At 38.0% G+C, this 72,089-nt stretch overlaps 2 protein-coding genes across 2 annotated transcripts in view; both read right to left on the reverse strand.

Annotated features, from left to right (window-relative positions):
• Positions 1 to 10,949: 10,949 nt before the first annotated feature.
• On the reverse strand, positions 10,950 to 45,945 carry Adam7 (ADAM metallopeptidase domain 7). The gene is made up of 23 exons (XM_027390033.1): positions 45,894 to 45,945; positions 44,475 to 44,578; positions 40,587 to 40,663; positions 39,248 to 39,326; positions 37,927 to 38,003; positions 36,747 to 36,936; positions 34,830 to 34,883; positions 33,663 to 33,734; positions 32,002 to 32,171; positions 29,168 to 29,252; positions 27,134 to 27,264; positions 24,633 to 24,807; positions 23,132 to 23,221; positions 21,780 to 21,975; positions 21,285 to 21,387; positions 20,206 to 20,392; positions 18,335 to 18,415; positions 17,638 to 17,716; positions 17,068 to 17,173; positions 16,652 to 16,751; positions 13,586 to 13,648; positions 11,949 to 12,005; positions 10,950 to 10,994 (listed from the first exon to the last, which is right to left on the reverse strand). Exons 1-23 carry the CDS (start codon positions 45,943 to 45,945, stop codon positions 10,950 to 10,952), a joined length of 2,373 nt encoding a protein of 790 aa, XP_027245834.1.
• A 22,495-nt stretch (positions 45,946 to 68,440) lies between these two features.
• Adamdec1 (ADAM like decysin 1) overlaps positions 68,441 to 72,089 on the reverse strand; it is a 16,661-nt gene continuing 13,012 nt past the window's right edge. The window contains exons 12-14 of the mRNA XM_035453109.1: positions 71,784 to 71,914; positions 70,375 to 70,549; positions 68,441 to 68,530 (exon numbers count right to left, since the gene is read on the reverse strand). Of these exons, the coding sequence (XP_035309000.1) occupies positions 68,441 to 68,530; positions 70,375 to 70,549; positions 71,784 to 71,914 (396 nt within the window). The remainder of the gene's footprint in view (positions 68,531 to 70,374; positions 70,550 to 71,783; positions 71,915 to 72,089) is intronic.

The raw sequence follows: 72,089 nt of genomic DNA on the forward strand, positions 1-72,089 counted from the left end.
GTCAGGTGCCTTCATCTGTGAGCCTCCTTTCCAGTAAACCAGGTGTGTTGGGAATCCCATCAGCTTTCTGTATAGAAGAGAGGTGGTCAGTGAGGCTACAACACATTTGACGTTCCTGCCTTGGCATCAAATGGGCATCAAGTGGGGTGAGTAGGTGAAGCCATGTTGTAAAAGCTCATCCGCTGCACTTCTGTTTGTGGTTCTCAGACAGCATCTTCTCAGAGTGGTCAAATGTCACTTATTTTTCTAACTTAGAAAGCATAATACTTATTTTAAGTTGCAAAGAAGAGTTCAACTAAATTACTAGAAACTTATAAACTGAAAATCTAAAACATCTTTTAAAATGACATTTGCTTATTTGTGTTGGGGGTGGGGGTGGAAGTCAGTGGACTACTCACAAGAGTCTAGTCTCTTCTTCCACCATGAGGGTCCTGGGGAGTCAGGCTTGGTGGCAAATACCTTTATTCCCTGAACCATCTCACCATTCCAAGATGGAACTTAGATAGTCTTCATGTTCTGTTTATGTTTCTCTTCCTTGTTGGAAGCAGTATGAAACAGTCATGGGAATCTTCCTATTTAGATTCAAGCACAGGAGAAACAGATCTCTCTGCAATCCTAGGCCTATGTCAGGGCAGCATCGCCTGTGCCACTTGCTTTTCTCTTTCCCATGTACACCTTTATTCCCAAGTTGGCAAGGGTGCTTTGAAGTCAAGGGTGGACTTGAACATTTTCTCTGTTTCCCTTCCCAGGCCAAGCAGAACTCAGACATCATCAAGGTGAACTTCTGTCATTTCCAGCCACACTTTGGTGACCCACTGGAAGTAGTGAAATATCATTAGCTTGATATATGGAAAAAATAGAAACAGTACTCCACATGATGGCACATGCCCGTAATTCTAGTACTTGAGAGGCTGAGACGTGAGGACAGTGAGTTAGAGGTCAGCTTGGATTACAATGTGGGAACTGGTCTCAAAATAAAACAAGTCTCTCTCTCTGTCTCCCTTATACATTCTCTTTCTCCCCTCCACACACACACACACACACACACACACACACACACACACACACACACACACACACACACACACACACACACACACACCACACACACACACACACACACACACACACACACACACACACACCACCACCACCACCACCACCACCACCACTACCACCACCACCAAAATTTTCATTACTTCTATTTCTAATAGCTTGCCAAATGCAGCTGCTTTAAGGAATAATTTTATACCTCTCGTAATTGATGATAAATAGTAACACATATAGCATATGTGTCCTTGAGAAGTTAGATTATGAATAAAGAAAGATTTTAAGTAAATGGAGTGTTAGCTGTCATTAACTTGGAATGCTTCCTAGTTTTCATTTTAACATAATCATTTTAAAACAAGAGAGAGTCTGACACATGACCTTATCCTTGGAATCCACTAAAAATATTAAGATACCAGTGAATAAAGCAAAACTGCACAGTCATTATCTAATTACTATGATGTAGTCTAAGATACAATCCTAAGAACTGTGTCTTATTAAAAGAGTAAATCACTTTAGAGAATCTTGGGTTATTGTGGAAGCCATGGCTCTAGCAGTCTTTTGTTAGCTGATAAATGTCCCCTGATAGATTGAAGTTCTCTTAGACCCATCTTCTAAAGCTGGATGAACTTACACATGCAAATAAATACACATGGAAAATCCACACAAACAAGTAGGCTTGGTGGATGTTGGCTCTCATCTTTGGAACTACTCATGACTGCTTCCTAGTAATTCCATCCCCTTTAATCAAATAGTATCAAATGGCCCAGCTGCCCATTTCTGACTGATTTCAGCTTTTGGGTCCTGATGTTCCACACATCACAGTTTTAAGTCCTCATGTTGCATTAGCTTTTCTCATTCAGCCCCTGCTTTGTTTTAGTCACAATTTTAGGTGGGCCTCTGGCACCACACAGTGTTGATAAGTTGGAGGGTCTGCAGTGACATCAAGGACACAGCCACTCAACCTGCTCTCCTGAATTCTCCACTAAGGAAAGCCAACTTTAAATATAGAAGAACGGTTTTTAATGAGGGACAGAAATATTTCCTCTTGGTGTCTCAATCAGAAAATAAAGACAGCAAGGTTATATCAAATAGGCCATTACTCATTTGTGTGAATGAGGACTGTGATTAATTTTCTTAAATAACTTACTGGGTCTCATTACTTAAAAATCCTTCAAAATTTTTTATACAAATTATACATAATTTAAAATATCAAGTAACAGTAAAGCATTTCTAACAAAGCACAGGGACCTCTGCCCTATATGTTCCTACTCTTGGTTCCCTTTTGTTATATGATGCACATTCAAAACTTTGAAGATTTTTCTTTTCATTTTCAGCTAAACCCATATTCCTAAACAAGTTGCCAATGCTTCCACATCTACTCCACGTATTTTTAAAAATTATTTATTAACTCGGAGCTATGAAAAATATTCTCCCTTTCACATCCTTGTACCACCCTCTTTCCAAAACTGCATAGCACAACTGGAAAGTTGACGGCAAAGATTATCAATAAAGAAAAAAGTAAGTAGAAAAAACTGCTGCAAACACATACACAATACAATAAAAACATGAGCAACATACAAAAATTTATTTTCATTTCTGTAGATGTACATGTGTCTGTGTGTATGTGTGCAGGTACCCACAGAGGCCAGACAAGGGCATCAGATCCCCTGAAGCTGGTGTTATTGGAAGTTGTTATGTGGGTGCTGGGAACTCAACTTGGGTCCTTTGCAATAGCAGCAAGTGCTCTTAATTGCTGAGCCATCTCTCCAGCTCCATGAGCAATATTTAAAAGTATATATATATATATATATATATATATATATATATATATATATATTTCATGTCTATAAACAAGCTCTAAAGAAAATCTGATCAAAACCAACTCAAAATGACTAAAATGTTGCAAATTTGCAGGCTGATGTTTATAAACAGATATTATAGCAATATAAGATAGATTGAAGTATTTACATAGAGACATGGAAGAGTTAAATGCAATTCAGGGTTTGCACTAGACCAGTGGCTCCCGACAAGGAGACAAGGAAGACTTTGTTGGATAGAATTAGATGAGAGTGTCATTGCCTTTTAAAATAAAATGTCCTTGTCCCTTCAGTGACCTTTATGGGGCTCAGAATAAGAGTTATAGTGGGACTTAATGGAAGAGAGAAACTGTGTGGCTCAGGGATAGTTCTGGAACATCATTGTTAATCAGCTCTGTCCTGGAAGTTCTTTGGAGATGAGCAGAAAACGCGCAGTGTCTGAGAAGTCAGGGGAGCTAGACCCTGTTTCCAAGATTCTGAATATTTAGTTATTTTCTACTTATTTAACCTCATCATTCTTCATTTTCATGGCTTATCAAAGCAACACATTTCATTTATATCTAAATCAATATTAATACATCTACTCTATGTTCCTGGAATGACATTTTGGGTAGTCAGCTATTAACATAGCATCTGTGTAAGGCTGAATATATATATATGTATATATATATTATATATAATATATATATTTACATATATATGTAAAATAAATGTATATATGTATGATATACATTTATTTTTAACAAATATACATTTGTATATATACTAAATTTTGCTTATATTTTTAATTATGTTTATCTGTGTGTCTGAGAGAGTGGAGAGGGGAGAGGGGATTGTCCATATGAGTGCAGTACCCAAGGAGGCCAGAGCAGAGGAGGGCATCAGAATCCCTGGGCCTGGAGGCCCAGCTTCCTGCTGCTATCTGGAGCAGAGAGCCCTCTGTCAGATAAGTAGAAGCTATTTACTGCTGGTCTCTCTCCAAACTCTTGAGTTGATAATTTAAAGCGATATTTTTACATGTAATTTTGCCAATGTATATTTATTATCAATTATCATACTAGTTCACTGTAATTATGTAAAGGTTTGTTTTAAATACCTCAAACTTAATCTGCATATCACCTCTGGTCCCACTTGCTTTGTCATTCAATATTTCCTTTCTCAATGAAGTGACTTGGGAAGCCACAGGGAGGCCTATCAGGAGTCTAGAAAGTCAGATGACCTTCTCACTCTCCCTGCACACCTCTCCACCCTCTTCTCTCCATTTCTGCCATTTTTGTCTCTGTGAAGCTTGTACCTTTTTACTACAGCAGACATTCCCCTAAAAAGTTGTCCTCCTCTCCTAAAATATAAATTAAACCATGTTTTCATTTAAGTCATTTAATAATCCCATTGTCTGTAAGACAACAACAGCAAGAAATATCCTACAAAAGCTACCTTCAGTCTGTCTCCGTACCCACTCTCCTATATGCAGAGCTTCATACTTCAGCACATTTTCACGTCCTTAGAGTAAAAATACAACAGGAACACAAGTGCAAACACACAAGTTTACAACAAGTGTAGGCTGAAAGGCATGAACTATTATAAATGGACACTAACTGCAGATAATCCATTTCATCAGCTATTTTAACTACTTTTAATCTCGTATTTCCTTCAGAAGTCTAAAGTCACTCTGGGACTATGTCTCTCTTTTCATTTGGTTGTTTTAGAAGAGAACCAACTGTGGCTATCGTGGTAAAGAAATGGCAATTTTGGCTATTGAGATGCAGAAGGTGGCACCATGTGATTTTACCACATTGCCATTTTTCTGCTTAGCCCAAGGGTTCTCCCACATAGTGTGTTAGTGTTCCAGTTAGGTGGCTTCTGGAAAAGAGTTTTCCTGTCACTGTCTGGTTTAGGTTTGGTGTTAGTGGTAGCATTAAGGTTAGGGTTAAGGGAAAGAATAAGGTTAGGGTTAGTTTTAGGGTTAGGATTGAGGTTAGGTTATTTCCAGAACTTGTGAGTATCTCCTTCATAATGAACACTAGAGACAGTTCAGAAGATTGAATTAATCTCCAGTAACTTCTTCTGTTGAACCTGAAATTCTGCTGTTTCTTTCTGCTAAGGTGTCTGTGAGAGCTGATAAGTTTGGTGGATGGAAAGTGGGATTGAGAATGACATATATCAATCTCACTTGCACAAGTCTGTATTTGGTTGTGTGTGTGTGTGAGTGCACACTGTGTGTTTTTACCTCATCAAAATTGTATTTCAGCATCATAGGACTGATGCAAACCATGCTTCCTAAGGTCAAACCTCTTAGTTTGGGAAGCCAATTGCACTACTGATCAGGAATCTCTCAGCATACCATTTAATTTGTTTTATGCCAATTTTCTTAAGCTGTCAATTGAAAATAATGGTTAATTCATAAAGTTGTTTCATGTTACACAAAATAATTCAGATGAAAGTGTTTAGAGTAATTTTCTACTCATAACATGTGCTCAGTAAATGTGTCTGTTCTCAAGGCAATTATCTGATATCCTTCAATAAGCAGCCCTGGCTTCTCAATTCACTTGTGTACCATTATATAATACAGTTCTTCCACACTTTCTCCTTAGCTAGCATCCCTGTGCTCCCCTTCTATACCTTTTGTCCCTGAAGACCCCTGAAGCCTTAAAGTTATCTCTGTCTTCTTATCAATCAATATCCATTACACACAGCTCGGGATTACAGATGTCCTGTTGAAAGACATTAATGGAGACTGCCAACCACAGCACAGCCATTTCCTTACAGAGAGGCACTTGAGTCTTCTGAAAGCCTGACCTTCAGTTAGGGAATGATCAGAAAGCTTCAAATAAGCTCAAGAATCCGATCAATAATTCTCACTCTTTGGCTGTGATTAGCAGAGGGACATCAGTTGTCACCAATAGTTTACCACAAAATCAGATACATCAGCCAAGTGTCCAGCCTTTCCTCACATTGACCATTCATTGTATACCCTTGGGATGAGGGTCGAAGGACTTTTCTGGTTTTCATGGCAGCCGAAGGATGTGCTAACTTGCTGACCTTAATTAAAATAAACCAGCGGACAGTACATAGTAAAAGCAAATAAACAAAGTTCATTTCCCTTTAGCCTTTGGAAGTCTGGGATATTGGAGTCTGCTGTGTTAGTGTCAAAAACTTCAGAGCTGAAAGTAAACCCACTTGCTTTTCTGGTTGGCAATATGCCATCCATTTCTCCGTTTGTTTGATTTAAGTGTATGTCTTCCCTTTGGCCCATTATCTTGGCAGAGAAGGAAATGAGAGCGGGAAAATTTCACACTGATTTCCATTTCTGAGCATTGAGAGTGAAGTTAGCAAATTTCTTAGTAAGTTTATTTCAAGTCATCGCTTTGAAAGTCTGGGGATGTCTGGATGGACACATTCACATGAAATTTCTCTAGCTATGTCGCCACCTTGTGTTTCTTCTGTGAACTTCATTGCGGGAAACAGTTTTCTCTATGGGAGCTAAGAAAGTAGCTCTCCAATTTCAGCACATCTAAAGTGAGTTTTGAATCCTGTAGCCACTGCCAGTATAGATGAGAAAATGGTAGAGAATTCTGTAACAACAGGTATATTTAATACGTGTTTGTAATCCTGGTGGGGGCCACAAATATGAGTCATCAAGACTATATTCATAGATCATTTATAGAGTTCATTTTGTAGCACCATAGCTTCATTCCTGACAAAACTGACATAAAAATATACTTAATATTCCATCAGGCTTAAAACCCTCCTATTTAGACAAAAAGGGAAAATGTAACGGCATCTTGCTTTGCCAGTGAAGTTTCCGTAGTGGCCACACCTATGGTGTGGCTTCAGGTATCCAGACATGACCCCTTATAAGGAAAAGTAGGGGCTGGCTCACTCTCTTGGATTGTGGTGAGAGCATCAAAAGGGCAGAGACTGCATTTTCTGGAGCAGGAAGACCATGGTGGTTATTTACTATTATTTGAGTAAGTGCTTCCCTAATAAATACCCATTTCTCTCATTTAAATCCCACCTTCACCTTGGCCCCACAGCCTTTGGAAAATATCGAAGATGCAGATTCTGCCTCACGTGTCAGAGTGTTTGAAAGGTGACACCACAAACCCCTCTGTGGCCACATGGCCCTCAGTGTGCAGTCACTGGTGTGTCGGATTGTGTTTCGACCGCTATAATTCATCCCGATTTCCTACAAGTTGCCCATGTCTGTGTTGTTTAGAGGTCAGTGGCTTATGCATTAGTTTTGCCTAACCTAGGAACCAATGATCTGTATGTAGGCTGCATAGCATGGTCACTGTTCAGCTGGTTTTCAGTCCTGATACTCTATGTTCAGGCTCTGATTTCAGACCCCACACTGAGGGGTATATGGATGGATTATAGAAGCTCAGAGCTCCTCTCCATCCAGTGATCTCAGACTGGTCCACTCCCAGCCTCAACTGCAACCTATGAGCTAAGTTTCATGAAAGTGCATCTCTGTTCTGTTTTTCTGCTACAGGCTTTGACACTTCTGCTTGTAAAGACATTGCTTTTCTCCTTCAACCCACTGAAGGCCAATTAAAGATTGTAGGACTAGAGATGAAACTTGGCAGTAGAATTTGTACTTTCCATGCGCCAAGACCTGAGATGGATGCCCATCCCAGAGGAAAAACAGCAATGAACACAGAGATAAAATTAGCTGAAAGATACTGGGATATTACAAGAGGCCACACTCATGATAGAACTGGAAGCTTCAGCTTCCTCTACTTTCTAATAAACACACCTCTTCTAAGGACACATGGGATATGATTCATCAGAAGATTAGCTTGGATGAGCTTGGAGAACTATAGGTAAAATCTAAAGAGATTTGCCTGCAAGAAGGCTCCAAGGTTATCAGAAGAAAGCATAATCAGGCTAGAACTCTGGAGAGAAGAGTAGGGAAATTATGAGGCTGGAGCTTGAAGAAAGGCCAGATATAGTTAATTAGAGAAAGAAGAAACTTGGGGAATAAATAACCAGAAGTTAGTAGTCAATTCAATGCGGAGACCAAAGCAGACAAAGAAACAATGGTGCTAAACTTTTTAGAAGAGATGTTGGATAGACACCAAAGAAAAATTCAAGAAGGTGATCATTTTATAAGGGATTTAGATGATGCCAAAATGTGTGTACTCTTCTCCAACACATGACATGTTCAGGAGAATCTGAAAGTGTGGCTTCCCCTTAATTTTGCATGCTAAGTTATTATCTGCTGTGGTGGGACTGAGAAAAACAGGCTCGGCCTCTCCTGAGTTACTGCTCTATGAAATACCAGCTAGGGCTGTGTCCAGTTTGAGTGACTCCATTTTATAAATCTGCAGGCTTTACCAGTGCTATCCCATTTTGAGTGTAAGAAAGACTGAGTCTACATTCTGCTTACAGATGTAATGACCAGGCACACCAGCGCATCAGGAGGCACAGACTGGTCATTTGTTCCAAGCATTAAGGACACCTGAAAATGTATGAAATATTATGATGAACATTGGATCATGCACCGATCAGTTGCACCCTCCTCCTTATCTCAAGGTGTAAAAGGAGCACCCCAAGACCAAAGCAGGAAAGGCAAGCTGACTGGTCACCCAGTCACTTGTCATCAGCCTCATTCAGAAAAAGTGAGACAGAAAAGGACTCATGCATCAGTCCCCAGCTTGAGTTCAGCTACTTCTGCCCATGACATTATGATCCACTTTAAGCTGACCCTGTGGCCTTCTTTCAGTACCTGCATTTGACATCTGACCCGAACAGCTCTGTACCAGTGCTTGGCTAAGACTTCTCATCTGTCCTCTACGTACTGTTCCTGTACACCTGCATCATCATCATCATCATCATCATCATCATCCTCTTCCTCCTCCTCCTCCTCTCTCTCTCACTCTGTTAGGACAGCACCTCTCTTCTCTGCAGCCTCATTATCCCTATTCTTAGTCATTCTGTAAAATGCATAGCAGTGCATTATTGTGCATGATCTACAAGGTAATATTAGCAATTAAGGTAGAATGAGAGAACCTGTGACTGCCAATGGGCAGGCCAGCTATCAAGCAAAATCATAGCCAATGAATCTAAATAGCAATTGAATTTGCTGTTATTCGACGCATTCTGACATTGTAGAAAGATACAAATAGGTTTATACTTTTCACACAGCACACTCAGAGCAAGGCTTCTCACTGGATAAAGGAGTTTCTCTTTTATTCCTCATGGATTTATGTATATTAGCGTCTTCAGGTATAAAAACATTACCTGGTTACTATTTTTTCTTATCATGCAGAGACTGACCTTATAGGTTTTAGTCATGAACTCTACCACTGAGCTATGTTAGCAGCTCACAATTTTTTCAAGGAAAATCTCCCTATGTATCTGAGACTGCTTTGAGCTCATTACACAGCCTAGGCTGGCTTCAAACTTTGTAATTCCTTGCCTCTTTCTCCCAGGTACTGGAATCTCCTCTTTCTCAACCCCTTCCTCCTCTTTCTCCTCCTTCCCTGCCTCCTCCTGTCTTTCTCCTCCCCCTCCATTTCCTCTTCCTCCTTTTCTCCCTCCCTTCCTCTCTCCCTGACCTGACCTATAATCTCCCTCCTTTGGCTCCGGCACCCCATAAGCTACGTCTCCATCCCAATATTCTTTCTTAAAGCAGCAGCATTTATTAAATCCTTTGGTGAGATGTTCTGGAAAGCTGATGTGTGTGATGTGCTGAGTCACCAGGATTCTCAGCGGCTCCTACAGGAGAATAAACTGCAACAGCACAGCAACAGAAATGTCACCAAGGACAGCACACCCTGTTCTTCTCTAGCTTTTATTTCATTGAATCACAAAACTTTCATTTAGCATTTGAGATCTTTATTTCAGAATAGGGGGAAATAGCAATAGCTTCAGTAGGCTTAACAGTTTCCCACAAGAAAACAGAGACTGCGCGCGTGCACGTTCGTGCGTGAGAGAGAGAGAGAGAGAGAGAGAGAGAGAGAGAGAGAGAGAGAGAGAGAGAGAGAGAGAGAGAAGAGTGGTCCCACCCAAAGACATCTGTATAAGGAAACACCCCACACAAGGCAACAAACCCATGGGCCTGCAGAGATCTGCAGGACAGAAACTAAACACTAAGCACTCATGAGTGCATCCTGAGGCTTCAGAGACCCTAGCATGCATGTGTGGAGGTGTTGTGAACTTTTTAAGATCCCTGATATCTACAGGGCTTCTTATAGAACCATAGAAAGGCAGACCTAGAAATACAGAGCTTGTAGGAGCCCGTGCACCTCAGTTGTAGTTGGTGTGCTTTCTGACTCTTCTTTAGTCAATGAGGCCATTCTTTCTGTTCCCTCCACTTTTAGTCAACTAGTATAACTCACTACCCTGCACTTACCTCCCTGGCACTTATATAGGAGACAATTTCATTTAAACCAGATATCAATGACATAGCTTGAAAAAATCAAAATAGGCCCCCTTTTTATTTGTTTTGATCTTTCTGGCCTTTTTTTGTTTTTGTTTTGTGTATAGTTCTGGGGGTTGAATCCAGGGTGTCTCCCACTCTGCTGTACCACTGAGCTCATTCCTAATGTACCTAGTCCATTTTAAAATTTAAACTTTTGTTAGAGTTCTCATTAAGTATCCCAGTCTTGACTTGGTCTCTTTTTGCAGTCCACATGGACTCTGAACCTGACATCATCCTGCCTCAGCCTCCAGGGATCACAGAACTGTCCTGGACTACCACACCTGGCCTGAAAGTAACTGCTGTTATGACCTTCACAAACTAACTATTCCATCACTTGTTTGTTTCTTATACACAAGGCTCTAAATGATCAGTGTCCAAGTTTTAATTCTTATAAAGCCAAGGAGAGCAATATTGTGTAGGAAACTACTAGAGCAGAGAAACTTCCTATTTGGACATTCAATTAAAACCCACTGGAAAAATACACAAATTTTCTGGAGCTTACAATTTGTGCTATAGGCTGTGGGTTCTATGGCTAAACATTAACAGAAAGAAACTGTTTCTCTTGAGCATTTTCTATCCAGATAAAGAATATTTGGAAAAACAGCCAAAATCTGTTTAGCAGACATCAAGGCTGGGGAGAGCTGCATGGAGAATCTTCATCCCAGTCTTGCACAGCCGTTTTGGATATCCAGTTTCAAGTTCTAAACAGAAGCAGATGGTTAACAATGAGTTGTTTTCTACAAAATCTGTAAACATGTATTTCAGTCCTTCTTTCATATCTGCAAATTAGAATGAGATTCTATTTTACTAATTTAAAATTATTTACTTTTGTGTGTGAGAGACAGAGAAAGAGGGGTGGGGAGCTCCAGTGTGTGTATACCACAGTACAGCTGTGCAGGGGAGAGGACAGCTTTAGGGAGTTGGCTCTCTCCCTCCACTATGGGTTCCTGAGATGGAACTTAGGTATCTGGGTTTTCACAGCAAGCACCTCTCCTGCTAAGTCTTCTCACTGATCTATTGTTCTGTTTTTATCCACACCCCTTAGATGGTAGTCATGGTTACTTATGCTCTAAAATGAATGGGCCAATCACAACAGAAAGATGGTGAAAGAGAAAAGGCAGAAGTTCAGAAATATAGGCAAGAAATAGTTGTTCTGTTTCTTAGACATTTTTTAAAGAATTGTTTCCAAAATAGACATAGTCATTCAAAGGAGACAGTGCCCTTCACCCACTGTAACTGCTTGGCTTGGTAAGAAAAATCTTTAGTAATGGAAGAATTTAGTAAGCAGTGTTCCCTTGCCATGGTAACCAGCCCACCATGCCCTATAAAGTATATCAAGGAATCCCAATTTGTGGGGATGGCCAATAAAATCTGAGAGAAAGCTCTTATTTTGTTATTTCTAGAAAATATTGTGCATCCAACACTTAAATTTTAGCTTGTTCCTTCCACTAAGCTTAAATGTCTTAGTGTAAATATACATTGTAGCGTACTATATAGAAATTTCTGTGTGTCTGTGTACACATGATTTCAACCATCCTGTCATCTGGTAAGAGCAGAGTATGTCTCTAGTCAGTGAATGGCTAGGTAAGGGACACTGAAGAATGCCAACATTTGAAAATTTAAATAGGGATGTACTCCCTGTCCCAGGTACCTACCACATTATCACTTTGCTTGGGATCTGCAATTCCTCTTGAGTCCTTGCTGATAGATTTCTATAACACACAATGTATACTTTATCAGGAACTGAACCCGCTATTGTGAACAGGATACACATACACATGCATGCACATGAGCACACACACGGCAGACTGCTTCTTGCTCCATGGGGGTGGGGACCATCTAAGGCAGTTCAAGAATAATTAATGGAAGGGAAGGCTAAGGAATTTCTGCTTAGGGGAAGGTCTCATGAGAAGCCACGCAGTTCTACCGAAGTGTGTGAATCTCCAAGAATATGTTATATAAGGGAATTTTCAAGCACATCTACTGAAACCCACTAGAACCATCTTTGATATGGACCACACAGCTTCTGCAGTTGGAAATTTGCGTGCACAGCTTTTTAGGCACAATACCAGATCTTTTTTGTGATGCCAAAGAGCCCCAGGCAGAAGTACCCTGATGATGGCCTCTTGGTCATCCACTTAGGGAGAACGACTGCTTTTAAACTGCAGATCTGAGAATCTTGATGTACATACATCTCCAAATGTGAAGTACCTTCCTGATAGACTTTGAAGATGCACAAGGATCTGGGCCATTAGTAGAGAATCTGCAATAATTCTTTGTTTTTGCCATCCTGGTTAACTGAGAGTCCAGAGCCCTGGAGCTAATCAAGTCCTCAGTAAATTTCACATCATTGTGTTTCTACCCCTCAAAACTGGGCCAGGATTGGGGTGATGAGTAAGACATTCATTTAAAAACAGTGTAAATAGCAAAAACAAACACAACAATTATAGTGATTAATACCAGCTAGACAATTTTTGAACACGCACCGAAGGACTCCAAACCCTACTAGGGAGGGTTCTCAGACATCCATTATAATGTTGCAATATTCAAAACAAGAAAGTGGAACCAGCCTATGTGTCTGTCAACAGATAAATGAGGCAACAGAAACATAGTCATATACACAATGGAATTGTATACAGTCATAGAGAAAAATAAAATCATGAAATTGGCAGGAAGGCAGATGGATCTGGAAATTACTTCAGTAAGTGAATTAACGCAGACTCAGAAGCACAGATATATCTCATGTGTTTCTCCTATAAGGACTATGGCTTTAACTTGGCATTTGGGGGTGGCTATAGATCACAAAATAGAAAGAGTGCTTGAGACGGGAAAAGTGGGTTTTAAGGAGAGAGGTGGGAGGAGACAGTAGTAGAATACATATGACCCAAAGTAGAAAGATGACCACTGGGGGTGGTGAAGGGGTACAAGATTGGGCAATGAGGGTGAGAAGCAGAACAAAGGATGTCTTAAAAGGCCATACTGAAACCCATAGCCATGTATTCTAACTATCAGAAAAGTTTTCTCAATCACACTTAACCAACAAGTATTTATGACCAATTATGAACATTTTAAACCAAGTGTGTCCTCAGGAGTGCAGAATCTTTTAGTTCTCTTCTGCTTAGCACCACCAGGATAAGCACATGTTCATACTAGAGTGAGTTAGTCATATTTCAACCCAATTTCTGGGTGATGTTACCGGATCTTCTCAAGAAACTAATAGTAGTTAAGTGACAATAAAACAATAAATGGGATGTATGCAAATGGACACAAACAACCTATGGAAGGGACATACCAGTGTGATGTAGTGAGGACTTGAAAAGCTGGATGGAAGGCTTTCCAGGGTCTCTGCTGTACTCTGTTGATGAAAAGATATTATTATCCTGCAATTAGTACTCAAGAAAGGACCACACTTTCCAAGATCACAGGATGTATTTCCTGGGACATAGATCCAGGAAATGTACAAATAAAAAAAGATGTAGAAACAGTAATCTCCCTTAGATTTCTGGCTTACAAGTGAGCATATATACCATCTGTTCTATAACGAACACCCATGAGAGAAGATGGAATCTTCTCAGTATTCTGTAGCCTGAGTAGCATGAGGTGGGTCTGCTGGTCTCCAAATCTCAAAATTTCTGTTCGCAATCTGAAAGGCCACAGCTACTTACATTGTTATGAACCCAGATGCTCTTTGGTTGCTCCCAAACTGCCTGTGAATATACAGATGTACTCAACTGAGGTGCCCCTATTTAAATTACCTTCTGTTAACTCCCCAGGAGACAGTGAAACAACTAGAAGGCATGGCCCAGCAGAAGCAAAAACGTGGAAGGCACTCCCTTCCAAAGAGAAAAAGCCAGGCATCATTCATTACACACACACACACACACACACACACACACACACACACACACACACACACACACAGATTGAGAGAGAGAGAGAGAGAGAGAGAGAGAGAGAGAGAGAGAGAGAGAGAGAGACTAAAGACATCTTCTCCAGACCACAATTTTGATGAGGATCAGCCTTCCATGGAGGGTTTAATATGGTATAAAAACCATTATTAAAACTGTTATTATTCACATAATTCTATGATAAATAATGTAAAATCGTAAGTAAGGGATTTAAGAGCTCACAGCTTCCTGTAAAGTCCATAAAACTCCTTCATAGTGCATGCATCATCAGTGTTAAGCTGAATCATTCTGGTTCTCAGCAAATTTCTCTTCTTAGAATATTCTACTTAACCAAAAATGACAAAAAGTCATTAAGGATCTTGTAATATTGTTTTGTTTTGTTATTGAGACAGGATCTCTTATAGCTGAAACTGGCCTTGAAGTCTAGATTCTCCTGCTTCCATCTCTCAAGTGATGAGATCACAGGCACATACAACTGTACCAAACTTAAACTTGCAGCCTTGACAAGTACTACAATTATGTCCCAGCTCCACTTAAATCCTGGACTGGCTTCTCTGACAATTGCCCCACCCTCACCCTGAGGATTAGAGAACTTCAATTTGACTGTTAGCTCATGAAATGCACGTAATTTACACACATTAAGGAAACTGTAATTAAAAGAGCAACTGCAAAGCATGTAAGACATAGTAGATAATTAACATATAGTAAGTGCTAAATATACACCAGACACTTAACAAAGTATATAGACTTTTTCAGTTAAACCTGGGGTAACTACATAAGATTGATACCAAGCATCATATATTGTCGTGCCAGAAAATTATTCATGTACATTTAGAAAATTATCATACACTATTCTCTGTGCATAAAACAGACAATTAAGATTTGTATTTAACCATATCAGCATTAACAATGACATAGTGAAAGGCACAAATTGATAAAGATATTAAACTATTTTATAGAAGAAGAAAGATGAATTATTGATGCCTAAATATTCCAGTGGAAATCAGAAGTATTTTTTTGTTTTGTTTTTGTTTTTGTTTTTCCCAGTGGCCTGTTAGCATCATGAGAGTGGGGAACAGATATTCTGTAAATATTAGACAAAACCCAGAATTTTTGGAAGCAAAACATCTGGACAAATATATAGAACTGTACCATCAGACTTACACCAAAACCCTCAAAGTTCTAAATTTTAAAATACTGGCATCATAAACTGAAGCAGTTGTTGCTCTTTCAGAGGGCCTAGGTTTGGTTCTAGTACCCACATGGTCCCCCGCAACTGTATGTAACTCCAGTTTCAGGGATTCCAGTGCCTTCTTCTGGCCTATGTGGCACCAGCCACATATGGTGTATATACAAACCTGCAGGCAAAATACACTCACAAAATTAAAAAAAAAAACTCTTTAAAATGATTTATCATTCTATTTTTATTGGCACTGTATCTAGTAACAGTTGACTGATAACAAAAAATATCTCTCCATTCTTTCCTTAAGACTTGGGTCCTAATGGGAATTTTATCATTTTGGGGGGCAATCTTATTAAGAATGGCATCAGTTACTTGTATTAAAACACAGAATGCCTGGCAAGATGTAATAGCAGAACATGGCTATAATTCTAGCACTCAGGAGGCTGCAGAAGGACAGCCTTGAATTTGAGCCTAGCCTGGGCTGTTTTTCATTTAATATGGGAGTTCCTTAGAGCTTAATGCTAAAGTTCCAATTGAGAATTTTTATAGTTCCTTTCTGTTTTTTATTTCTAATATAATATTATTTTGAGAACATAATTTATATATGATTTAAACTCCCATGGATTTAATACAATTTGTTTTATATACTAGAATATAACTTAAATTTGTAATTTTTTCCATTAGTTCATGAGGTAATATTTTATTTAGTAAGTACTTTCTGCTTTGGAATAATCTTGGTTATTGTAAATGCCCCATTCTGCCTTCCTCACCGCCCCCCACTTACCTATACAGTGAAAGCTTCACTTGTATAGATCGCCTCATTAAATGGCTTCTAAGCATCTCCCACTTCACTTAGCTTAGGGTGAATTCCGCATTGAAAACTTACTTGCCAGAGAGGCAGGGCCAGTGAGATAGCTCAGTTTGCAAATGTGCTTAGGCTTACACAAGCCAAAAGACTCAAGTTCAACCCCCCAAACCTACCTAAAGCTGGAAGGAAAGAACTGGCTCCATGAAGTTGTCTTCTGATCTCTCTCTACACAGACAGGCAAGCAGACAGACAGGCGGAAGGCAGGCAGGCAGACACACACACACACACACACACACACACACACACACACACGCACACACACACTTATAGCGGACAGGCAGACACAACACCATACACAAATATATATAGATTAATAATAATAAATAGAATACCTCAATAATAAAAATTCATGACCATAATGCAACAGCTCATTAACTGTCACAAGTGAAAATATCTCACATGTAGGGGATGGATATCTGTCAGGATTGGTTCACTCCTTGTATGGTGCTCATCAGGGAAGTATGCTTTATTCTCCACTCCATGCATTTCTCTAGGAGAGCTGCAAAGAGGGAAAAAGGAACATTGACACCCGCTCTTGGAATAGACAAGTGATTATAGTTAAACCACATATGATGTTTTTATGTGATGTGTAGCTTGTACCGGTGATAATTTCATTGCAATAGCTCAGAGGTAAAGAGGTTTGAGGACCACAGGATAAACATTTGGATATGAACAAGCATGTAAAAATTTGATTGGGTATTCTTATCTGTTCTTTAGGACTAGACTCAGACCACCCCACAATGATAAGTTCTGAGGCCACAAAATTAATGTATATTTAGTGATGGCCTCCTGTGACACAGAATACGCAGACATACTTTTGAACTTGCTTCATCTTGATGCATTTCTGGTAACGAACTAATAATAAGACGAGTCCAACACCAATAATGACCATGATAAGCACAATGGCCATGACAGAGACACCTACAACACAAAAACAAACAAACAGAATTTCAGCTGCACTTCAACTTTGGGAAAGTAGAATTTATAAACTCATTTCTTCCCCAAAGGATTTTAACTCCTGCCCTCCAACATGACACAAATTACAATCTCTATTAACAATTAACAATTAACAATTAACAATTAACAATCCACTCCAAGATTCCAGGATGCTTAAGGAAAGCCATAGTCATCAAGAAAACTTTGGTTAGTTATTAACCAACTATGGATAAGGCCCCATTGTGTTCAGAAGTCACAACTGACAGTTGACTAGAAGATGCATCAATTCTAAAATGTAAATGTAGTAAATAAAGGTTGGCTCTCCATACATAGAAAATAGTAAGATAAGACCATAAAAACCTGTGTAGAAACACAATAAATACATGACAGAGGAGACAAAGCTTTCTTGGTGGTAGACTTTGAACATGTGTGAGAATCGCATTCCTTACTGGTAAGGTTTAAAGCTTCTCCCCAGTCAGTTATTATTGACTCATCCTCACACTGGCATTCATGTCCTTGGTCATCCATCTGGAAGAACAGTCAATCATGCATTGTATCGTTATTGAGTGACTGAGAAAAGCTATGCTATGCAGCTCATTTATGTTAATGTTAGTTTTACATCAGTCCCACACATCCATATATGCATTCCTATAGATATTTAATACTTGAAAGAGTATCTGATATGTATCTTAATACATTTTAAGTGATAATTTGGATTAGGGATGATGATGTTCCACCCAGATATAAACCAATAGCATTGATCAGTGTTGAACTAAAAACAAATTTAGAATTTGTATATTTTTACAAAACCTTTAGGCTCATGTTGATACTGGTGGAATTTAAGTGACCTCAAGAAAAATTTAAATTTAAATTTCATATTAAGTTTATATGTATATACAAAATAGATTTCTAAATTATATATATATATATATAATAAATTATTTGCCTGTAACATTGGCAGTGTCTATGTTTAATAATATCTGAGGTGGCCCTTTGCACTGATTTTATTGATAATATATAAAATGTAAATACAATATATAGCTCTTTAAAAGAATAGGTATACTTCCACACGGGCTCAAGAACGAAGACTAAGTTAAGAAAAAAAAGGTTGGTGATAAAGTACTTTAAGAGGCAATGAAATCTTACATCATTTTCATTACACTGGGAGGAGCAGCTGGTTGAATTGTAGGCCTTTTCCATTTGTACACATTCACCATTGCTACAAACCTAGAAAGGAAGTAACCAACTGGCATGAGTTAGAGTGACACAACTTACAAGATGTGCGATTTTACAAAGTGACAAATGAAATTATACATTCCTTCCTATGTGTCTTTCTTTTAAAGTCCCAAATCTGATTTATTAGACATCAGAAAAATATTAACAGTTTTAGACTGTGCATGAAAGTTGTTTCTCTGTGGAATCTTTCTTCCTTCTTATGTGTCTTAATCGCATGATTGAGGCAGCACTAGGGCAGATTACTTTCACATCTGTGACACCCATGTCAATCTCCCTGCAAGGGATCACAAGCTCAACTAAAGTACAAAACTGAGAAAATATCTTGCTTTGGTTTTGCCATCTTTGGGTGTTTAGTCAAAGATAAACACAAAAACAGATTTGCAATTCTCCTGTACCAATAGCTTCTCTCTGTGTCTCTGTCTCTGTCTCTGTCTCTGTCTCTCTCCATCTGATCTCCTTTCCTGTTCATTTATTCTCCAATCTTCCACCATTCCTTTCTCCCTCCTCTTCTCATTTTTTTTCTGTTAGTACTGTACTCTAAACAAGCAGATAGTAACCAAGGAGCCCTGTGTTGTGTTTATATAGGAATTTCTTTCTAAAAAAGTCTTTTCTGTACTCTGATGTTTTTTGAAGAATTATTCATACTAATGAAGATAGTAACTCAACCTAAGTACCCTCCAATAAATGGATGGGCAAAAAAGTGTGCCAAAAATATAATGGAGTATAACTTAGCTGCAAAATAGATAAAAGGAAGCATTTGTGTCATCTTGGATAAGTGTGGGAGTCAGATAATGTAGACACAAGTTGGAGATTCTCAAGAAAATGTGAAAGCTAAAAATTTTGAACTTAAGGAAGCAGACAGCTGTGGCTTCCAGAGGCTTGTGGGGTGGTCAGGAGAAGGAAAAGGGCAACTCCAGTTATTATATTTGTTATTATATTTAAATTTTCAATTGACCAGGAAGAATGATTTCTAGTGGTCCATATAGCAGAATGCTTGTAATTAATAATAACCTACTGTATATTTTAACATAGTTAGAAGAGAGGATTTTGGATGTTCCCAACATAAAGAAATGGTCAGTTATTAAAGTGGTGTCTATCCTAATTACTCAGATGTGGTTACTACTCATTGTACATATGTAATGAAAGATTATACTTATACTGTACCCAACAAATATGCATAATAATTAACTATGGGTCATAATAATTGCTAAAATCCAGAATATAGAGTAAAAAGCCTTTCTTGTTTTCTCTCTGTTAAAAAAAATGTGTAGCAAGTCAAGCTGAAATCTGAGTGGCCACAATACTCTGTGGGTAGCCATCTCTCTTCCTTTAGATCAAGTATGCACTTGTTTCCACACCACCAGGAAAGCATTTCAGTGGCCATGTTCTGCATATGACATTCTCAAGTGTGCTGGTCTATAGGCCATGGGAATGCAGCCTAATTACCAAAAACATAGTCATTAGTCAGTAAATATGGCTGAATGAATAAAATAAATGAAGAGGGATTGCTGACATCAGTAACATTAATTGGAATAGAATTCATGTATGATTTCATTAAATTCCCATTTTAAGAAACCAATTAAGCATATTTATAACAATTAAATATAATTTAGTATAAGTACAATCAAGCAGGAATACTATTACCATATTATCCTTACCCTCTCCCTCAATAATTTACAAGAAAAGTGGCTCTCTCCCCCTTTTTTCCTGTCTCCCATATAGTAGTCTGTCTGGAGCCAATCCCAGAAACCCATGATGTTTGTGAGCAACTGTCCTCTTACCATTCCCTCTCCACATTTTGTTCCAGAAGTAACCAGGCCAATGTCTCTAGAATTGTGGTATAAAACCGTGGTTTTGCATTTGATGGTCACATTCTGTTTGGGATTCTTAAGGTTATATGTCTTATCCTCTCCAAGGAGAGTTGAACGCTGCCCTCCAGTACAGAATATCTTCCCACATTTGAGATCACTGAAGGAAAAGCAGAATGTTCTCATACTTAGGATCAGTAACCATAGCAAAGGGTCATAGATGAGACAATCAGCCCTGCTGCTTTTGTCTAAACCCCATTTGTAAACAGATTCCAGCGCCGTGGAAGGCTGAGAGGAGCTCTCCCACATTACAGCCCCAACTCTAAGAACGGACGTGAATTGATAAAGTGTGCCAAATAATTGTGGAAAGATTCTCACTTCTCAAAACTCAATATTCATTAAAGCTCATGAAGAGTATCTATTAGTGAGCTGGATTAGCATGACTTTACCTAAGGAACACTAAGAACCATTCTTCCACTATTGATATTGACTATTTCTAGCAATCCTGGGGGCCACTACTCTTGCCACTGTTCAGAGGGGCAGTCACTGAAAGTAAGTAATTGAGAGTGGAGTGAAGGACACTCTGTTTTCACATGCTGTGTATGGAAAGGAAGGTGAGCTTGACTGGAGAATTTTGTGATTGTCTCTGATAGTTTAACTCCTATTGTGTCACACATGAAAGGCCATGCAGAACAGCAGCTTACAGACCTGGAAGGGATCTTAACTCATGCAGAGCAGCCTCACTTCTGACTGCTTTCTTTCAATCTTTCATTATCCCCCCTTTAAAACATATTTTCCACTCCCATTTTTGCCCTTGTTTGATAACATTCTTTTCCTCCCCTTCTTTCCACCCATCTCACCCTTCTTTGTTCTTTTTATTCCAAGACCCCGGCTAATAAACACGCAGAGCAAATTCAACCAACGAAGCTGGGGTCTGTGTTCTCCACTCTCCTGCTGATTCTCAGCACAGTCAGATCAAAAGCTATCAGAACAGAGGCCTTTATGAGTTCTCAATATACTTTCCTAGTGACCTATTTCCATTGGGCACTTACATCTCTTCACAGGGAGCAAATGTGTTTCCCTTTTTTTTGCAGTATCCAAATCTGTTTCCTTTTTTATTCATCTTGTAGCAAAGACTGTGACTCTCCTGTGCACCTAGGGTTCAGAATTACATGATAAAAAACATGAATACTGAGAAACATAAAGCACTTCATTTCCTAATACAGTTAAGCTTGCCGAATCATATCACAGAATGGTGCAGTAAAAAGGGGACAATAAGTCATTGAGAAAGTCTATTGAGTCAGGAAAGGTTTTTAAGTAGGAATAGAGGTATGTAAGAGGAACAGATGCATACTAGCTTTTAAATAGAGCTAATCAATTACATGGGAAGAAAAATCAGCAACAGAGGTTACAGTCAAAGTGATGCTAGATGAGACCTTGAAAGTGTATCAAAATTATGTTATCTTCAATTATGTCCCAAATTCTTAGACAGTAACAGAAATATTGATTGTTGTCTTCACCATACACCCGATGCGAAGGTCTCTCACCATTACTGAACAACTCTGAACACTGATCATCCAGAATGGGACACTGCCCCATAAAACAGTAGCCTTTCCCATTCTTGCAAGGAAACCCGTTGGTCTGGAACTGGTCCTTAGGACACTCAGGGGAGTGGCCAGTACACACTTCAGGAAAATCACATTCATTTTTTGCTAGTCTGCATATGGCCCCTTCTTTCTTAATCTGTTGAAGAGAAGCAGATATTGGAATCTTTGATGTGTGAGTTGGTGAAATTGAGTGTATAGGCAGAAATTTGACATAATTTGTCTGTGAGAGGCAGGCTCACAACTTTCTTCTTTTCAATGCTAAAGATTATTAGCATTTCTAGATACTATGGCTTTTATGTGACTAAGAATGGGAAGAGGGTGAGGTATTTTTAAAAGCTTTATTTATTTTATGTGTGTGATTGTTTTTCCTTCATGCATTCATATCTGGTGCCCACAGAGGCCAGAAGAGAGCACCAGTTCCCTGGAGCTGAAGTTAATCTGCTGTGTGAGTGCTGGGAATCTAACCTGGGTTCTCTGCAAGAGCATCAGGTGCTTTTAACTTCTGAGGCCATTCTCCAATCCAAGATTGTGGGTTTGAAATTTGGTGTTATAAAATCCTTAGGTGGAGTTGACATGGACAAAAGTTGTAAAATGGGCAGATGTTTTCATTTATCTTATATTTTCTTTATTCCTTGCTCTGATATAGCACTCCAATGAATCACTGCCCATCTACTACATTACACAGAATCTCTGTCATCAACAGATAAAGATCTCACCATATAGACTGTAACAATATCCTGCCTTTCATTGTTCAGGGGAGCGCACAAAGGTATTCTCTTAAATGTGTGGGGTTCCTAGGAAGAGTTTAAGATACATAAAATGATTCTTTCATTTGTGAGTTTGCAATTCACTGGAGTCAAATAAGTGTAAATAAATTCCTTAGAGCTATCTGAATTTCTGGCCATTTTTTTCAAGCTCCTATCTCTAGACATCTAGTACCTAGTATCTATGTATACTCTGTTCTCCTTTAGATACTGTTGTTGGGATATCAATTTCCCTCCCACTTGAGGTTAAATAGCTTGGTACTGATCTACACATTCATAAGAATAGAGTTGGCCATGGGATGTCACTCCTAAAGACAGGATGTGATGCTTACCATCTTCTCTATTACCCAAACCAGAGTACCATCTGTTCAGACACCAGAACATTTCAGAATAAATACTCCTGACTGTTAACAAAGGACACTCCATTCTGGAAATAGCAATGCAGGGCCAGCCATAGCCAGATGGTGCTTTGTTATTCTACACACCTAAACTAAGACCACAGAAATCCTCGGGAGCCAAGGGTCTCACCTGACATGATTCGCAGCATTCTCCTTCCACACAAGTGTAGCCTGGCTTCAGGACACATTTGCGTGCATCACAGCAAGGACTGGTGCATTCCTGGCAAAATGAAAATGTAAAAATGTAAATAAATATCACAAATTGGTTCCTGTGTTGCCTACTATGTGATGATTAATTACTTGCATTCCTTCAAGAACTCCAAAGAAATGCAGGATCCTTGGCTTTGGTATATGAATCACATTACTGGTGAAGCTTATATTGAGGACTTCTATTTTGTTGCCTTCTCTCATGCTCTTTTAGTACATACAAGTTTATGAACTCTCATTGGTGGGAGGAGTCCAAATACAATGACCTTCTAGTCCCTGTTGTCTGACTCCCAACCCCTGATGCTAAAGTCTAATATGAGATAATCCAATGTCTAAAGATCTGATCTTGGAATCTCTGGCTTGAGATGCAACCTGAATCTCATCTCTCTCTCTCTTTCTCTCTCTCTCTCTCTCTCTCTCTCTCTCTCTCTCTCTCTATTATTATATCATAACAATATAGGTGTCCTGACTTCTTGGACAAAATTAAAACTTCAGAGGCCGTGATCTATCTATATCCAATCAGTTAAGGCCTACATACACTAGAAAGGAGCTGTGGAATGTTCCAAAACATGCATGGGTCAAATGGATCCATGTCCAAAGCCAGAAGATTTACTCATTTCATCCAAGATATTGAAGATCAGTACTCAAATTCTCTGGGTAGGTCAGCCCCACCCTTGTTACAGTTTCTCTTTGTTGCTGTCCTATTACAGCACTTTGAACTGTGCAGTGTCTAGAGCTAACACAGAAAAAGTCTTCAGAGTGCAGCCTCAGCATGTTGGTAGGAACATAAACTGAAGCTACACTGGAGAACTCCTTGCTTTGTTTTTTTTAACACATCCCCTGAGGTTTACACACCCTTGTTCATCTGAGGCAAAATAATGGAGGACACATGTTTATTTGATGAGCTTATAAAAGAAATAGTTTCTAAAAGCAGTCTAAGAATTACTTGAAATTTTCCTCCAAGGCTTTTTCTAAATGGTCTAAACCTCAATAAGCATATGAAAAATTTGGAGGCCTTTTGTCCCTATGTTAAAAGCAGTTTTTCTATAATTACAACTGCCCGGCTATGATATAGACAAGCTTCCCAAGGCTCTAAGTAAAACTGGACTGACTAGACATGCTTTATAGAATGTCCACCACCCACTGTGTGTACCTGAGGGATCTAACATAAAGGTACTTCTCACAACACAGGAAGGTTAACAGGTTAACATAAAAACTAGGCAAATGGAATCCTGCTGATCTACAGCAAGGTCATCACATGGGACTTGAGATGTCCTAAAAAGGCTTGAAAGGAGGCTGTCTCTACAGCTGAGCTCCAAATGGACAATAAAAACAGCTTCCTAATACTTCACTGAGACCATGATCATCTGCTGAAATTCCAGCTGAGCACCAACCTTGTTAAAGATGACATCATTTGCAAATACCTGAACTGTTCCACAGTCGCACTCTTCTCCTTCATCTACCTTCTTGTTCCCACAAAACGGAAACTCATTAAAATCAGCAGGAAGTGGATTGTTTAGTATGCATGCTGGTTTCTGATCCTTCAAATATTGCTGGTATTGGGTCTGGCTGCATTTACTGAATTTTATTGCGGGGATGCTAAAGATGAGATGAGGTAAAAAAAAATAAAGGTTTATCACAAGAAGGAAGCTGTAAAAGTTTAATGAGGAATTGGAAAAGAAACACAAATGCTAAATGTGAGAGCAGAGTGGTGGCTTGGCTCCTTATTACTTATTAGTTGTGCTTCAGAAACACAACAAATACCATTTCAGTGAAAAACTCAGGTTATGTGTCTTCTTACAAATCCGTTCTGAAACCAACATAGTTGGTTGTCTGTACTTTCTGTTCCTAATTACCCTCTAATGTGTCCCTCTTGTTTAAAAAATAGTGTTTTTATTTTATGCTATGGGTGTTTTGCTTGTCTGTATGTATATCTATGACCATGTGGGCAGTGTCTGCAGAGGCTAGGAGGGGGTGTCGGATCCCCAGGAACTAGAGCTACAGATGGTTATTATGGAATATTATTTTAAGATGTGTTACATTTGTTTTTGCTGTGGAACATTTGCTTAGTGATACAAAGATGTGTTGCATTCCTTCTTGTTGTGTTTGTTTAACTCTGTGAAGATGTGTTACTTTGCCTGTCTAAAACAGCTGATTGGCCTAACGAAGAGCTAAACATCCAAAAGCAAGACAGGAGATAGGACAGGCAGCGTTGGCAGGCAGAGAGAACAAATAGGAAGAGACGTATGGGAAGAAAGATTGAGGAGCAAGGGAAAGAGGAGTGAGGAATACTTGAGTTGTCAGCCACCCAGCTACACAGCAAGCATGGAGAAAAAAATAAAGAGATAAAAAATAGAGAAAGGCAAAAGCACAGAGGCAAAAGATAGAATAATTTAAGTTGAGAAAAGCTGCCTATAAACAAGCTGACATAAGGCTGGGCATTCATAAAAAAGAATAAGCTTCTGTGTGAATTATCTGGGAGCTTTGTGGTGGGCCCCCAAACAGCAAAGAGTAAAAACAACCAACTACAGATGGTTGAAAGTCTTCATGTAGATGCTGGCAATTAACGCCCCAACCCTCTGTAATACCAATAAGTGTCTTAATAACTGAGCCATTTCTCCAGGCCCTAATGTGCCCCCTTGTAATATAAGCACATAATAACATAAACCTGGTTTATCATTTCTGAAAGATCACAAACCTCTCAACAAAGTCAAGGAGGGTATCACGTTCAGTTCTTTAAAAGTAACCGTGAGTTAACACAATGCCTTGTAGGGAACAGTTGTCTACTATACTTGTGGAAATAAACTTAAAATATTAGCATCTCCTTATGAGTTTTAAAAACTCCTCTTTAAACTAACACTTCACTCCTTCTTTCTGCGTTTGATTTAATTCCCCTCAATGATTGAATACTGAATGACTTTTAGAGATCGAGTCCATTAAATGGGGTTGGCATGAGGAAGAATACTATTAGTTTGATATCAGTTACTGAGCTCTTCTCTGGGGCAGCCACTGCATTTCAAGCTTTAGCTATTTTCCATCATTTTAAAAATATTTATTTGTTTTGAAATTATGTGTATTTGTGTGTGCTGATGTGTGGGTTGTGTACAGGTACTCACTGAGGCCAGAAGAGGGAATAAGATTCCCGGAGGTTGGAGTTACAGGTGGTTGTGTACTTCCCAATGTGGATGCCACTGAACATGGTGGGTCTTGTGCAAGATCAGTAAGTGCTCTGAGCCACTGAGCCATCTCTCCAACCCCAACATTGTATCATTTAATCAATCAACATCCATAAGAGACCCTTGGAACTAACAGAAAATTTTCTCATTGCTTCAAAGGAGTCCAAAGATGCACAGGACCAAGGCCTGCCTACAAGGTAAGTTACTCACTATATATTGTGGATCAATCTCTAATTGACATCTACTTACAAAGAAAAATGGGTTTTCTCCAAGGGAGTCTCACTGGGTACATTAACCACACAGTTAAGGGTATGTCCTATGCCCAGTAGTAAATGGCCAACAGAAAACAAACTAAATTGCAGCTTTGTAGACTCTTGTCTCATATGGCTTTGCTTAAGCATTTCTTGGTTTGCTGGTCTTTTGCTTGTTTATTATGGTTTCCAATTTTGTGTTTCTTATGGGTTTGGGGATTTTGTTTTTGTGTGTGTGTGTGTGTGTGTGTGTGTGTGTGTGTGTGTGTGTGTGTGTGTGTTTCTTGTATTTTTACTTTGTTTTTCTTGTCTGTTTTATTCTGGTTTTTTTTTTGCCTGTTTATCTTCCAAAGAGAGAAAGAGAGGGGGTAGAGTTGGGTTCATGGGGAGGAAGTGGGAGGAGTTCTGAGAAGGGAAAGTGTGATCAGACTATATTATATGAATTTTTTCAAATATATATATAAAATAAATTTGTTATGTACATTATCAGATCCTCACCTTCCACTACCACCCATCACACATTTTCCCACAGGGCAGGTGCATGGAAACTCATCATGTTGCATGCCCAGGCTATGCCCCAATTGATGTGCGATTCTGTTCCCGATTATATTCACATCTGGTAGAAGATCCTGATTTAAAAAAAAACAGCCATAAGAGATGTTTATAAGAGACTCCAAAGTAATACATAGGTATCATTTTAAATTAATGGTTGAAAGGCTAAATCTTAGTGTAGATTTAGGAAGGGATAAACTTCATTATACCTCATCTATACTTCAGTCCATAAATATAATTTATAATGAAATTGGGAAAACAACTTTTTATGTATTTCTACCTCTAACGTTTTGGTGTACAACATGCTCCCATTTCTTGTATTGGCAGAGACACATTTTTTTTTTTACAAATAATTAAAATCCATCAACTAATGTTACTATGCCTGTCTGCTGTGTCCTTCCAAAATGTATGTTTTGAAGTCTTAAGCTCTCAGGACTGCAATGTTTAGGCCAAGGGAACAAGTTAACCACATAGGCCTTGGAGAAACTTCTCTCTCTCCTCTGCCATGGGAGACCCAATGATGTGTGGGTCAACCTTAAGCCCTTAAGTGGACCCTTTCCAGTTACAAATGTATAAGCTTCTCAACTTTCAGAATTGTAAGACATACATTTCTGTGAATTACAACCTACTCACTTTCTGGTATACAGTTACTGAAGCCCATGAGGACTTCAGACAAATGTCCCACACAGTTCTTTTGTTTGTTTTTTGGCTGGTTGGTTGGTTCTTTTTGTTTTTTTGTTTTTTTGTTTTTTTGTTTTTAGAGACAGGGTTTCCCTGTGGCTTTGGAGGCTGTCCTGGAACTAGCTCTTGTAGACCAGGCTGGTCTCAAACTCACAAAATCTGCCTGCCTCTGCCTCCAAAGTGCTGGGATGAAAAGTGTGTGCCACCAACACCCGGCTGTCCCACATAGTTTTATGAATGAGGTTGGTAACTTCTCTGTATTGATATTCCAGGGCCTCAATGAGAGGTTTGTTCTTGTTTTTGATCTGTCCTGTTATATTGAGCAGCAATGCTATAATATCTTGTGGAGGGAGTTTCTGTCATGAGAAAACTCTGGGAGTCAGAAATGTAAAACCCATATTACCTTGCCTCATAGGCCTTGTTCATGCTTTAACCGAAATATCTATAAAAAAAATCCAAAGAGGGATAGGCCATCCAGTTATGATAAAGCTAACAGATCACCTCTAATATGTTCATTTAATTTTGCTCATATTAAGCTTCAAATGTTTCTTGGTTTGGCTAAAATATGGTAATTGAAGCAATAATAGCTTCATTTGGGGTAAATTGACTTTGTAGGCAGAACTCATGTCATATAGATACTAAAGGCAAATCTATAGTCTTAAAAGTGATTATAAAACAACCAGTGGGTGAGGTTATTTGAATAAATAGTAGTTATTTTAAGCTTGGTTCTCAACAAGACTAAGCTGGGGAAATAAATAGCAAGGAAATAAAAACAAGCCTTCATGTTTTCAACTGTCTCCAACAGAGTTATATGGACAGCATTTATTGGAATCTTCGAGCCTTGGAGAAACATCATACAAACAAGGAGAGACAGTAGCTCGTAGGTCCTCTACTTGCTGAACATGATTTTCAAGACTGTCTTCATATGGCAAATTAAATGGCTTTTGTACTTGTTTATTTCAGTTCAAAAACAATAATAATGATTAAATCAACCAAAGTTTCACAGACCTTACTCATCCTTATAGATAGTTATATTTAATACACAGAAGAGTTTTAGTTATGGAATATGCTGTGATGATTTCATACCTGTGTTTTACCTTCTTGGTTCACCTCTAGGTTTTTATAAGACACATTTGTTATTTTCATTTACTAAAGGGAATATAGCTCCTTTTATGACATACCTTGGGAAATATAGGTCAAATACAAATCACACAATGGTTTTTCAATGTGTTTCAGAGAGTTGTAGAAAATTAATATTTTTGAATAAATGTTACAATGTTAGGAATATGTTAGACCCACCTTAACAATGCTGCATGAACGAAGGGTCTGACACATCCCCCCTGGGTAAGCAATTCCTTGCATAGGTGTGTAGAGCCACTTCCCACTATAAACAAGATACAAGAATGCTTATTCTTAATCTAACTGAAGAGTCTCATTGACACCAAGTTCAAACTGCAGTGAATCGCCATAGTGGTCATTCCTTGTCTTGAAACAATTTTCTCCTCTCTAAAGTTAATGGACACCATGGATGATCTGAGTTGATACTGGGTTCAGTTAAAGCTAGAGGCCCCCAAAAAGCAAAATGTGTCTTAGGGTAAAATTGGAAAAAAATAGATAATGTTTTCTAAGAAAAATAAAATGGAAGAGGAAGAATCTCATGTTTCTTGATTCTTGTCTACCTTGTACTCGACTCTGGATAAAACAATTTAAATGACAAAAACCCACAAACAAAAACTACAGTAAGCTAATCAATTGAACTTTAAAGTATTGGGGGGGATATATTACAGTGGATACACTCAGAATCATGATGATTTGATTATGGTTGATAGCACTTAAAATCCTTTATCAATTATAGACACTTAGAAGAGCAGCAATGGTTCTAATTAAACATTTAAATGGACCTTGTGTAAAAATAAGAATATTCTCATAATCCCTAAAAGGATAAATGTCTACACTCTAGGGATCTAATTTTCACTTGACTTGAGAGCAGTGCTTAGATTTGGGCCTTTGTAAACAGAGCTATCACCATCTGGAAGACAATACTTAGAATACCAGGAAATTCAAATACAAGAACAGAGGTGAGCTGAAGGGACCCTTTTCAGCCTCTTGTTTTAATTAAGAAGATTCATTCTGTTTCTATCCCTGTGTCCAATGTGTCAATGTTTGGCTGTGCTTTTTAGAGTTTAGTATTCTGGGCTTGCCAGTCTTCAGAGATCTTGGAAGAACATGACAAATGGGAAGAACTAGAGAAGGACAGGCCAGATGCTCACTTCGCTCAAAGTCATCTGAACTTAAACAAAGCACAATTATAACATCATCTGCATTGTCTTTCCTTCTAAACCTTTGAAACTATAGATGGAAGATATTCAATAACTCAGTGCATAAGAAGTCCCAGATACATAGCCCAGGTGGACAGTGAGCAGCCACCCACTTTAAGCCCCTGTTTCAAACAACTTATTGATCTGAAAAGTTGCCCGTGAAATAAGAAAAAATTGTTTCATTAAAATAAAATACTTTTCTTCATTATGCTTATTTAGCTAATGCTAGGTGTCCTAAAATTCACAAATGGTTTTGTGAGACAAGTCAGTGGGAAGAAGCACTAGCTGCCAAGCCTGAAAACCTGAGTTCAATCCCCAGGATCTACTGAGTGGGAGGAGAGATCTTTCTCTTGCAAGTTGTCCTGTGACCTCCACAAATGCACTCACTCACACACACACACACACACACACACACACACACAAACCATAAATAATAAATACATCTTTAAACATTAATATCTGAATAGGGGACTCTATCTTGCCCACCATGAAGTCTATGGTGATATTTTACTATTATTTATCCCCTATCATTTTTGGTCATGACAGTATATGAATGTCTAAGCCTAAGATAGGAAGAGTTACACTCCTTCAGAGAAATTCTGTGGACAATCAGATGAAAACTGACAGTCTGGCTCACTCTTATCAATCTTCTAAAGGACTAGCCTCTACCTCTCACAACAGGCTTTAAAAACTACTTGCTTCTGAACGCAGCCTGAAAGCTCAGCTCTAGTTAACCCTGGAAGGAGGCTCCACATTCTAGATTTGCAGAACTCTGGAGAAATTGGCATTAAAGGCAGAGAAACAGGTAGGCAGAGTAAGTGCTTCTCTAACACGTGACTCCTAGTATCATCAGACCACAGTGCTGAAAGCCACTGCTTTCATGTTGCAGGCCCACAGTGTGATAGCACTTAAGATAACAAAGGTGCTTATTATCACAGAGTCTATGAATTTTATTCCTGTATTTATCACTTTCCTCTGGGTTAAGTATAATGCTAGATATATTGAATAGAGGAATTAATAATTAAGTAGATCCTCTCAAATTTTTATGTAGAAATATTGAAGCTATTGCAGGATAAACTTATTAGATAGGATTGTTCAGAAATCAGGTTTTAGTGGATGGTACAGGAAACAGCCATGGATCCCCAACTTTAACTTGCTTTGGCACAATTTCAACTCTGCAAACAATATATTATTTTCTTTACAGTCTTAACTAGCATTAGCAAAATATTATTAAAGATTTTAGTTGGGAATTTTTCTATACTCATAACTGTACAGAGGTTTTTTTTCTTTACAGTCTTAACTAGTATTAGCAAAAAGTTATTAAAAATTTTAGTTGGGAATTTTTCTATACTAATAAATAACAGTTTCCTATATAATAAAAAATCCCCCCAATAAATAATTTTAAATGTGACTGTGTTGTTTTTCTACTTGATATTTTCTTTTTCTTTTGTGTCTTTGAGTGTGTGTGGCTTATTTGCACTTGTGTGTACACACCTATATGCCCATGTACAGGCATGAGAACCAGAAGAGAATATCAGGTGCCCAGATCTGTCATGCAAAAGCCTTATTCCCTTAAGACATAGTCTCCCACTGAGTCTGGAGTTAGGGTTGATGGACAGCAAGCCCCCATGATTCTCTTGTCTCTACATTATTCACAGCACTGAGGTCATGGCCACACCTAACTTTTTACATAGGTGCTTGGGTTCAAATTCATTGTAAGTACTCTTACCCATGAACGCATCTCCTGAGCCCTGTTTTCTTTTCCAATAAGAATAGTCATCCTAATATGTGAATAAAAATAGAATAACCACATACCTCAGTAAAATCACATGGTCAAAATCCTTCCTTTTTTTAAGAACCGTTTCTTGCCAAGTTGAAAAACGCAATAAGGCAGTTTCTAGATTTGATGATATTTCTACCTTGTCTCCAGAAGACCATATTTCAAGGCCAGCCAATGCCACATGAATGTTCAAGGTTTTATAAATCTGTTCAGAGAGGAAAATTTTTTCAAAGTCAAATTGTTAGAAGTTTCATTATTACCTGTACTCCCTTGTATTAAAAACAATTTTAACTTGTTATGCACATTTTAAGTAGCACAATTCTTGTTTTATAAATTGATAGACTGAACTATAATGCAAAGTATCATATGGAATACTCGTTAAATTTCCACAAATTTCAATAAAGTAACTAACATGGTAAAAAAAATGTTTGAAAATACCTTAATTTCAGCATAGAGATAGAAATGGTAAACATGAATGAAAATAAAAGGAAAAATCCCACAGCCTTTTGAGAGCACAATCAAAGGATGTACATAATCAGGGGAAGAGTCCTGCTGGCTTGACAGGAATTATTCAAATTGAAATACAAAGTACTGACAGAATGAAACAAAGAAAGGGTCTAATGCTGTGGTAAAGAGCTAAAATAATAGGCACATTCCATATGACCTAGAATTACAACTTAATTATTTATGTAAAACAAATGAGTATTTATTTTTACACATAGGAGGTATACAGATAAAGTTTAAATTAGTTCCAAAAATGCAAATAGAAAAACTACTGCATGAAAAACCACTAATCTGGATGGGCTACTCCTTCCAGGATCTTCTTACCAGACTAATTGACCTAGGATGTGTTCCAGTGATTCAGCAAGGAAGAAGAGAACAACCCACAATTTGTTTTAGTAATGGTTCCCATTCATTAATATTTAGATTCACTAATAATCGTAATAGATTATAGTGAAGTTGTCCTGGTTCCAATGACAAGCCGTAGACAATAAATCACAGCATGACATTTTTGTTATATGCAGACACAGAGTGCTTAGTTGAAAATAGTGTGGCCTAACATTTACATGCTTGGTTCCTAAATTGCTGATACCCTGCTTCATAATTTTTGTGTGGCCATAAAAATTTTTTAAAATTATTGTATTATTGTGTATGCACTGCATGCATATGAGTGTGTGCATGTGTGTGCATTCCTCTCTCTCTCTCTCTCTCTCTCTCTCTCTCTCTCTCTCTCTCTCTCTCTGTGTGTGTGTGTGTGTGTGTGTGTGTGTGGTGTGTGTGTGTGTGTGTGTGTGTGGTGGCAAGTACATGTTTGGAGTTCGAGGACAAATTAGTGGATCTATCATTTCCTTCTTCATTCCTGAAGATTCAATCCAAGGTTGAACTTGGGTTCCACCTTCATGGTGTGCATCAAACACCTAACTCTATCCACTGAGGCATCACACCAGTCCCCATAAGTGAGCAGGATTCAGAATTTATTTAGATATAAAGTGTAATTTATTTGGTAACACAAAACTTCAGTGCTATGGTTTGTTGCTGTTTTTGAAGTAAGTTTTTACTAACTAGTTGGCCTGGTGGATCTGTGGTTTATGCTAACTCAATGTCAAATTGATTGCTACAGCCCTTTCATGTGCCTGCCCTAAAAAGTGCATTGCATTTATGTTTTCAGATTGCTTTGAATTATAGCAAAACTTACCATGTTGACAAAATTAACCATTCCCCAAATTCGTTTCCTTAGCTTGGTTTGAGGTTTACTATTCCTGTGGTACTAGAAACACAAATGTATCACTTGTTATTTATCAATACTGAGAAAAAGCCCAGCAAAACACTTCACTTACTATGAGATATTGAAAGAAAGAAAGAAAGAAAGAAAGAAAGAAAGAAAGAAAGAAAGAAAGAAAGGGAGAAAGAAAGGAAGAAAGAGAGCCTCTACAGCAATGGAAAACAATTATCTTTTCAGTGAGCTAAAAACTGAACAAATTATGAAGACATAATGTTATAGTTTTTATAATAAAATAACTAGACATAATGGTTCCTGAAGATGTGCTTTGACTTAGCCCTACTTTAAGGTCTTCTCTTTTAAATTTGGTCATCTCCTTTTCCAATTATATTACATTACATATGTTGATTATTTTTTGCAAAAGCAACTGCCTAGTATTCTTTAGAGATCATTTTTACTCCCAAGCAACAACTACTAAAGTTATACAAGAGTCATTACATTGCAAGCATCAGCCAATTTACTCCCCCTGACCTATGAGTACTTAAAGGCAACAAATCACAAAATCGCACAGATAAAACAGACCCCACATTGAGCCATGTACCACAGAGGGACAGGAAGCTAGCCATTCTTTCTCTCCAAGACAAAGCTCAAAATGCCAAGTAGACGTAACTGTGGAGATCTTTGGTGATAGGTTTGACATCATGGCTAGAGGAAAAATTATCCCTTCCTTCGTTAGAATGGTTAAGCCCTGCATCCTGTCTTCCTGTATGTTCTAAACACAGGTACACAACCTATGAATTTTACTTCGCATTCTGATGAAGATTTTTCTCCTTAAATTTTAGCATTTGAAAGTTTTCAGTGCCTTCTGTTGAGGTTGAATTTAGATTATTGACCTGTTTTCAATATTTCATAAATTGCTCAAAATGTCTATTATTTGAAGTAGGAAGGGAGGTTCTATATTAGATTAATCTGTAAGATAGTGAAGAGACTCAAGAGTTTCTTATAATACATAAGTTTTGAGGAGCTGAAAGGTGATGTGTGAATCCAGAATGGAGCTTAGTGGAATTTCTTTCTCTCTAAATGAGAACTGCAACTGTAGTTTTACAGAGAAATAAAGGGTCTAATGTCCATCTGAGAACTCACCACATAATCATCAGCAACAATGAACAGTTCAATGAATTTTTCTTTATGGACTCCCTAAAGATGGACAGAAAGTTCAATGAAACATATTACCAATTTAATAGGAAAAAACCCCAACATTTTCATGATGAGAACTCTTAATGCTATTATATTTGCAGGTGAAGCAAATGAATGTATCTAATATGTCAATGAACTTGTCTTATTACAACACCTGGACCTACACACTAGATTTTAATAATCCTTGAGTAACATTCCATATTTGACTGTTTTGTATTTTTGTTTAGTCTTCCATCTCAAAATAAGAGTTATAAATTATTACAAATTAAGTATTTTTATATTTTGGGTTTCCTTTTGTTTATTTACAAACCAAACAGCTTGTGCCTAAACTCATGTGCTACTAGCCCATATATTTGTGTATTTACACACACACACATGCATATTTATACATACATGTATGTACAACTGAGAAATAACTGCTAAGAATGTGCATATTTCTCATACTTCTCCCCAATATCCCCACCCTTTTTCTTATTGAGTGTTATTCTCAATTCCAAGGATACTTATAAATATGGCTAATTATAGGCCTTTCTTTTATAGGAAACACAATACCAGGAATTTCTTCTAAGTTTTTAGCTGTATTGGGCAAGTGCATTTTCATGTTTCATATTTCAATGACTATCTATACCTCTATTACATAGCATCATTGAAGTATCATTGGCTTATTGGCAGTTCTTGGACAACTGAACCACTTTTTACTGCATTGGTTGGCTGCCTCATGAAGTCCACTGTATCTAGGGATATTGAAATGGCTTTGCTGGGAATTTTTTACTCATGCCCTAGTTGTTTACCAGATCTCCCAACTGTTTTTTTTTTAAATGGTAAGTTTTTTTTAAGATTTTATTTATTTATTATGTATACAACATTCTGCTTCCATGTATATCTGCACACCAGAAGAGGGCACCAGATCTCATAACGGATGGTTGTGAGCCACCATGTGGTTGCTGGGAATTGAACTCATGACCTCTGGAAGAGCAGTCGGTGCTCTTTAACCTCTGCGCCATCTCTCCAGCCCCTCCCAACTGTTTTTATGTTGAAAATTTTGCTTAGCGTATCAGCAACTGAAAACTAGGTGCTGGCATGCCTGTTGTGGAGCATCTTTGCATAGCACAGGTCTGGGATTTGTCTTCTTGTGGTTGCGATTTTCCTTGCCATGGCTATAGGCAGACAGGAAGTTCTCCCTATCTTCTGAACAGTGTCCAGGGCCACTCTTCAAAGATTTGACTAAATCATTCTTTGTTGAACTATGTAATTGTTTATCCATCCAGGTACTTAACAAAGAAATACCTGTGAGGTATATATTTATATACCTGCTGTCTAGACCAGGAACGTGAAAACTAAAATAAGCCTGCAGCCTTCCAGCTAACATCAAGAAGACAACATCTGATTGTGAGGAAGCCTAAAAACACTGAGGCTCTTGGAGCCATCCTCCCAGAAACCGAATCTCTTATCATCCTTGGCTATTTTTTATCATAACATTGAGCCTGATGTAAGAGGTGGGTTGTTTGTCGCCAACAACTTTTCCCAAAGTGGTAAGGAAAAACAGGATAGGATTCTGAGAACATCCCTTTTCCAGTTGCTTACAGCCTTAATGCTGTCCTTCTATATGGAGGGTGGGAAGCTTTTCCCTTGATGGAACAAACTAAGATCTCCTGAAGGGAATAAATACTCTCTACATAGACATAAAGAAGTTTAAGTTCAGTCTTTGGACCATGAATTTCCAATTCAGAATATGACCTGCATTTTATAGCTGGGTGCATAGAGTTTTTCTTGGGAGATCATAAAGGAAATCAGGACTGTTTTATGCTTTGGGGGTGGGGGGTTGTTTTGTTTCTTAAAGTAAAGAGGATTTCGAATACTCACTTCCACTTTGTGCTCTTTTATATTCTTAGCATCCAACAGAGAAAACTTCTTGGTAAAATTGAGCCCCGCACAGGAATAATTAGTAGCATATGGTGCCTTAACATTGTATTTGAACAGCATATGCTCTCCTTCATCCGAGTATTTTACCGGTTCAATGAGATACCGTTGCTCATTCACTCTGAAGAAGCCACTGTGGAAATGGAGACACAACATTATTCAAATCTGTAGCTCTCCCACTCTGTCTTATTAATATCAGCCTTCTCAGAAAGGGAGACTACCAGGATCCGAACCTCCTGGGTAGGGTGTGTTGGGTAACTGAGGAGCGACACAGCAAGAGGCCTTTGACTGAATTAGTCACCATTTCTAAGAAAAAGTCAACCTGACCATTGTCCTTAGAAGCTGGTCACCATGATTTCTGCTTTGAGCACAGGCAAAAAGCAGCTTTCATCCATGGTTGCCTCAAAGGTTTTGCAGAAATTTGATATATTTATCAGGTACTAAGTAAATATCTATATTTAGATACATATAGGTATCTAAATGTACAGATATGACTGTTGGGTAGTTTTATCATAAAAGAGGTTCTTATTCATGAGAATTCTGAGAGTCGCTGAAGAACAGTGAAGACAAATGAAAACAGAGCTTTATTTCTTCAGCCTTCCATCTCTCCTCACATCTTTTGTTTTTATCTTTAAGTCCAAGACTTACAGAAAAATTATAAGCTTTGTCTCTGACTTTTTATTTTCTAAACCAGAATGGGTCTGGCATAGTAAAAAGAAAAATGATTGAAACATTGTAGTGTCAGAGGAACCCACAGACCTCAGAATAAGAGGACCTGCACTGTGGAATCAGGCCAATGCTTGCAAGTTCTGTGTTCTTAAGCAATTGTGGACTTTCAGCATCCTGACCTCTAACATAAGAATACATGCTAAATGGTGTCCTGGAATCTACCACCTCTGAATCTTCCTATCCTGTGCTGGAGGCACCTTGTTGAGGGTTGTGTGTTAGGCACTTATCATTGAGTGTAAACCACAGGCTAGAGTTTCCATTCACTATGGAGGGCACACAGTGCCCCCTTTCTGCTTACTTTTTTTTTTTTTTTACAAAATTGGTGAAAGGAAATCAGTCAAGTGGATGCCATTAGAATCTACAGGAAATGAGTTAGAAAGCTATGCTGCCTTACCTCAGACCGTTACAAGTACTGATACTAGCAGCAGAATCAAATTCATGTATGATAGAACCTTGGTAAAAACAGTGATCCTAAAACAGAAGAGTCAATTAAGGCAGATATAAATGCTGGAACTATAAAAATATTGATAGTTAATTAATTTCTGTTAAGAATAAATCAGTATTTCATAAGTGACACTTGCAATTTATTCGTGGATTCATTTAAGTAAGACATTTGAACCTGATTTAGGGACCTTTTATTCTAACTCAATGACTACTTTGGGTAAACCTATATATAAATTATTTCCTCATAAGTTTGTCTATCAGGCAAAGAGGACCAGTTTAAGATGTGACCTTTCTCTTATAAATATGGCTCCTTCTGTCCACCCTCAAATCCTTGACAATGTTCTGTCATTTCCCCAGCTGCTTGTTAAATCAAGCCAAGCTTTTGGTATTTCTAAAATTAGTTCTTGCTCTCCAGTCACCCCACCCCAGTGCCCTACTCTCTTGTTTCTCTCCTTCAATCCATCTGGCTTCTTTGTTATTCCTGCTTGGTGCATTGCTCATGGTAATTTCATCAGGCAATGATTCTTCTCATCTCTTCTTTCTGTTCACCAGCCCATAGATGACACTTTCTATGGCCTTCCAAGTACCACACACTTGCTCCTCTGTGTTCCTTTTGTCCTCTATTTTAAGGCTGAATGGTGATGTATATCTTAAAGCAGTTTAAAATTGATTTATATAGAGGAACTAGAGTTTTGAAAGGATACTTTTAGGCAGAGGAAGTCATTCTCATTTAAGCACTATAGATAGAAAGTTCTGCAAAGGGGATGAAGGAAAAGATAGATTGTCTACCTCTAGAATAATAATAATGATTTATGCAAATATTTCTCCAGAGAATGAAGAAGAGACCCTAATGCTAGTGAATCAGAAGGGCTGGACAGATGTCACAGACCACATAAGTATTAATCCACTGTACATCTTGAAAGTTGTTTCATGTATTTAGACTTCATCTCTTTTACTTAATTACAACCCCATCAAGATATATTGTGTTTATTTTGACTCCAGCTTCAGGCTCCTTTCACTTACCTCCGTAGTGAATATAGAGAAACCTTAGCAAAGAAAGAATAATACAATCTTTGATCTGCTTGTTAGGAAGTGATCAGTACCCTGTGGGGCTCAATGGCTCCTGTTTTCTATTCTACCACCATTTACAAAGGGTTCTGTTTACATTCTATCACCATTTGAAACAGTCTGTGAATCTGGCATTGGTATTCAAAGCCCTATCAGGAAATAACAGTTTCAGAGAGGAGGCAGAGCAAGGTTTTACAAGGTACCGAGATCTGTGGCTGTCTGGTGATCATCTCTCCCTTTACATTGTAGTATGTCTCACTGTAATTTGAGGTGAGAAATTCCCTGAAAGAGAGAGGAGAAGCAATGACATTCATTCATTCTAAAAATATTACATACAAAACCAATCATATGGGGTTATGAAGCCTCAAAGATGCCTTTGAATCTCAAGAAGTCCTTTCCTGCATATGCATACATACATACATACATACATACATACATACATACAGTATCAAACACACTGGTGGGAACTTTTCAAAAACTGAATCACATACTATTATACATGCTACAAATTTTTCGGGAAAAATTGGGCAATTTTAACAAAGCAGTATTTTTTTATAAAAAACTTCTGAAAAATAATTTATAAAGTGCTAATAAGGTTTTAAGTTAGTCATGCAAGGATGGCTCAATATTTAAAACCACCAAGTGTAAATCAGACTATGACTATTTCACAGAATGGCTGCTCCAGATACAGCCCTGTTGTGTATAAATGTGACTCATTCCATTTGTCTTCAGAGTTTCCGTACACTGATCCACTTGTGTGAAGACAAAGCAATCCTCAAACACCGCTCAGTGTACTTTCTAAATCTGATAAAGGAGCTCAGTGACATATCTTTGTGTATTACATAAACAGAGTCACAAGAAGAGACCCATTTGACGTGTCAACCAGATCTATCCACACTGATTTATAGATTTAATAGAAATCCAACTAAAGTTTCAGCAGATGGTGTCTTGAATTGACAAGATGGACTCAAATGTTCAAAGAAATGCATCTTGTCCTCCAGCATGCTTTTTCATTTTAATGCACACACTTCATATGGATATTGAGGGAAATAAGAAACAACATTGAAAAGAATCACACAGAAACTTCTCTGTAATCAATAGTTTCCCTCCTACTAAGAATGGACAGTGACTCAAGTTTGTATCAATGTACTCATATTCTTCTCAGAGGGACAAAATGGTTAAGATGCTCCAAAGAATCAACATAGGAAGAAAAAATTAGTAAGCAGAGAGCAGAATCTATAGTCTTTTTACTGCTGAGATATGATAAGCTTATATATGAACAGGAGGAATTCATGAGGAATTCACATTAATGGAAGTCCATACAAAAATGGGGATACTATATGCATCTAACTGTATAAGATATGTCACCACAATAGAATTTATCATAATCTAATCTGGGCAAGTAGTGAACAGCTGTAATCCTAGCACTAGGGAGGCAGAGGTAGGAGGATAAGGGGTTCAAGGTCATCCTCATCCACATAGTGAATTTAAGGATAGTTTGGGCTATACGAGACTCTATTGAAACAAAACAAAACATTTTACCTTGATTTCAGAAGGTGAAGGATTAATGCTTTTCTTCCCAATTTTATTTCATACAACACTTCTTCTTCATATGTTTCCTGGAAGACAAGATTCTCCCCGTGACTTCCAAATCTATTTACTGTAAGAGGGTAGATAGAGTGTGGTTCAGGAGCCATTACCCACCTACAGATCCTCACAGTAACTTCAGGAAAGAAACACTGACAAAAATGAACTTAAAGAGAGACAGAATTAGAAGGATGATTTTACCAATTATATTTTAGTTAAAAAGACATTTCTACTAAGGAAATAAAATTGGTAATGTGTATTCACCCCTCATTCAGGAATGAACAAATCACTTCATATTCACTTATATAACTTATATTAACTTGTTTTTATAAAAGACTTTCCCTTTTGTGTTTAAAAACCAATTTTGTATGTATACTTTGTGTTCCTCCTCTTTTCTTCATAAATAATTACCACTTCCTATTATAAATAGTCTCATATAGAAGGTGTTTTATAGTTGTCATACAAAAACATAAAAAGAACTTAATTTACTTACTCTATACTGATTATCAGAAATTTAGTTTGGGATGTTCATTGCAGTTAGAGTTGCATTTTCAACAACATGGATAAAATAAGTAAGGCTTTTGATATGTACTGGTAAGATGCTCTGAAGAAAAGGGGCGTAGATTTAGAAATGCTACTAGCACAATCCATGGCAGCTCTGGATAGATATGCCAACAGAAGTGTTAGTCCTGACAGGTTGTCTTTATTAGTTGTAGATGCTGTCAGTAATGAATGATGAAATTCTAACTTTCTCCCTTGATGACTATTGGCACAGTTGTTTTCTTCTGGCATAGTTATTAGGGATTTTCTGGAGTTTTGATTCATCATATTTGTTTGTTTGTTAGTTTGTTTTTCTACACTTTGTGAGAATTCATTATAATGCTGGTCCATAGTTGTTGCTCATACAAGTTGCCCATTCTTTAATTCTTCATTTTTTTTGACAAAACTGCTTTTTTAGGCATAGCAGTTAATAAGACCAATAAAGCAGATTTTAAAACCATTTGAGAAGATACTACTGAGCTCCCATTCAAGCATCCTATTATTAACATATTTCATAATTATAATTTTCACAACTCATGAACCAAGATTATATTATCATTAAAGTCCATATGTAATTTTTCTGCTCTCAATTTTGCTGGTTATCTTCTTGTTTTTGCATAGTCATAATCACAATGCCATGTTGTGATTATTTGTCATAACTCCTTGGTCTTCTCAAGCCTTTAAGTTTCATGGATTTTTCCCTGTTTTTTTATGGCTTTGACATTTTTGTCATGCACTCGTCAGGTGTCTCATAGGATGTCTCTTGGGTTTTTGAAGGCTCTTCTTAAGTCTAGAATGCAGTCTCTGGTTTTCCCAATGAAAACCACTAAAAACAGTACCATGATGTCACCTCAAGAGTTCTTACTGTTAACATGACTACTTATGGGTGGTGCTCACTTTGCTCACCTGGCAGACATCATAATTATTCACAATTTTCTCTCTGTAAGTGATTCTTTCTTCTGTCGTATTCTTCACTCTTTGGAATAAAATCATGTTGTGAAACCCATGATTAAAGGGCAGAGACCTACAAAATGTGTTGCTTTTATTGGTTGATGAATAAAGCTGTTTTGACCAATGGCCAGGTGGGAAATCCAAACAGAGTTATGGAGAGAAAGAAGGCAGAGTCATGGAGACGCTATGCAGCCACTGAAGGAGGAACATGCCAGAGCATTACCAGTAAGCTACGGACTCATGGCAATACTTAGGCTAATAGAAATGGGTTAATTTATAAGAGAGAGCTAGCCAGTAATATGTCCGAGCCATTGACCAAACAATTGTAATTGATATTTAAGCCTCATAGTGTTACTTCATAAGCAGCTGTAGGACCTAGTGAGTAGGAGAGAAGCCAGTTCAGTGTGACTGGGCAATACAGAGAAAAACATCCAAAATCAATGTTAGTAAAACCTCATGGATCCTACTGGATTATTTATATTGCAGAAAAAAACATCATTTATCTTATTATTCATATTGTCCCATGTTTTCTCTCCTGGGGGCTCTGTAAGTTGTCACCTGACCTCTTTCAATATATCCCCACCAATACAGGTTTGGAATTGGAGGGCATGTCTTTTGTTGCAGGAGGACACTTTTCAGCTCCAGGTTCACCCCATGTATTCCCTCCCCAGCCCAGACTAATTTTACACAGTCAGAGTAGAGCTTATGATATAAAGTTTGACTGTCATAGGACATAAGACAACAGCTCCCACAGAGTGGATGGTAGGAAGCAGGTCTCCCCTTGGCTAGGTATCAACATTTTAACTACATAGATGTTTGAGAAGACAAGGAAGGAGTTGAAGATCAAAATAATATTTGCAAAGATCCTTCTTAGACAAAAATAGCTCAACAGAAGGAAGAAAGCAGAGAGATGCCTCTACATTGCATCAAGTTATGAGATTATGTGAAAAGCTGAAATACAGCTTTCTAATGACTGAGAAGTCTAACAAGTATGAAAAACTAGCTGCCACCATGTGAAAGGGAAGAAAAGTCATGGTACTAAGAGAGGTCTGTACTATGTTGTTGTCAGGGCAGAAGACCTGCTAGTGAACCCAAGTTAAAATCTAGGTTGTAAAATGCATGTATCCAATTATAACTCTGTTATTTTTTTGGTTGTGAGCCCAGCCTTTAATGGCTGAGCCATCTCTCCTCTCTAATGACACACATCTAAGATCTTTATAATCCTTGATACGGAATAAATTATAATGCTTGCTTCAGCTTATGCGTATTGTCTTATATAGTAAATATTCTTTTGAGAATAATATTTGAGACATTTTTAAATGATAACACTCCAATGCAAACCTTTCCAAGGCCAGGTACTTTTTGTTCTTGTGAGAGCTGTCCCACTGGCTGCAGATTCTGTAAATCAAGTAAGCCTTCCTACTGAAAATCTGCAAAAGCAAAAGAAAGGCGGGGGATTGCACTCCAAGGTCACCAGCTCAGAAAAAATTGAGGGTGCATCACAAAAGTCTGCAAAGACTCAGGAGACCACCTCACTGAAACCGAGAAATAGAATATAGTACCCTCGAAGTCTGAGAACTCCTCTTTTTTGTTTGCTAACCTGTTGAGGGTCAGTTACCCACTAGCACATGCTGTAAACCAAGTGAGGGTCCTCTACAAAACTGAAACCTATCTCTGCTTCATATTCATTCTTGCTTGGAGGCAGAGGCAGCTTTTGCACTGTAGGAACACAGTCAAATAGAGACCCATGGTGAACAATGCCTTGGAGAACTGTGAGAGAGGCTCCAGGAAAAAAGGCAGAGGGCCTTTTCCTCAAGTGTATTTTGTTCACCAGATTGTTCTTGGATAGATTTCATGCCTCCTGAGTTAAACATTTACATTCAATTTATAAGACATGTTTATTCTTGATGGATGTCAGGACATAGCTGTTGAACCAGTCTGGTCAGTATACCCTGAATCTAGATATGACCTTCTGCCTTGCTTTCATGCTTTCCCAGATAGAATTTATAGTCATGTTAAGCAATTGTGTTTAAATTAGTCTGTCCTGGGAAAGGGCTTCTCTGTCAATATTTTGTATGTGCTTACTAGCATTTATTTACATGTTTTTCTGATCATGTTTTTCTGAACTCAAACAATCTTCCTTGGATCATCATTTTCTTTGCTACAGTCATGTATATATAAAAGTACAGTGAAATTGAAGTAAGATTGTCTACAGCTTTAGAGTGTAGTCTGCCCTGATCTTTAAGGTCCTCAAATCCCAATTCTCAAAAACAGATCTGCAGAGGTTGGCGAAGAGTCACTACTGTACAACTGTGAAAGCCATTAGGCCATATTTACTAAATCAAAGCATACCGGTGTATCAGAGTCATGGATGTGTTCAAGATCCCTCTTCTGTATAAGGGGAAGCTTTTTAGGACGAACCAGTTCTTGACCCTCTACTCCAACAATCACTTTTTCTAGAAGAAAGCATACAGGGAAAACCCATATGTTATTTCAATCCATCTTCCAGTGAGTGACAAATGGATTTATGTATTTCCAATTGCCAACCATGCGCTCACATCATCTTTGGTTGGTGATGGGAGGAAGCTGAAATGGCTGTTTACAGATCAGGAAGATATAAGCAACACTAGAGCAGGAAGGAGTACAAAGACACAATGTCCTTTGGCTGTTTTCACCTTTCTTACTTTTATTCTCCACATCTCTCTCCAGATGCTACCTCTTGCCAAAGTCTGTACAGGAGTGACCTGTTTCAACATTAAGTAACTCTTGTTTTGTTTTGTTTTTATCAGCAAAATTTGCATTTGAAGTCTTAACTCCCATAGCTAAAGTTCAAAGCTTCCATGGCTTAGATAATCTTAGGTAGCCCCATGCCCATGCTATCCATTATCTTTTATCATCTCCTATCACATTGGCAGTCATCTGTGAGTTTATTCTGGACTATGTAAAGCAATAAAGATAGAATAATATGGATTTTTAGAGTGTACTCAGATATGAATTAAGGATTCACCAGTTTATGAGCTGTGTGACCACTAATATCCTATCTAGTCTTCCTGATCTGCACACAGTATTTTCTTTTTTATGTTTCAAGGCAAACATTTATTTGTGGCTGAGGAAATTTTTCAGTCTCCCATGGTAGCAAAATAAAAATGGCAGTCAACCAAAGTCAGGGAACAACTTTATAGCAAGCAAGCACATGAGTAAAAGTGGAATTTGCAGTAATTTTTGTGATCATGGGAAAGGTGCACATTATAGGTTTGTGGTCAGACAGTTAACATACCATGAAGGATTTTATGACAAGTTGATTCTCAAGACAATGGAAACAATTTGCAATGTATAATTCACAATTTCATCGAGGAATAACAACCTTGTATGTCAGAATGTTTAAAATCTTTTACTATTACCCCTTTTACATGAAAATACTGTAACTGATGCTCCACTTTTTGATCTGTTATGCACACAGTATTTTCATGTAAAGGGGATAATAGTAAAAGATTTTAAACCTTCTGACATACAAGGTAGCTAAGGCTAGCACAGTGTCTAATCTTCTGCAGGTATTCTGTAAATACCCATTCCTTTCCCTCTCTCATGATTGTCATAGGAGTTTTCACAGACTCATTAAATCAGCTGTAACCTAGTCTGAGCCCAACATGATATCCTCAGACAAGTCACCAATGCAGTTAGAGTTTTCATAACTTACAGTTTAAATATTGTAGCAAAGGAGATAATAGATTACGTATAATAAATAACCTTACAGAAAAGAATAACACATACCTTTGATCTGAGAGATAAGTACAGTCATCCAAAATATACCTATGAGGAACATTCTGAATGGTTATTTGAGCAAAGATGCACCCTACTCCTTGTTCTTGCTTCCACTGAAAGGATGCCCAGCCTAGAAGGTAGACGAGCAGTTTTGATCCAGCACAGGAAATACTCCCAGACACAGTTACACAACTCATGCAGGGCTTGAGGCTAAAACTCAGGGGTGGACATAATGTACTAATTAAAGACAACAGTTGAGATACTGGGGGTGGAAATGGACTTGGCACAGATTCTACTTTGTATCTAATATGAATTTAGATGTCTTAAAACTTCTAAGGTGAAAAGAGTCAAGAATGTTTTAGGAAAAGAAAACATGAAATCTAGTTATACACACTTTGGTTGAAATGGATGAAGTAGAGGACCACATATAAAAACCACTCAAGGACATTGGACAAAAACAAACAAAATGCACCAACAACAATAAAAAACTAGAAATGTTAAAAATGTATACATGTGTATGTGCCCAGTGGTGGTGGTGCTTGCCTTTAATTCCAGCACTCAGGAGGCAGAAGCAGGCTGATGTCTGTGTGTTCAAGACCTGTGTGATCTACAAGAGCTAGTTCCAGGACAACCTCCACAGAGAAACCTTCTCTCAAAAAACCAAAAAAATGTATACATGTTACATATATATATATATATATATATATATATATATATATATATATATATGATATATTGAAAGGGAGAAGTAAGAAGCATAATATAACACAATTTACTAACTGACACAAAAAAGAGAATACTGACAGATGTACAAAGAGTTATCGATAAGCTTTTTACACATTTGTATTGTCTTATAATGTCAATGCACCCCCTTTGCTTCCATTTTTTAATCCATTCTGTCTCCTCCTCCAGTTCACACTATCTCTCTAATGTTCCTCCAATATTAATCTTCTTTTGATTTAAACCAACTCACCATACTCTCAGAAAATTCTACTCTCTCTGATTGATCGTCTCGTCACTCTCAGTTTCTTTGCCATCCTCTTTCCAGCTCAACTCCCTTCCAGACCTACCTCAACTTCCTGTGGTAGTTTTCCTCTGTCTCATTTACCTGTCTAAACTGACATCTGAATTTAAGACCCTTAGGAGAAATTTTCTTTACTTAAATATCTGATATTTCAAATGTTAGTATGAAGCTGGACATCTATTCTCACCCTTGCAACTTGGAGTCTTCATAGTCTCGTCACAGTTTCTCCATAGACTCTCTTATGTTGAATACTACAGCTGCATCTCTTCACCCACTCAGGACTCCTCTTCCAGTCTTCTCTCACAGTGCATATCTCATCTATCAGCAAACCCAGTTTGTACTGAAGAGACAACTGATAATTTCTCACATGCCCTTCTCCTGTGCTGTTCCAAGACATCATTACCTCTACCCTTGTTTACTGAAATAATCTCTTAATTTATCTTACTGTTTTCCTTTTGGTTCTTTACCACACATTATGTACACATATAGAATGATTTTATCAATATACATCATATTGCATAGCCCTTCTGACCACCCCTTTTCAACTCAGAGTCAAAGTTTGTGATAACCTTTTATGATCTCTGCTTGATACTCTTGTTTTCACATTTTACTATTCATTTTCTTTGAGTAAACTGCCACGTGTTCTTGAATGTTCCTGGAACATGCCACACATATTGTTCATCAAGGATATTGGGTGGTTGTTCCTCTGCCTGGATTGTTCTCTTCAATGATAGTCACACGACTTGTTTTCCCTCTCTTCTCAGTTCTCTATATAAATATCCTTTTAGTGAGATCTTCTCTAAATGTTTTATGCAAAACTGACCTTTGTGATTCTGAATTAATCACCATTTCAAATGATACATTTTGCTAATCTATTTTGTTTTCAAATTACTTGATGACTCTTCTTAAAATGAAACTTTGTAAAGGAAAAGATTTTTTATCTGCTTAGCATATAGTTTAATCTTCAGTGCCTTGAGTAGTGCATCATCAAAACATATTTGTTGAATGAACACCTTATTCAACTTGGAATCATGTCAGTTTCAGTGTAAGAATTTATTGAAAGTAAACTGTTGGGGCCTGGATAGATGGTTCAGCAGTTAAAGCTGTATATTGCTTTCACGGAGGACCTGAGTTTGACTCCCAGCACCCAAGTTGAATGGCTTACAGCTGCCTGGAACTCCAGCTCCAGGGAATCAGGTGCCCTCTTCTAGCCTCCATGAGTACCTCACTCATATGCACAGACCCTCCTCCAGAGTTTCTCTCTCTCTCTCTCTCTCTCTCTCTCTCTCTCTCTCTCTCTCTTCTCTCTCTCTCTCTCTCTCACACACACACACACACACACACACACATACACACACACACACACACTTGGGCACATAACTTAAAAATTAAAATAGAAAATTTAAAGTAAGCTATAATTATTTTAGTATCTAATCATCATTAGGATGTTAAACGGTTCTTAAACAAATAAATACTCAAGAGACCTATACCAGGGATCTATTCTTCAGCATTTAAACTTTCAGCATCATGTTTTGCTGTCCTCTTCTCTCTCTGAGTTCCAGGTTCTCTTACTGTCTTTCTTCACTCTAGCATACTATTGAAGGACCTCTGGCTGTATTTGTCTTTCTATCTCTACCAGGTAATTTGTAAAGTATACAGCGTTTTTATTGATTAATTTTATTCTTTAACAATTCCATACATGTATATAAAGCCATTATCCCCACCCCACCCCCGCCGTCATTATATGCCCCCTTCATTTCCACTTGTCTGTTTCCCAAATTCAGGTCTTTATGTTTTGATTTGTGACCCATTTAGTTCAACCAGGGCCTAGCCACAGTATTCAGAACAGTTTTAGTTTTGATGAGATTCTTATCAAAATGTCAATGATACTTTTCACAGAAATTAGAGAAGTAATTCTAAAATTCATATAAACCTACAAAATATTAGAAACCCAATGTAGACCACCAAAAAGGGCAAAGCAAGAGCTCTAATACTATTTGATTTAAATATATTCTATGATTTAATCTAATCTACTCGTAACACTCTGGTATGAGCATAAAAGCAGGTGGCCAGACCAATGAGAAGAACTGGAACATCTATAAGCAAATATAGGCTTGTACAGCTAAATCACAGGAGCATGGACTGGGCAAAAGACATTTATTTCAGTAAATACTGCTAAAAATGGGCCATCTATGTACTGAAGAATGAAAGTAGGCTACTATCTCTCCTGACGTAGAAAAATGAACCTCAAGTGAATAAAGTCTTAAAAATGGGACGTGAAATCATGAAGTTCTAGAGGAAAACAAAGAGAAAGTATACCAAGGATTGGGATGAGACAAACTCTTCATGGGTGAGTACCAACAGCACTGGAGACAAAGGAGTTTGGAGGAAAAAAAAAAAAAAACAGGATTCTGCAAAGTCATGAAGGTCAGCCCCCCAAAAGAAACCAATATCAGAATGAAGCAATAACCTTCAGAACTGGAGAAAGCACTTGTAATATAACAGCGAGTTAAAAAGAACTCTCTACCAGACTTGAAAGTAAATAAACTAGCCCAAAGCCTCGCTAATGAAGGTCTGCTTGTAATTTTCTTTGCGGATACAGGAGCCAATTTCAGTCTATTAATTATATTTCCAATGCACTGAAAAGAACATCATATTCAGAATTGAGAGCTGTGTGTTCCACATTAACTGATTCGCCTACCCTTGGCAAGTCATTTATTTCTCTGGACTTCAATGTCTGATTTATAAATAGGGGCTGTTATAATAATGTTTAACCTTGAAGAGGTTTTCAACATTAAGGTGCCATGCTTCCGTACTTTGATTCTGTGTTACTTTTACTAAGACCTACTTTAAGTAGGAAGTGTCATTTGAAAAAAAATAAAATTAAAATACAATTGCAAAATTTTTAAAAATTTGTATTTTCCAGTTCACAAATGAGAAAAAGCAGACAGATTTTCTATTAATGCTCATAGGAAATGTCTCAGAATGAATTCAACAAAATGTTTAAATATTAATACATTCTGATGTCTAAGGGTACAAGGAAGGCTCAGAACACATAAAATGCATAGTATCAGCTCTAATTCTAGTGATCTCATTGATTGTCTATTGTTACTTTGGATGATTTCCTTCATCTTTAAACAGATTGTAGTCATTCTCCTGAACATGTATCCTCTTCTACAAACCTAACTAGTTTTCAAAATGCTTAGAAAGAATTTTTAATTATTACTGTCCCAGGTTCTCAAATTTTCTCTTTAATCCACTCCCCCAAGTCTTTGTCCTCACTGCTCTGCCCAGCTTTCTCATCAATGCCATCAGTGACCTTCAGATGGTAAATGCAATGACCTTTCTTAGCATTTATGCTTTATTTATTGACCGTTACTCTTTCCAAGCTTTTGGACATATTTTCTTTTCTTGACCAGTAGCTTAGGGTTTTCTCCATAACTTAGTTGTTTTCTCTTAAGCTTCCCACAGATTTCTCTTCATAATCCTGACTCCTGAGTATTTGAGAGGCTCCACGGTTCACTTATTTCACTTACTGTGCCTTCTGTCTACAAATACTCAGTTACACGTCTCACAAACTATTTTAAAAACTAATACTATGCTATTGCTTGCCAAATTCATGTAACTCAAAAATACTTTCATGACTTTGCTTTTATTTGGTTCCTGCATTTGGATGTGTCATAGATAATACACAAACTAAATCATGATCTTTATCCACAAAAATCTTCTTCCAGCATTTTTTCTTCTCTCAGATAAATGAGCACTGCCAGTGTGACTATGGAAGACAAAAACATCAAAATCATCTGGAATGCTTGGCTTTCTCTCTACTTCAGAATGACCACACTGAGTAAACCCAAAATCAGCTAACACTTGAATTTCTATAACTTCTTTATCAATTCTAGGATTGATATATGCTGTTAAGTCAGTAAGAGAGTGAATCCTATATGATTATAATAAAGCTAAAATTCTCCACCACCAAGAGATAATATAGTTAGCTGAACTATGGTAATATGGCACATTCCTCATATATTTGTGGAGATGCTACTCCTAGCCTCCCATCCAGCCATTCATATAAAATAATACTTGCTATTAAGAATAAGCATCTGTTCTTAGGCTATACAATAAAAGTAAGAAAACATTTTTTGAATTTATTATTTTGGTAAGATTTGTAGTTTTATCATTATTTTAAAGTGTACTCCTGTTTACAAAAGAAAGATGCTTATTCTAGAATAGTATTCTATGCTGTGCCAGCAGCATGCTTATGGGTGTGTATGCATGCATGCAAGTGTTTGTGTAATGCTGATGCTTGTACAATGACCACAATGACAAAAAAAAGCCTCGAGATGCATCTCTTGGGTTTCTCCTCATTAAATAATGTATGAGTATTTGTTTCCATCTAGTTACCTGAATTATAATGCAATATAGATTTGTGTCAGTTGCTACATCTCTAACATCTTTAATAGTCCCTCATATGCAATGGACTTTCATTAAGTGCTTTTTGTAAATTCCCTATTTGCTTAAGAATTTGTTATAGTTTGTGTTTTATTATCAAGAGCCTGAGTGTTACATAAGACTTACTGAGACACCAGACTCTTTGCCTTGCTGCCCAAGATTTCCTAGTTGCCATGGATGGCCTAATATAAGAAAACTTAGGGTATCATAGCCAGGTATTACTTGAAAAGTATTTTATAATCATCAATCAACAACAAACCAAGAACCTTACTTTTATCCAACTGATCATTTCTTTGTTTGGCCTACTCATTTCTTGGTACCGATATCTCCTTTGTTGTCCCACCTGTGTGAGTTCTACATAGCTGTCTTTCCTTTCATCTTCCTACAGCTTAACTCAAAGAGCCTTTCAAGGTTGAATAGACAGAACTGAAAGCACCAGTTAGTCTTTGGTGGTTAAATCATATTACTTAGTTGATGCCAACTTTCTCCTTCAGCTTGGCAATGTGATAAGTAACTGTTGGGACATGGGGTTCTCCTCTGTCCACTTCCCAAACCCACACACCTGGTACCACATTCTTCATGATAATGCTGCCTTTCTCTGATTCCCAAAACACTGCCCACCTCTGCCTTCCTGTCTATTAGGATGTTAATATCTATGAGTGAATTTTGATGCTTCTTTTTTTCCAGTGTGCACTTATGATGGTAAGACATGCATTGTTTGGTAAACTTCTATGTTAGTGTAGACTCGAGACCTAAACAAAGTGATATATCTGAGGGTATAATTCATTTCCCCCGTGACTGCCAGGAAACACTAGAAATGCCAGGACTAATTTTTCTTCTTTCACTTTATTTCCGGAAACACACAAGTAACGGTACCCCTGATTAATATTCACCTGTTCCTTGAAGATTCTCCCAACCACAGACTGAGAATACTGTTGAGGCTGGGTAAACAAAGTAGTTTAAGAATTTGATTAGTATGAGGATGCCCTGATGAAACCCATTGATTCATACTCCCATAAAAATAATTTCAAAAAGAAATTACGAGTTTAAAAGAATACACTCAAGTTATTGTACCCCTTTGTTGTATTTGGTTTATGGAATAGTTGGCAAGTATGTTATTCACCTTAACTGGAAACACTTCTACAATGTTCAGCTTTCTAGACTTTAGGTTTTGTATAGTGACACAAGCTTTCTTAAAGGCCCCAGAACTGCCTGTGGGTAAGAGTTATTAATAAACTATCAAATGCTCAATGCAAGACCATATTATTTTTAATAATTTGGGTATGCATCATACTCCAGGGTAGAGGCTGGAAATGATGCTACCCTTGTAGGTAACAGGTGGATGATGAAGAGCTCAGGCTCCATGGTGAAAACATGAAAACAGATCCTGAAAATATTCTAAGAAATATTTTAGTCACAGAAATGTAACTTAAGATGACCAGGTAGAATAATGAGATGAATTCTGGGTAAACAGGGATCCAGGTCTATATTCTAATCCTCAGCCAATGCTGCTTCCTGCCTGCACCGAGCTCTGGAGTAACCAGACAATGTTGATTGTGAGGCAATAGTGTAGTCTTTGTTTTGTCTTTGTTTTTAGATTTCATACAAGTACACAATGAAATACGATCACATCTACTTACTAGATTTCTCCCATAATCTGCCATCACAGACCCATCTAAACTTCATGTAAGTGCTTTGTTTTGTATTTTGATAACCTGCTAAGTCTAGTTAGTGGTGTCTACATGTTTGAGAGTAGGTCCATACATAGGAGCACAGGGTACATACCAGAAGGAGCACCCTTAAGAGGAATAATTGTTCCTCCATGTCAGCAGCTATGAACTGCTAATAGCTCCTCAGCAAGAGGTGGCCCTAAAGATCTTAATCTATGCTAGAAATCCATCTGATTTGATACTGCACCAGTAACCATGGATACTGTGAATTCATGAGTATAAGGATCACAAGCGTCATGTTCAAAAGACAGCATTTCATAACACTCCTTTGCATTGTCCAGCTCTTGCATTCTTTCCACAACCTCTGTAATATTTCCTGAGTCTTAGTGGTGGGAGTGAAGTTTTGTCTCTATGTCCTGTATGTGTCGGAGCACTCAATGTTTCACTCACTCTCAGCACTTCGACCAGTTACTGATCTCTACAGTGACTGCTACCCACCGCAGAGAGAAGCTTCTCTAACCAAGGCTGGGAGCAAACCTGGTCTATGATTATAAAAACAAATAATCAGAAGGCAGCTTGACAGAATAATCATTTGGAACAGATAATCTTGGTTTCCAACACAGCATTTCAAGGAAGATTGAATTGCTTCTTAGGCTGGCCCATGGGCATGCCTGCAGGCATTGCAAGGGCAGATTCTTACTGGTATCTTAAAACCCTAAAAGAAAAACTTTCAAGATATTTTACACTAAATGTGAGTTGTAGAAAATTCATCAAATATCTACTCTAACTTTCTGTGGACAGTGATCTACCCCCACAAAAAATAAATGCCAGGCCGACTAAATTCTAAGGAAACAAATACCAAGCATATAAAAGTCTCTGATTCATCATAACCTTAATTTCTAAGGCAGTAAACTTTGTGCAGTTACACAGTAGTCACAACTTGGTGCTTTTTTACATGGAGGCACAGTGGTTTCTCAAAGATATGTGTCTTTCTCAAGGCATTTATTATCCCTAAAAAGTATCTGCAGTATGTATTTTGCCTAGAAGAGGTAAAGTAACAATATGGAGAAAAGAGTGAAAGGAAGTGAATAAAAAGCCTTGAACAGCTAATTCAATGGAATATTACATCCGTGTTGAATGTACATGAAGATAAAAGAAAGACTGCTGAACTATTTCCTACTAGTAGATGTAATGTTTTAGAAGATAAAATCTAAGGATGAACAAAAGAAAAGCAATGTCTATTACCAATACTTGCAAACAGCATGTTTTGTTCATTGAGTGCTTACTGTATCTGATGCAGACAGCTGAGCTGTAATCTCTATCCACTTTCCTAGAAAGTGCACACTATGATGCTCATCTATGTAGTAGATTAGGTGTGGGTCCAATTTGCAAATGAACAAACCTGTTTCACTTTCCATTTTATCCAGGTGAGACTCCATTTTAGGTCTATTTCCTATAGAGGTCTACAGGTCTTTCATATCGATTCCATTAATGGTAAATTATTATTATTATTATTATTATTATTATTATTATTATTATTATTATTATCCCATCTTTTCCTCTGCCAAGAATTCTCTCAAGCAGTTATAAATTTCGCTGGAGTCATGAGAAAACCAAAAGTAATTAGAAATACATACTTCTCAAGAAACACAAACCATCACTCCTAGGAATCAATACATGTCCTAGTCATGTCTTAGTCTAAAATTAGCTCCAAGTCCATTAAGGTTGTAGAGATTGAAGGCATCTTCGGACTCTAAAATGCTCTGTTCCTAATAAAGAAATCTGACCTCAACTGTGGGCTCTGGAGGAAAGCACTTTATCTGAAAGAGTGGAATTACTGAGAGAGCATTTTCAGGCAACCTAATGAGCTCCCCTCTAATTCACAACAGCTATTTTAGTTTTCTAATTCTGCAGAGATTATTTTAATTTCCCAAATGGGAGTCAAACAAAAATCAAAACAATGTAGTTACAGGATTTTTTTAAGAAACAAAATAATGGATTTTCTTTTCTCATGTGTTTTCTATGTGTTTCTGCAACAGGCCTGTGTGCTCTGTTTAACCCGGAAGAGAGTCCATTAATTGGGAACTAGTTGGTTTCTTGGATTTACCAAAAAATGAAAAATTCAAGGACTTCACTAGCACTACTTGAGCCCAATCTTGTTAATGTTAATAGTTCTTAGCATTTTATATTACTATTTTACTGTATTTTGTTTACTTCGTGGACATGTGTGGGATGGGGAGTGGGGAGTCACATGCCATGGCACATATGTGAGATCAGAGAATAAGTTGCAGGAGTTGGTTCTTCCTCCCATCATGTGGGCATGCCCTTGCCATTTTATTTTTATGGAATGCAGAAAACAGTTTCAGTGTCTGATAATTTTGTATGAGTCAAAATTGCAACTATTTCATACCCTGGCTAAAAGCAATGTTTAGAATATTAATCCAGTAACAAAGTATGCATAGAAGGAAGAATTCAGAGAATTTTACTCAGCTTCCCAAGTGTGTATTTATATCCCAAAGCAAAATGAGCCATAGGTCCCTGGAAAGACAGTTAGACAATCAGAGGTGGAGGCTTGGAGTTTTATTAAGCACACCTACATCCAAGATGAGGATGGAAATATGAGATTGTCCTGCTTTCCCTTTCACTCTGGAGAAATAATGCCTGTGTCTTCCGCCAATATATGAACAGAGAAAAGCCTTTTTCCTCCATTCACTCAAATAAGATATTTTTTTCCAACCTGGATTTTATTGTGTTACCCTAGGGTAAGTATCATAGAAAAAGAGGGAGGGGTCATTATCATAGAAATACTAGTATCTGACTTGATCCAGGACTCCTCCAATGCACTCTGAGGGTACAACTAATAATAATGAGCACTGAAAATCAAAAGGCTCCCTTTTCTTCATCACCAATGTGTGCCTGCTTCTTAAACAGTGTGTATCATTGTCAGTTAACATAAAACCTTTGGCACTATGCATTGCAGGAGTAGGTAGGTTAATCCATGTAGGATAAAGAATCAGGTCAGACATAGAGATAGGTACACAGGAGAGGGTAGTGCATTGGGAAATTCTACCCCTTGAGCTCACTGAGAAGCTGGCTCTGGAAGCTGGCTCTGGAAGCTGGTTTGCCCACACTCAGCATATACATACTTCAGATCCAACCAGAACCTCGAGTGACGACTTCAATCAAGTTGAGGATTTCAACGTAGATCTTCAATCAAACAAATCATCTAACATGGACTAGATATAACTCACTAGAGACTTTCCCTGTACTGGCATTTTTTTTTCCACAGGGCCCCCACATGACCATCTTCGTCCCGTTTCAGCAGGAAGTAACCTAGAAGATGCTACGCCCCCGTTCCCCATTATTGTGTACTAGGGTAGTGTAAGCCTAGTTAAGAATGACCTTCTTATTGTTTAGAGTTGGGATTGGAAGAAGGTGTTCAAGTTAGACACTTTTTCCACATGACTTTAAGACTTAGCTAGAATAGACATAGGATGTATCATAGCAGATTATTGTATATTCTTGTATTCCACCCTTATGATTGTTAGTTTTGGATATTTTACACTATTAAGTTTTAATCCTCTCTTAGACTAAAAGGGGAATTGTAGGGAGTAACCCTAGCCCCGCCCAATAGTCCTGGGGCAGGTACCAGGTGGACCTGGGGACTCGCCCATAAGGGCGGGGTGAAGGAAAGCCGGCATGACGTAAGGGGGGCTTCTTAAAAGGCTGCACGTGGGGACCGCGCGCGCTCTTTGTTCTGGCTGCGCTGGCTGGGTTCTTAACCTAGCTCTGGCCTGTGTTTCACCCGGCTGTGCTTGGAATAAAGAGACTTTAATCCAATAAGAAAGTGTTCAACATCCTTAGCCATCAGGGAAATGCAAATCAAAACAAATCTTCGATACCATCTTACTCCTGTCAGAATGGCTAAAATCAGAAGCACCAGTGACAGTTTATGTTGGAGAGGATTTGGAGAAAGGGAACACTCCTCCACTGCTGGTAGGATTGCCAACTTGTATAGCCACTTTGGAAATCAACTCCAAATTGATTATTAGGAGTATGGCGACTCCTCAGGAAAATGGGAATCAGTCTAGTACAAGATGCAGCAATTCCACTCTTAGGCATATACTCAAAAGACGCACATTCATACAACAAGGAAATCTGTTTAACGATGTTCATAGCAGCATTATTTGTAATAGCCAGAACCTAGCAGCATCCTAGATGCCCCTCAAGTGAAGAATGGATAGAGAAAATGTGGTACATTTACACAATGGAGTACTACTCAGCAGAAAAAAAAAAAAAAAACAAAAAACCAAAACACTGGAATCTTGAAATTCGCAGGCAAATGGATGGAACTAGAAGAAACCATTCTGAGCGAGGTAACCCAATCACAAAAAGTCAAACATGGTATGTACTCACTCATATATGGATCTTAGACATAGAGCAAAAGAATACCAGCCCACAATCCACACCGCCAGAGAAGCTAGGTAACAAGGAGGACTCTAAGAGAGACATACATGATCCTCGGAGAAGGGGAGAGAGAGACAAAATCTCCTGAGCAAATTGGGAGCATGGAAGGAGGGAGGAGAGAGAGGAGAATGAGAAGGGGAGGTGTGAGGAGGACATGAACGAGCAGAAAGGTTGAGTCAGGGGAAGAATAGAAGACAAGATGAGAGATACCATAATAGAGGGAGACATTTTAGATTTAAAGAGAAATCAGGCACTAGGGAAATGTCTGGAGATCTACAAAGATGACACCAACTAACAATCTAAGCAACAGAGGAGAAGCTACCTTAAATGCCCTCCCCTGATAATGAGATTGATGACTGACATGTATGCCATCCTATAGCCTTCATCCAGCAGCTAGTGGAAGTAAAAGTAGACACCTACAGCTAATCACTGAACTGAACTGGAATCCAGTTGCAGAGAAGGATGAGTGATGAACAAAGGGGTCCAGACCAGGCTGGTGGAACACACAGAAACAGCTGACCTGAACAACAGGGAGCTCTTGGTCCCCAGACTGATAGCTAGGAAAATAGCATGGGACTGATCCAGACCCCAGGAATGTGGGTGTCAGTAAGGAGACTTGGAAATCCATGGGGCCTCCTGTAGTAGATCAGTACTTATCCCTAGCATAGGTGTGGATTTTGGGAGCCCATTCCACATAGAGGGATACTCCCTGAGCCAAGACACACCCGGGGTGGGCCTAGGCCCTAACCCAAAGGATATGACAGACTCTGAAGACCCCCCTATGGAAGGCCTCACCCTCCCTGGGGAGCAGAAAGGGTATGGGATAGGTAGGGTTTTAGTTGTGGAGGTAGTGGAGGAGGGGAGGGAGAGGAAACTGGGATTGACATGTAAAACAATCTTTTTTCTAATTCAAATAAAAATGAAAAAAAGATAATAACAAAAACAATATATTTCATGGGTGAAATTGTATTGTTCATGAATTTGTTATTTCTTTCCTTTTTCTGTTTATCTTGATTGTATTTTTGCAATGGAGTCTTGCTATAAAGTCCTGGATAGCCCCATAGTGAGTATGTAGCCACAGCTTGTAATACTCCAGTCTCAGCCTCTTGAGTTGTTTGTAGGTTTGAAGTAATGTGTATCAAGAGGGCATAAGTTAAACTTAGGTGTGCCTTTGTCCAAACTCTAGAAATCTATCCAAGAAGATAAAAGGGGATACAAGAAAGGGAGTGGTGAGGCAGCATTAGAAATACCAACTTAAGTGAGATAGGTATTTCAGAAGAAAGCTGAGAAGTCTTTGAGCACTTCTTTGTGGAAATACTAGCCAGTAGCTCCTCAAATCTAAGAAAAGACAAGGTTAAACAGTTGTAAAGCTTCACAAACTCAAAACAGCATAAAACCCCAGAACCACCTGTAGACATGGTATAATGAATGACATTATCAAGAGACAAACCAAGAATGCTGAAAGCAGCAAGATAAAAGCCACTTGTACACTAGGGATTGGTATGCAAATAAGATTGTTTCTAATTTATTTTTTTAAAAAAAGATAAAAGCTACTCATGTAAACTCAGGTTCCTCAGTGAGATAAGTATATTCTGTAGCAGAACTTTGTAGGTCAAAGGAGAAAGATGAATGTATTTAAGAGCTAAAATAATAAAATTGACCAATGAAATTTTTCTTTTAGGAAAAAGCCTACTTTACAAAAATGAGAGAGAAATTCCTGTATAAACAAATGTGCATGACATTTATTCCCTGCCTTATAAACTATGACAAAGTGAAACAAAGACACCAGAAATTGCCCAGATACAAACACAAAACTCTTCAGCAAGGATGAATACATGGATAGGTATATAAAGGATAATTACATTATTAACCTCTACTCCATTTATTTTGTTTATAGTTTGTAAAAATAAATGTATAAAATTATCATTAATCTCTAGTAATGAATGTTCAATGAATGAAGATATGGCCCATGACACTGGCTATATACAGTGAGCAGAAGATAGAAATTTGAAGTTCACATCAGCTTAAATTAGAATAATATATATAATATATATATATATATATATATATATATATATGCTTCATGGTAATCACAAAGAAAATAAGGAAATTAAAATATTTCACCACAGGGCTTGAGAGATGTCTCAATGGTTGAAAGCATTTACTGCTCTTACAGAAGACCCATGTTTAATTCCCAGCACCTACATGGTAGCTCACAACCATCTGTAACTACAGTTCCAGGGTTTCTAAACCCTCTTCTAGCATCTGTGGCTACCCCATGCACACAGTGCACAGACAGACAAGTAGGCACACACATACACATACATCCATGCAAACTAAAAATAACTCAAATAATTCTCTACAAAAATCAGCATAAGGGATGATAAGATGATGAGAAGGACAGAAATTATGGATCAAATCTAGCAAAACATGGCCATAAGTCCATCCCTGTTAGTAATTACTTGTGAGTCCATATATTCCTCATCCAGAAGACACTGATGGTTGAGACAACAAACAAAACAAAAGCAAGATCCAACTATTTGTGCTTAATGTACAGAATCACTATCCCTGTGAATTCTTAGTGGAAGAGCAGTTCAACGATAATGGCGAGAGACTGAGTTGTCAGCAATAACTGGAGCTATTAGCAGACATAGTGCCTCAACATTATGCTAAGAAACAGATGTTTGGCACAGGGTACATATTCTGTATGATTTCCTTTGCTTGAAACTGGAAAAAATAAGTTTAATTTACAGTGATAGAAAGAAGGTCAGTGACTTTCTTGGACCTGGGTGAAGCTGAGTTCGGTGAAAAGATGCAAGGGACCAGATCATTGGACATGGAATGGTCCATGTGCTGATTAGGAGAGTAGGAAAATTTCTGTAAATGATCACAGAAGAAAGTTCTAATCACCTGTTTATTTACCCCTGTATCTCTTTATCATCTATCTGTCTGCCATCTACCTACCTACCTATTATCTATCTTTTATCAAACATCTCTGTCATATAGAATCTAACTATCAAGTATTTCTATCATCTCTTTTTATCTGTCTTGTCTATCATTTATCTCATTTATCTATTATCTATCACCTATTTATAGATAGCTTTCATTTATCCATCTATGGATCACATCTATCTATCTATCTATCTATCTATCTATCTATCTATCTATCATCTATCCATTTATCTTTCTATCTGTCTGTACATGTCTACAAACACACTGAAGGAACCAGTAAGTAAGTAATGCTTTCTAAGATGCCACAACGTGAGTGAAGATCTGCAAATATGTGTCCACCTAGTGGTCATTCAATTGCTCACCATCTCATTCTGAGAAAAACATCAAGAGACAGGAAGGAGATAGGCCTGGGGTTGTCCACAATATTTCAACACAAAATTCAACCTGATAAAAAAACTGGACTTTGAACATGAGGAAAAACTGACTGTTCTCTGCTCACCTTTCCCTAGATGTTCACATTTTGACAACACATTTGCCTTTCAGGAATAGCCTGCTTTTGACTGGAGTGAAGTTCTTTACTTCTGACAGCAGATGTCACAATTGCCTAACAAAAGGGAAGCACAGAGCATGTTTCTTGGAAAAGAGAAAGGGACTTCCAAGTATAGCTTTAAAACACACCCATCCACACCACTAACACATGCATATTGCGTGTGTGGAATGTCTGCTGGGAAAACGGGTGAATTCTTTTATTGGGATAGCAGCTCTATACCCACTCTTACAAGTAGCTGGGCCAGGAAAAGTGCTCTGGTATATCCCACACATGTTTGTTATTTAGCCTATACCTAGTTTATCCAAAGAAAGGAAGAAATATTTAATGCTAAATTAATAATAAACAATAGTTTAAGAACAAAAATGATTCCCACTGTCCACTGGCAATAGATGTGAGGTATCCCTCCAAAGACACACCTCTCTCCAGGTTAAAAAGCTGAAATGTCCGTTCTGTACATTGTAACAGTGAGATGAAATTGAAGATTGGGAACATTTGGAAAGTGAATCAGAGGAGATGATGTCCATGACAATCTGTTGCTTGGAGGAAGGTGTCATGTGGGCCCAGATGGTCACTGCATAGCTGGACTTAGGGAAGACAGAGCATCAGGATACAAACAGGGCTCCCTTACTTGGATCAGGCTGGACAGGTTCTGCATGGCTACACTGCCAAGAGATGCTTTTAGAAGTCTTGGTGTCCAAGGAATGTAACTAGTCATCAGAACAACTGGGAGAACTAATAAGGTCACACAATAGACACTCGAATGAACAGATGAGAAAAGAAGGGTCAGAAATGGATTCTTACACACATTTTGACCATACACTAAGCAGATTCAAGGGAAACAGGCTACTTATTCTTTCAACAACACTGTTAGAAAGCTGACTGTGTATGTGGGAAAAAAATGAACATTGGGCTTTAAATGATACTACACATGGACATTTATTTGAAATGTGTCACAGACTTCAGTATAAAATGAAAAGAATGTGGTTTCTGAAAGAAAGAGCAACAGAAAGGCTTTCCAGAGAAGGAAGCACACCTGATCTGGTTCAGGACAAACACACATAAAAAGGGGAAATGGCAAATCAGATTTCAGTAATATAAAAATCTGTGAACCTTGGAAAGATGGCTTTAAGAAATGGAAAGGCTAGTTATGCACATGTATCTGATTTGTCTGAAGTACTAGAGGTCTGTATTGGAGGCAAAGGACATGTGTCTGCAACACTAATCAACAAAGAGCCAATCCACAATCAGTTCACAAGTGGATGGGAGGGAAAGTCGTGATCAAAGACACTATCTACAGAAGAGAAGACAAAGAAAAATGCCCCCCTCTCTCCTCTTGCTCCTTCCTCCCCACTTAAAAAGACTTTTTAATTTTTACTTTATGAGTAAGTATTTTGCCTGCATGCATGTTTGTGCACCACATGTGTATCTGGTTTCCTCATGTCTACAGAGGCATAGAGGGCACCAGACCTCCTGGAGCTAGCATTACTGGCCAGTTGGAAGCCACTATGTGGGTGCTGGGAACCTAACATGGGTCCCGTAGAAAAGCTGCAAGTGCTTTTTATCAGTTAGCTGTCTCTCCATCCACCCCACCTCCAAATTCGAACTTGCTTTTTGGAACAGTTTTTTTTTTTTTTTTTTTTTTGTATCCTGGAACATTTTATGTAGCCCAGGGTGGTTTTTGAACCCATGATGGTCGTATCTTGTCCTTATCCAGAACTGTTTGGCTTCCAACTGAAGTTGGAAGAACATGCACAATAAAATGAGTTGTTTTTCCCTTGAGTGAAAACTGGGAGAAGAAAGTGAACAGACCTGATGTGGTTTCTGATTAGACTAATTTTAATTCTCAGAGGCAATAACAGTGCCACATTGACAGTGCTTGCCCTGATGAGTGAATCAGGACACCCGATGAAGTAGAAATCCCCCTTTCGTGGCTCAGAAGATTTGCTTGCATCTGGCTGGCTGGCTTGGGTGGGGAAATGCAAAGGCCTGATATTTTGAGGAGAAATTCTGGTCACTTTCATGTCCCTCCACAGGAAATGATCTGCTCTCTAAGCCTTTGTCCAGATATTCAGTTCCTCTAATCCACTTAGTCTAATTCCTTTAATATCCACACACAGTATTTGACCCTTTCCTTTCACACTCTCGACTTAGAACAAAACAAACAAACATACAAAAGAAACCTGTCATTCTTGTGTCCCCTGGGCTCAGCTCATCTACTTTGGGCTGCTCAACTATGCCAGTTCATGGAGTAACGGATCAGATTCCTCCTAATGAGAGCTTGTTTGGAGGTTCTAGCAGGGGAGCACAGCAATTCCTATACCCTTGACCGAAGACAAGTCCTCCTGTATTCAGGGAAGGTCATCCTTGAGCAGTGAGGGAGGAAGGGGACACCTGCCTAGCCAGCCAGATAGTGGAATCTGTCAGGAGCCATGGCAAAAATAACTGACCTGTAAGAAACTTGGGCTGCTTTAGAGAAAGTTGCCAGCATTTTAAGAATAACCCATTATGTTCTTCCCTCCCCAAATAGAATTTGGGCTCACAGAAGTAGCTCATAGAAAGAAAGAAACATTTCCCAGTCAGGTTACCTAGCAACTCTTCCCCCCATGCATTCTCTTACTGGACTAGCATTCAGCCCTATCTAAACACCTGCACTCTCCGTCTGACCTTGCCAAACTTGCCAAGCATCCTGCACTCCCCGCTTGCCTTCAAGGACTCACACACAGGGACATTCCGAGGTTTGGTTATCAGGCAAGCGGCCCCTCCCTGCCTGCCAAGCTTCCTGCTTGGCAACCCTATATAAGGCCTTTGTAAAAAATAATAATTTACAGCTTGATCAGAAACCTGTCTTGCTGTGTCTTCCTTTTGTCCCCTGACCTTTTCTTTACAGGTTCTCTGGTGCTGTGAAACATCGGGGTGAGAGCTCCCATTGTGCCCCTAGGGCCAGGGCAGGAATCAACCCTGGCAATCAATGGGGTGACAGATGTCACAGCCAGATCGCACTCACATCCCAGATTCCTCCTAATGAACACATCTTAACTTATTGCTTCGCTAACAAAATCTAAATAACAATCTGATCCAGAAAAATAAACACTTTACTGTGTACCTAATCATAGCTATAAATAAAAACTATTACAAAATGGAGACCTGCACTTTACAGTTTGTATCAGCTCTGGCCACCTGTGGAAGGCATGGGTGGTGCCCCAGTGGGAGTGGGAAAGTGTAAGTGCAAATATGTGTTTGTATGATGGTGTGTGTTTGTGTGTGTGTGTGTGTGTGTGTGTGTGTGTGTGTGTGTTCATGAGTGTCTTTGTGAGTGTGTATGTATGAATGTTTTGAGACTATCTGTAGACATTCATGCTTTGAGTCCCCAGGCTCTTCCTAGTCCCACTATTTTCAGCATCAATCACTAATTACTTTGCAAAGTCTGTAGTTTGGGGAGTCTATCCATTTCTAGAAAGAACTCACCAGAGAGAAATTAGACAGTGGCCATGCTAGGTTTAGGGTTTAGGGCATGAAGTTCTGTTCTGTGTTTACTCTAGGTTTTCAATGACCTTAGACAAGTCATCTTGTTTTTTTTTTTTTATCACAGATTCTCCTCCTGTTGAATATTCATACATAGCATGTTAATTGTTTTAATTTAGCCATGCCATTGTGAACATACTGTATTATGCATCATAATTGTGCATGACTATATTTATGAGCTAAATAAATGAATGGAAAAAAAGAATATTCATACACAACTTATTCCTTTGATTAAGTATCAAACATGCAAAAAATGAAAATTCTCTGGAAATTTAGGCATCTTACAGAAGTGTGATAGAATTTTGTGCTTGGAGGGGATGTTAGAAATAGAATTGTGTTCATGTAAAACAATTTCTAGATGTTAAAAATGCATCACATATACTGATGAGATTGTATGCACATTGCCAAACATCAAAAGTAAATCCTGCAGATGTTCAATCTTGCAACATGTCAATCACTCAGAGACTAATAACATTAGCACTTAATTTTAAATCTCAGCAATGATTCTCTGAACAATTTAATGACCTTGCAATGACTATCTTTCCTATATAATTTCATAAATGTTACATTATTGATTTGGTGACATGTTAATCATGTGCATTCTTTTTGCTGTCCAAATATCCAAGTTTGCTTTCTGTAAAAGTAGATTGGGAAAGCCTTAGAGGCCTCAACCTTATACAAAAAACCACAGGCAACTGAGTAAAGCTAGGAGTGGAATAGGTGGTCCTGACCAGGGAAGAGCACATTAATTGGTGTGCAGTTGCCAAACAGTTAGCCCTGGAAATATACATAGAAATGATGGGGGAAGTACTTCTGTGTATGTTTATCTTATTGATTATTGAATAAAATACTGTTTGGCCAATGAGTCAGCAAGTTAGATGGGACTAGGAGTCACAGAGGATTCTGGGAAATGTAGTAGATAAGTGGTGATCCAGGCAGGAAGTGACATAGCAAGGAGACTCATATTTAAGCAAAGGAAACAGGAAGGGTTCCCCTTTTCCCCTTCCTCCTCCAGTGGCGCCATGTGAGCCACCAGCAAGAGGGTGCCAGCGAAAGGCATCCTCTATAAAATAAGTATATTAAAATATATAGATTTATGATAATTAAGACTGAGCTAGCAGATGAGAAGTCCTAGTCATTAGCCAAGCATCTTTGAACCTTCTGTGCCTTAACTGGGGCCCTAACTTGGGCGGGTGGCTGGCGTAAAGCACACACATGGCAGTGGGGCTCGGAAGCTTTTGGCAGAAAGATTTATCGTAATATAGAAATACCATATTATGGACTCAACAGGCTATATTTAGTAATATATGCCTATATACAAATACACATACACATGCAAAAACTGTTGATTAAAAAAAGAAAGCACAAATTTGAAGAAGAGAGGGGAGGGGTATACAGAATGGATTGGAGGGAAGAAAGGGAAGGGGGAGATGTTGTAATTAATTAATCTTAAATGTTGTAATTAATGCAATCTCAGAAAGAAACAAAATTAAAAAGTGGATCTTTTAATGATAATATTTATTTAACAGGACATTTTAGTCCAGCAAGTTCTTAGGAATTAGATTTTAAAAACATTTGGGGCTAAGTGTGACCCTTTTTTTGAAAACATCCTGTCTTGGATTTGAATGTTTTTAGGTAAATTTGGCAAGGAGCTTACTATAGTAGCCCCTGCTCTGCTGCCCACATCTGTATAGGGTATGAAGTAATTGAGGCAGATTGTTTCTATGGTGAACAATAACTAGGATCTTGACTCATATAAACAAGCTTGAAAACATTCATTTTTTTTAAAAAATGACCACACACAAATCCTTGTTTTTATTAATAACAAAGTTTATTACATCAACCAAAGAATGAAGCCAATTTGCATTTAAACCAATTTGTAAGCAACATAGACTTCTTAAAATGAATCTTACACAGGGCAGTGAGAGAAACTATATTTGATCAAATGAAAAGTGTTTGGATGTAGCCAATACTCCATGAGATAGAAAAGCAGGCATGCTTACAGGACTTAAAGTAAGGAACAGCAAGAGACTGGGGCTCTGCTCTTTTTACTGATAGCTCTCTTCCCCAGCAGATGACATTTTTTCATTCCTACACCAGCAAAGAGATTTAGTATTAAATTACTTATCATTTTGCAGTTTGGGATCAACTCAACACTTCAGTGGAGTGTGTTGAGGCATTTCATCAAGATTCATTTCTTTTGTTCTCCAAAGATTGAAACTAAAACCACCTTCCAGGGTGCTTGCATTCCCACTGCAGTTAAAACCTGAACAGATAGGCAGCATCTCTCTTCTATTTACCTGTTTGACTGGACCTGTAGAAACACAGAAAGTAGAATGGAAAGAGAAAAGCAAAGGTCTTCCTTCAGTGTCTCCTAGGGATTGGCTCCAGGAACACAACACAGAGATACCTAAATTTCTGAACTGGAAGTCTTTTGTAAGAACTGGTGTATATTTGCTTATAGCTACTGAAGTCTAAATGTTTTGTCATATTGAGACTATTTCTAATACCTCATCAATTAAAACAATACAAAATGCTATGCAAATAATTGTTACACTGTATTATTTAGGAAATATTGAGAAAGTGTCTATATAGTCACTACAGATACAAGTGTATTTGGGATGTTGTTGTTCAGTGGCTGAATCTATGGATTCACACATGGCATTCAGATACCAGTCTATATATAAGCACAAAGTGAAACTCCTGTCAAATCATATTCTAGACTTTTGTCCTGGCAAAGGAGCTTCTCAGCGACGTAGACACTGGATCATTCTCTAATTAAAGAAAAACAAAATACAGAGACAATGGTTATTATCTGATAAAATATTATGGACTGATACAAATGAAATTTATATATAGACTATAGCAATCACATTGGGAAAGCACATCAGAATTTTTGCAGAATTAAGGCAAGAATTTAAATATCTAGAGTCCAAACTCAATGTTCTTCAATTGATGCTGAAGTGCCCATTTTATATTGAAAAGGGCATAGTTATTTATCATTCCATCCCTCCAAAGAACAAAGGTTTTTGTTTGATTGTTTTGTTCTGTTTTTTTTTTTTTTTTTTTTTTTTTTTTACTTTTATACATACTCTACTTCTGATCTGGGCATGATTTTCAGAATTCTCTGCAAAGTGGATTCACATATCATAGTTTACTGAAGTACTCAACACTGCTTAGTAAATAGAAAAGGAATCTTCTTTTTTTTTTTTTGACCTTGTTCCTTTCCTGGAGAAGTGATACTGAATGGTGCTGGAGTTGGTTATTTTATTTAATCTCCATGCAGTTTTAATTCCTGGAAATGTCTGAGAAAGGGTCTCCTGAGTCTCAGCTTTCTGATACCTGCTGTTGTTAACGGTCTTTATATACAGAGACTACTTAACACCCAGACAGAAACCTAATCCCAAGAGTCAAGCCATTGGTTTTCTTACTCCAAGTCACACTGATCTGAAGTTCATCCCAAAACAATACCTGGATTGTATTCCACCAAGACATTTTAAAAGGGAAAAAACTGTCAACTCTTACATTCAGTTCTTAAAGGTTATTGATTTCTGCCTACCTTGCAAACAATACCTATACTCTCTAAAGGAGAATGAATTGTGCTTGTCAATCAAGTCTTGTTAGAAATACACTTTAGTTCTTTTCATACTGACATGCTAACTATAGAAGTTACAACAATCTTAGCAGAAGTCTGGGGAACTCTAATCTCTTGAATGTCAGAGTAACCCATTTTCTCATCCATGTGTGACCAACTACATAGCCTTCATTTTGTGTTTAATGCATTTTTTTCACTACAAAATTAAGACATTTAAAAAGTGTGGTGAACTTTATTTTTAGTGTGTTATTGAACCCAGTGGGATACCTTTTTGAAATGAATGAAGAGTGAGAAGACACTTGGGGAACACAAACAAGATAGTACTCACATGATATGGTTAGATGCTTCTTCTTGGCAGTCAGGTTGGGATTTCAGCCTACATGTCAGGGGCTCACAGCAGAGATTGGTACATTCCTAAAAGAACAAACAAAACAATCCCTGAATTTAGTACAAGACAACATTGAAAGAAGATTTCACTTTTTAAATTAGACTACTTTATTAATTATTTGAGAATTTCTTTTTAATAATTTGAAGGTAATTTCTTTCTATTATTTTTAAGTAGTTCAAATTAGAAACAAGCTTGCTTCACATGTCAATCCCTTCTTCCTCTCCCTCCCCTGCCCAACCCCCCATATCATCCCCCCTCTGCATCCCAGGGAGGGTAAGGCCCTCAATGGGGGTTCTCCAAAGTCTGTCATATCATATTTAGTCCTGCTATACCCTCCCAGATCCACCTGGTTCCTTTCCATTCCTCTTTGTTTTTGAGACATAGTCTCTCTATGTAGCTCTATGTAGCCCGGACTGTCCTAGAACTTCCTTTGGAGACCAGACTGGCCTTGAACTCACAGATCTGCCTGCCTTTGCCTGGATTTCTGAGTGTTGCCACCAGGCCTGGATTTCTTTTAATAGTCCATATATCCCTAAGCAAGGGGCTATCCACTGCAGTGCAATAAAATGTTATGGGGTAGCCAATTGCTTTCTGATTGGACACAGGAGGAAACTCATATCTGGCACTGGAAACCTGGTCAAGAATCCATGGCTGAGGAGCTTACAGGACCCAATGTTAAAACTTCTAGCTGGACATAATCAAACTTGTCTCTAAATTCATATTTCTAAACTGCAAATTAGTGCAACTCTCAGGCTTTATCAGAGAAGTTTCCCAGTTTAAACTTATTTCCTTTGTTGCACCAATTCCAGTGATTATAACCAATAAAATGAAGGACAGAGCAAAACTTATCATTATTTATGGGAAATTTACCAAGTACAATGAGACATAGAAAATATATAAAGATATAATAACTAAAAAGCATAAACTATATTTTCATTGTGCATGGGATATAATTCCATACATAGAGTAAATTGGGGTCAACTCTTACAAACACTTGATAAGTGACTAGGATAATAGTAAAATGACATTAAATGTAGCATCAATGAATCATAACCTGCATCAAAAAGAAGGCAGACTGCACAAAAGGAAATGTGAAAATACTTCCAAATAAGTAATCAGATTCTGACACAGCTACATGCAGAGTCTGATACACATTTCAAGCTTCTGAATAGATGCCCTGATGTACAGAAATCTAAGATGCGGTCATGACTAAATCCCAAGTTTCCACATGGATTCATCAGTCATTAGCCTGAAAGTAAGGAATTTTCCAGTGTCTACAAGGAATGTGGCATGCTGTGGATAATTGTTCCTTCTTTACATTTGGCTTTGTGAAATCATGTCATAAACAGATGCTGGTGGTTTGTGTGTGTGTGTGTGTGTGTGTGTGTGTGTGTGTGTGTGTGTGTGTGTGTGTGTGTATGTGTGTGCTTTTCATAGGTTAGTTAACTGAAGTCAAAAGCAAAGCACCAAGCATTAACAAATCTATGTCTCACTCTGATATCAAGTTCATCTCCGGAAAGAATTTCTACAGGAACACTGCAAAAAAATAAAGGGGTCCAGAGAGGAGACTCAGCCTCTAAGAGCACTTGTCAAACAATCTTGAGGACAAGGGTTCAGATTCCAGCACAGGTGTTTGCCAGTTTAAAACCCCCTATGTCTCCAGTGATAAGAGGTTTGACTTCCTCTCTTGGGTCTCCATGTTATATGTACACACACACACACACACACACACACACACACACACACACACACACACACACACACATCTTTGAAAGAAGAAAATGGAAAATTAAACTGTATAACTTTTACCCCAGAATACTGCTTAAAAATCTTAATAAATGCAACTTTAAAACCTCATGTATTTTCATACCTCAGGAGAGCCACAGTCACATCCTTCCCCCGTTTCCAGAACTTGGTTCCCACATGTTGGCTTTATTATGTTTTTAGGACTAGGGGCCAACAGCATACACCTGGCATTTCTAGATGAAAAGAATCCTTGAAAGAGTGAGCGACTGGCAGTACTGAAATCCTTGGGGAATTTTGAACTACAATAGAAAAAAATAGAATGGAATTATATACACTATAGAAGTTTGTGGGTGATTAAGTAAATAGAGCAATCTAATGGATCTCTCTGTGGAACCCAGTTCAGTGAAAATTCCAAATATAGTCACTGTCCAGAACATCTCTATGCTGCCTATGGTGGGTGGTGAAGCATGTGTAATATCCTCATTGAATGTTTTCTCCTAGAGATCCAGAAGTGGAGAGGAAAGAATTTAAACTCTCATTATGATTGTCCTAGTTTCATTTCTCTGATAAAATATCCTGAGAAAAGGCAACTTAGGAGAAAAAGGAAAGTAAGAACAGCTAGTCATATCACATCCAGTCAAGAGCAAAGAAATGGATGCATGATGCTTGCTTGTGCTCAGCCCTGTTTCTCTACTTTTATACAGTTCAAGACACATTTACTAGGGAGTAGTACCACCTAAAGTCATCTTTGTCTGCCCACATCAATTTACTTACTTTAGACACCCCCCACAGACCCCTAAGTCAACACAAGGTGCAATATTTCATTGAGAATATCTTCCCAGATGATTCTAAATTGTGTCAACAAGAACTGAATACCCAAGTTAATATGGGTAGGCTGCATGCCCAGCAGTAGATGGCTAACCATCACAGGATTTCAAGGTTATCCAAAGTAACAAGAGAGATGAGGGTTACCATTGTTATCCTCTACTCATCTCACACTGAGGGCTGATCAGTAAGAGGTGGCAATCATGATCTAATTAAAAGAAATAAATGAAAGTTCCCACAATTCGTGGGCAAACTTCTAATTTGTGAGCATCTAGTAACAGAAGATGCTATGTCCATTTTTTTCTGTCCAAAGTCTTGAACAGAATTGGAATTATGAGATAATAGATGAATAAGTTAAAATAGACTGCTTGCTCGGTTGGTGATGGGAATGAAGATACATTTATCTTGGCTATTTTGGAATAAAATTATCATCTTAACCAGGATAGTGTTTTTAGGAAATAGGGTGCCAATTTAAATTAAAACAACCTGAAGTTAAAATAATGTAGTCTCCATAATAATAAATTCTATGATGGTATATTTAGAAATTTTAATTTCTAAATTAAATTTGGTAAAACATATGCATGGAGAACCTTCATGTTGAATTAATAGGATACCCAGCCTTTGTGAGAAGGTACCCCTACCACATATGCACAGTACATTTACTTAGGAACGGGGACTTTTTTTCCCTTTGGGATGATGTCATCTTACCTCAGGTACTGATTCATCACACAGCTGCCAGAGGGACACTTAGTACTATATATAACATCCTTCATACCAAGGGCATGGCCCAACTCATGAGACATCACTGCTACAAGAGACACATTGTTCTTTCTTTTAGCCTGGACAAATAGAAGCACCTGTTACTTCTTATCATATTCCATTATTTCTCAGCCCTTGTCAATGAGTAATTGCTAATATGAATACTTGGGAGAGGAAGAACAGTGTGTCCTTAAGCTCATTTTCTGGCCATTGTTTTTTGCCCAGTGTATTTGAAATGATTGGCTCCTAAGAATA

This window comes from Cricetulus griseus (assembly GCF_003668045.3).
Source record: "Cricetulus griseus strain 17A/GY chromosome 1 unlocalized genomic scaffold, alternate assembly CriGri-PICRH-1.0 chr1_1, whole genome shotgun sequence".
NCBI lineage: Eukaryota > Metazoa > Chordata > Mammalia > Rodentia > Cricetidae > Cricetulus > Cricetulus griseus.

Bases quoted from the DNA above. Each gene is read 5' to 3' on its own strand.
- Adam7 (XM_027390033.1), bottom strand. From the start codon at position 45,945: ATGTTCCTCATAGGTATATTTTGGATGACTGTACTTATCTCTCAGATC. The intron at 33,735-34,829 runs GTGAGTTCTCAG...TTGTGTTTCTAG, and splicing joins TTGTTGCTGATGATTATGTG to TACCACAGGAATAGTAAACC. The intron at 27,265-29,167 runs GTGGGTCTAACA...TTTTTAAATCAG, and splicing joins GTTCATGCAGCATTGTTAAG to GATCTTCTACCAGATGTGAA.